This window comes from Calliopsis andreniformis, unplaced genomic scaffold (assembly GCF_051401765.1).
Source record: "Calliopsis andreniformis isolate RMS-2024a unplaced genomic scaffold, iyCalAndr_principal scaffold0026, whole genome shotgun sequence".
NCBI lineage: Eukaryota > Metazoa > Arthropoda > Insecta > Hymenoptera > Andrenidae > Calliopsis > Calliopsis andreniformis.
The window spans coordinates 2316512-2388600 of record NW_027480435.1 but is presented as its reverse complement, the minus strand read 5'-3'; positions in this window follow the sequence as shown (position 1 = coordinate 2388600).

The window sequence follows — 72089 nt, the reverse complement described above, 5'->3', positions numbered from 1 at the left end:
GCGTTGCTCCACCAGATCGAAGAGTTAGGGACTTAGAAGCCAACGCCCGAAGCATAAAGTGCAATAAAAATACATCAGTTTTTCCATCGTATTACAGGAATAATAGCAACCAGTGTGAAAGTTATGGTCATTTCTACGTTCCGGGCAACCTAGGCTTCACTCTAGGGCGATGCTCGACCACATCGAATAGTTTGGGCCTAAGAAGTCAACACAAGGAGCATAAAATACAATATAATTACAACAGCCTTTCCATCGTATAACAGAAATAACAGCAACCAGTGTGAAAGTACTGGTCATTTCTACGTTCCTGACAGCCTAGGCTTCACTCTAGGGCGTGGCTCCAGCAGATCGAATAGCTAGGGACTTAGAATTCAACGCCAGAAGCATAAAATACAATAAAAATACAACCGTTTTTCCATCGTATAACAGGAATAATTGCAACCAGTGTGAAAGTAATGGTCATTTCTACGTTACGGGCAACCTAGGCTTCACTCTAGGGCGTTCCTCCTCCACATCGAATAGCTACGGCCTTAGAAGTGAACGCCCGAAGCGTAAAATACAATATAAATACAACAGGTTTTCCATCGTGTAACAGGAGTAATTGCAAACAGTGTGAAAGTAATGGTCATTTCTACGTTACGGGCAACCTAGGCTTCACTCTAGGGCGTTGCTCCTCCACATCGAATAGCTACGGCCTTAGAAGTGAACGCCCGAAGCGTAAAATACAATATAAATACAACAGGTTTTCCATCCTATACCAGGAATAATTGCAACAAGTGTGAGGGTAATGGTCATTTCTACGTCCCGGGCAACATAGGCTTCACTCTAGGTCGCTGCTCCACCAGATCGAATAGTTATAGCCTAAGAAGTAAACACCAGAAGCTTAAAATACAATAAAAATCCAACAGTTTTTCCATCGTATGACTGGAATAATTGCAGCCAGTGTGAAAGTGATGGTCATTTCTACGATACGGTCAACCTAGCCTTGACTCTAGGCTGTTGCTCCACCAGATCGAAGAGTTAGGGCCTGAGAAGTCAACGCCAGAAGCATAAAATACAAAATAAATGGAACAGTTTTTCCATCGTATAAAATGAATAATTGCAACGAGTGTGAAAGTGATGGTCATTTCTACGTTCCGGGCATCCTATGCTTCACACTAGGGCGTTGCTCCTCCAGATCGAATAGCTAGCCCATTAGAAGTCAACGCCAGACGCATAAAATACAATGAAAATACAACAGTTTTTCCATCGTACAACAGGAATAATTGCAACCAGTGTGAAAGTGATAGTCACTCCTACGTTCCGGGCTACCTAGGCTTTACTCTGAGCCATTGCTCCACCAGATTGAATAGATAGGGCCTTAGAAGTCAACGCCAGAAGCATTAAGTGCAACAAAAATACCACAGTTTTTCCATCGCATAACAGGAATAATTGCATCTACTGTGAAGGTAATGGTCATTTCTACGCTCCGGGCAGCCTATGCTTCACTCGAGGGCGTTGCTCCACGCGATCGAATATTTAGTACCTAAGAAGTCAACGCCAGAAGAATAAAATGCAAAATAAATACAACAGCTTCTCCATCGTATACAACGGATAATTGCATCCAGTGTGAAAGTTATGGTCATTTCTACGTTCCGGGCAACCTAGGCTTCACTCTAGGGCGTTGCTGCACCAGATCGAATAGCTAGGGACTTAGAATTCAACGCCAGAAGCATAAAATACAATAAAAATACAACCGTTTTTCCATCGTATAACAGGAATAATTGCAACCAGTGTGAAAGTAATGGTCATTTCTACGTTACGGGCAACCTAGGCTTCACTCTAGGGCGTTCCTCCTCAACATCGAATAGCTACGGCCTTAGAAGTGAACGCCCGAAGCGTAAAATACAATATAAATACAACAGGTTTTCCATCGTGTAACAGGAATAATTGCAAACAGTGTGAAAGTAATGGTCATTTCTACGTTACGGGCAACCTAGGCTTCACTCCAGGGCGTTGCTCCTCCACATCGAATAGCTACGGCCTTAGAAGTGAACGCCCGAAGCGTAAAATACAATATAAATACAACAGGTTTTCCATCCTATACCAGGAATAATTGCAACAAGTGTGAGGGTAATGGTCATTTCTACGTCCCGCGCAACATAGGCTTCACTCTAGGTCGCTGCTCCACCAGATCGAATAGTTATAGCCTAAGAAGTAAACACCAGGAGCATAAAATACAATATAAATGCAACAGCTTTTCCATCGTATAACAGGAATAATTGCAACCAGTGTGAAGGTAATGGTCATTACTACGTTCCGGGCAACCTAGGCTTCACTATAGGGCGTTGCTCCATCAGGTCGAATAGATAGGGCCTAAGAAGTCTACGGCAGTAGCACAAAATGCAATATACATACAACGGTTTTCCATGGTATAACAGGAATAATTGCAACCAGTGTGAAAGTAACAGTCATTTCTGCTTTCTGGGCAACCTAGGCTTCACTGTAGGGCGTTGCTCCACCACATCGAATAACTACGGCCTTAGAAGTAAACGCCAAAGGCTTAAAAGACAATATAAATACAGCAGCATTTCCATCGTATAAAACGAGTAATTGCAACCAGTGTTAAATTTATGGTCATATCTACGTTCCGGGCAACCTAGGCTTGACTCTAGGGCGTTGCTCCACCACATCGAATAACTACGGCCTCAGAAGTAAACGCCAGAAGCTTAAAAGACAATATAAATACAACAGTTTTCCATCGTATAAAATGAATAATTGGAAACAGTGAGAAAGTAATGGTCATTTCTACGTTCCCGGCAACCCAGGTTTCACACTTGGGCGTGGGTTCACCGCATCGAATAGCCACGGCCTTAGAAGTCAACGCCTGAAGCATAAAATACAAATAAATGCAACAGCTTTTCCATCGTGTTACAGGAATAATTGCAACCCGTGTGAAAGTAATGGTCATTTCTACGTTCCGGGCAACCTAGGCTTCACTCTATGGCGTTGCTCCACCATATCGAATAACTACGGCCTTAGAAGTAAACGCCAGAAGCTTAAAATACAATATAAGTACAACAGTTTGTCCAATCGTAGAAAATGAATAATTGCGAACAGTGTGAAAGTAATGGTCGTTTCTACATTCCGGGCACCCTAGGCTTCACTCCAGGGTGTCGCTCCACCACATCGAATAGCTACGGCCTTAGAAGTAAACGCCAGAAGCATAAAATACAATATAAATACAACACATCTTCCATTGTATGAAATGATTGATTGCAAACAGTGTGAAAGTAATGGTCATTTCTACGTTACGGGCAACCTAGGCTTCACTCTAGGGCGTTGCTCCTCCACATCGAATAGCTACGGCCTTAGAAGTCAACGCCAGAAGCTCAAAATACAATATAAATACAACAGCTTTTCCATCATATAAAACAAATAATTGCAACAAGTGTGAAAGTAATGGTCATTTCTACGTGACGGGCAACCTAGGCTTCGCTCTAGGGCGTTGATCCACCAGTTCGAATAGTTAGGGCCTAAGAAGTCAACGCCAGAAGCACAAAATACAATATATACAACAGTCTTTCCATCGTATAAAAGGAATAATTGCAAACAGTGTGAAAGTTATGGTCATTTCTACGATCCCGGCGACCTAGGCTTCACTCTAGACCGCTGTTCCACCAGATGGAATAGTTAGGGCCTAAGAAGTCAACACCAGGAGCATAAAGAACAATATAAATACAACAGTTTTTCCATCGTCTAACAAGAATAATTGTAACAAGTGTGAAAGTAATGGTCGTTTCTACGATCCGGGCAACCTAGGCTTGACTCTAGGGCGTTGCTACACCAGATCGAATAGGTAGGGCCATAGAAGTCAATGAACGAACCATAAAATACAATAAAGGTACAACAGTTTTTCCATCGTATAACAGGAATAATTGCAACCAGTGCGAATGTCATGGTCATTTCTACGTTTCGGGCAACCGAGGCTACACTCTAGGGCGTTGCTCCACCGGATCGTATAGCTAGGGCGTTAGAGGTCAACGCCTGAAACATAAAATACAATAAAAATACAACAGTTTTTAAATCGTATAACGGGAATAATTGCAGCCAGTGTGAAAGTAATGGTCACTTCTACGATCCGGGCAACCGAGGCTACACTCTAGGGCGTTGCTCCACCAGATCCAATAGCTAGGGCCTTAGAAGTCAACGCCCGAAACATAAAATACAATAAAAATACAACAGTTTTTAAATCGTATAACGGGAATAATTGCAGCCAGTGTGAAAGTGATGGTCATTTCTACGTTCCGGGCAACCTAGGCTTCACTCTAGGGCGACGGTCCACCAGATCCAATAGTTAGGGCCTAACAAGTCAACGCCAGGAGCACCAAATACAAAATAAATACAACAGTTTTTCCATCGTATAAAACGAATAATTGCAGCCAGTGTGAAGGTAATGGCCATTTCTACGTTCCGGTCATCCAAGACTTAACTCTGAGGCATTGCTCCACCAGATCGAATACATAGGGCCTTAGAAGTCAACGCCAGAAGCATAAAGTACAATAAAAATCCAACAGTTTTTCCATCGTATAACGGGAATAATTGCAGCCAGTGTGAAAGTGATGGTCATTTCTACGATACGGTCAACCTAGCCTTGACTCTAGGCTGTTGCTCCACCAGATCGAAGAGTTAGGGCCTGAGAAGTCAACGCCAGAAGCATAAAATACAAAATAAATGGAACAGTTTTTCCATCGTATAAAATGAATAATTGCAACGAGTGTGAAAGTGATGGTCATTTCTACGTTCCGGGCATCCTATGCTTCACACTAGGGCGTTGCTCCTCCAGATCGAATAGCTAGCCCATTAGAAGTCAACGCCAGACGCATAAAATGCAATGAAAATACAACAGTTTTTCCATCGTACAACAGGAATAATTGCAACCAGTGTGAAAGTGATAGTCACTCCTACGTTCCGGGCTACCTAGGCTTTACTCTGAGCCATTGCTCCACCAGATTGAATAGATAGGGCCTTAGAAGTCAACGCCAGAAGCATTAAGTGCAACAAAAATACCACAGTTTTTCCATCGTATAACAGGAATAATTGCATCTACTGTGAAGGTAATGGTCATTTCTACGCTCCGGGCAGCCTATGCTTCACTCGAGGGCGTTGCTCCACGCGATCGAATATTTAGTACCTAAGAAGTCAACGCCAGAAGAATAAAATGCAAAATAAATACAACAGCTTCTCCATCGTATACAACGGATAATTGCATCCAGTGTGAAAGTTATGGTCATTTCTACGTTCCGGGCAACCTAGGCTTCACTCTAGGACGATGCTCCACCAGATCGAATAGCTACGGCCTTAGAAGTGAACGCCCGAAGCGTAAAATACAATATAAATACAACAGGTTTTCCATCGTGTAACAGGAATAATTGCAAACAGTGTGAATGTAATGGTCATTTCCACGTTACGGGCAACCTAGGCTTCACTCTAGGGCGTTGCTCCTCCACATCGAATAGCTACGGCCTTAGAAGTGAACGCCCGAAGCGTAAAATACAACATAAATCCAACAGGTTTTCCATCCTATACGAAGAATAATTGCAACAAGTGTGAGGGTAATGGTCATTTCTACGTCCCGGGCAACATAGGCTTAACTCTAGGTCGCTGCTCCACCAGATCGAATAGTTATAGCCTAAGAAGTAAACACCAGGAGCATAAAATACAATATAAATGCAACAGCTTTTCCATCGTATAACAGGAATAATTGCAACCAGTGTGAAGGTAATGGTCATTTCTACGTTCCGGGCAACATAGGCTTCACTATAGGGCGTTGCTCCATCAGATCGAATAGTTAGGGCCTAAGAAGTCGACGCCCGAAGAACAAAATGCAATATAAATACAACAGGTTTCCATGGTATAACAGGAATAATTGCAACCACTGTGAATGTAACGGTCATTTCTACTTTCGTGGCAATCTAGGCTTCACTCTAGGGCGTTGCTCCACCACATCGAATAGTTTGGGCCTAAGAAGTCAACACCAGGAGCATAAAATACAATATAATTACAACAGCCTTTCCATCGTATAACAGAAATAACAGCAACCAGTGTGAAAGTAATGGTCATTTCTACGTTACGGGCAACCTAGGCTTCACTCTAGGGCGTTGCTCCTCCACATCGAATAGCTACGGCCTTAGAAGTGAACGCCCGAAGCGTAAAATACAATATAAATACAACAGGTTTTCCATCGTGTAACAGGAATAATTGCAAACAGTGTGAAAGTAATGGTCATTTCTACGTTACGGGCAACCTAGGCTTCACTCTAGGGCGTTGCTCCTCCACATCGAATAGCTACGGCCTTAGAAGTGAACGCCCGAAGCGTAAAATACAATATAAATACAACAGGTTTTCCATCCTATACCAGGAATAATTGCAACAAGTGTGAGGGTAATGGTCATTTCTACGTCCCTGGCAACATAGGCTTCACTCTAGGTCGCTGCTGCACCAGATCGAATAGTTATAGCCTAAGAAGTAAACACCAGTAGCATAAAATACAATATAAATGCAACAGATTTTCCATCGTATAACAGGAATAATTGCAACCAGTGTGAAGGTAATGGTCATTACTACGTTCCAGGCAACCTAGGCTTCACTATAGGGCGTTGCTCCATCAGATCGAACAGTTAGGGCCTAAGAAGTCGACGCCCGAAGAACAAAATGCAATATAAATACAACAGGTTTCCATGGTGTAACAGGAATAATTGCAACCAGTGTGAATGTAACGGTCATTTCTACTTTCGTGGCAATCTAGGCTTCACTCTAGGGTGTTGCTCCACCACATCGAATAGCTGCGGCCTTAGAAGTCGACGCCAGAAGCTTAAAATACAATATAAATACAACAGCTTTTCCATCATATAAAACGAGTAATTGCAACCAGTGTGAAAGATATGGTCATCTCCACGTTCCGGGCAACATAGGCTTGACTCTATGGCGTTGCTCCACCAGATCGAATAGTTAGGGCCTAAGAAATCATCGCCAGAAGAATAAAATACAATATAAATACAATAGGTTTTCCATCGTATAACGGGAATAACTGCAACCAGTGTGAAGTTAATGGTCATTTCTACGTTCCGGGCAACCTAGGCTTCACCATAGGGCGTTGCTCCATCAGGTCGAATAGATAGGGCCTAAGAAGTCTACGCCAGTAGCACAAAATGCAATATGCATACAACGGTTTTCCATGGTATAACAGGAATAATTGCAACCAGTGTGAAAGTAACAGTCATTTCTGCTTTCTGGGCAACCTAGGCTTCACTCTAGGGCGTTGCTCCACCACATCGAATAACTACGGCCTTAGAAGTAAACGCCAAAAGCTTAAAAGACAATATAAATACAACAGCATTTCCATCGTATAAAACGAGTAATTGCAACCAGTGTTAAAGTTATGGTCATATCTATGTTCCGGGCAACCTAGGCTTGACTCTAGGGCGTTGCTCCACCACATCGAATAACTACGGCCTCAGAAGTAAACGCCAGAAGCTTAAAAGACAATATAAATACAACAGTTTTCCATCGTATAAAATGAATAATTGGAAACAGTGAGAAAGTAATGGTCATTTCTACGTTCGCGGCAACCCAGGTTTCACACTTGGGCGTTGGTTCACCGCATCGAATAGCCACGGCCTTAGAAGTCAGCGCCTGAAGCATAAGATACAATATAAATACAACAGCTTTTCCATCGTAAGAACTGAATAATTGAAAACAGTGTGAAAGTAATGGTCATTTCCACGCTTCCGGCAACCTAGGCTTCACTCCAGGGCGCTGTTCCACCAGATGGAATAGTTAGGGCCTAAGATGTCAACACCAGGAGCATAAAAAACAATATAAATACAACAGTTTTTCCATCGTAAAGCAGGAATAATTGTAACAAGTGTGAGGGTAATGATCATTTCCACGTTCCGGTCAACCTTGGCTTCACTCTAGGGCGCTGCTCCATCAGATCGAATAGTTAGGGCCTAAGAAGTAAACACCAGGAGCATAAAATACAATATAAATGCAACCGCTTTTCCATCGTATAACAGGAATAATTGCAACCAGTGTGAAGGTAATTGTCATTTCTACGTCCGGACAACATAGGCTTCACTCTAGGGCGTTGCTCCACCACACCGAATAGCTACAGCCTTAGAAGTCAACGCTTGAAGCATAAAATACAATATAAATACAACAGCTTTTCCATCGTATAAAACGAATAATTCCAACCAGTGTGAAAGTTATGGTCATTTCTACGTTCGGGACAACCTAGGCTTGACTCTAGGGCGTTGCTCCACCATTTCGAATAGTTAGGGCCTACGAGGTCAGCGCCAGAAGCATAAAATACAATAGAAATTCAGAAGTGTTTCCATTGTATGACAGGAATAATTGGAACCAGTGTGAAAGGTATGGTCATCTCTACGTTCCGGGCAACATAGGCTTGACTCTATGGCGTTGCTCCCTCAGGTCGAATAGATAGGGCCTAAGAAGTCTACGCCACAAGCACAAAATGCAATATATATACAACAGTTTTCCATGGTATAACAGGAATAATTGCAACCAGTGTGAATGTAACGTCATTTCTACTTTCCGGGCAATCTAGGCTTCACTCTAGGGCGTTGCTCCACCACATCGAATAGTTTGGGCCTAAGAAGTAAACGCCAGAAGCATAAAATACAATATAAATACAACAGTTTTTCCGCCGTATAAAATGAATAATTGCAAACAGTGTGAAAGTAATGATCATTTATACGTTCCGGGCAAGCTGGGCTTCACTCTAGGGCGTTGCTCCACCACATCGAATAGTTTGGGCCTAAGAAGTCAACACCAGGAGCATAAAATACAATATAATTACAACAGCCTTTCCATCGTATAACGGAAATAACAGCAACCAGTGTGAAAGTAATGGTCGTTTCTACATTCCGGGCACCCTAGGCTTCACTCCAGGGTGTTGCTCCACCACATCGAATAGCTACGGCCTTAGAAGTAAACGCCAGAAGCATAAAATACAATATAAATACAACACCATCTTCCATCGTATGAAATGATTAATTGCAAACAGTGTGAAAGTAATGGTCATTTCTACGTTACGGGCAACCTAGGCTTCACTCTAGGGCGTTGCTCCTCCACATCGAATAGCTACTCCCTTAGAAGTCAACGCCAGAAGCACAAAATACAATATAAATACAACATCTTTTCCATCATATAAAACAAATAATTTCAACAAGTGTGAAAGTAATGGTCGTTTCTACGTTCCGGGCAACCTGGGCTTCACTCTAGGGCGTTGCTCCACCTCATCGAATAGTTAGGGCCTAAGAAGTCAACACCAGGAGCATAAAATACAATATAAGTACAACAGCTTTTCCATCGTATAACAGGAATAACTGCAACCAGTGTGATCGTACTGGTCATTTCTACGATCCGGGCAACCTAGGCTTGACTCTAGGGCGTTGCTACACCAGATCGAATAGGTAGGGCCATAGAAGTCAATGACCGAACCATAAAATACAATAAAGGTACAACAGTTTTTCCATCGTATAACAGGAATAATTCCAACCAGTGTGAAAGTTATGGTCATTTCTACGTTCGGGACAACCTAGGCTTGACTCTAGGGCGTTGCTCCACCATTTCGAATAGTTAGGGCCTACGAGGTCAGCGCCAGAAGCATAAAATACAATAGAAATTCAGAAGTGTTTCCATTGTATGACAGGAATAATTGCAACCAGTGTGAAAGGTATGGTCATCTCTACGTTCCGGGCAACATAGGCTTGACTCTATGGCGTTGCTCCCTCAGGTCGAATAGATAGGGCCTAAGAAGTCTACGCCAGAAGCACAAAATGCAATATATATACAACAGTTTTCCATGGTATAACAGGAATAATTGCAACCAGTGTGAATGTAACGGTCATTTCTACTTTCCGGGCAATCTAGGCTTCACTCTAGGGCGTTGCTCCACCACATCGAATAGTTTGGGCCTAAGAAGTAAACGCCAGAAGCATAAAATACAATATAAATACAACAGTTTTTCCGCCGTATAAAATGAATAATTGCAAACAGTGTGAAAGTAATGATCATTTATACGTTCCGGGCAAGCTGGGCTTCACTCTAGGGCGTTGCTCCACCACATCGAATAGTTTGGGCCTAAGAAGTCAACACCAGGAGCATAAAATACAATATAATTACAACAGCCTTTCCATCGTATAACGGAAATAACAGCAACCAGTGTGAAAGCAATGGTCGTTTCTACATTCCGGGCACCCTAGGCTTCACTCCAGGGTGTTGCTCCACCACATCGAATAGCTACGGCCTTAGAAGTAAACGCCAGAAGCATAAAATACAATATAAATACAACACATCTTCCATCGTATGAAATGATTAATTGCAAACAGTGTGAAAGTAATGGTCATTTCTACGTTACGGGCAACCTAGGCTTCACTCTAGGGCGTTGCTCCTCCACATCGAATAGCTACTCCCTTAGAAGTCAACGCCAGAAGCACAAAATACAATATAAATACAACAGCTTTTCCATCATATAAAACAAATAATTTCAACAAGTGTGAAAGTAATGGTCGTTTCTACGTTCCGGGCAACCTGGGCTTCACTCTAGGGCGTTGCTCCACCTCATCGAATAGTTAGGGCCTAAGAAGTCAACACCAGGAGCATAAAATACAATATAAGTACAACAGCTTTTCCATCGTATAACAGGAATAACTGCAACCAGTGTGATCGTACTGGTCATTTCTACGATCCGGGCAACCTAGGCTTGACTCTAGGGCGTTGCTACACCAGATCGAATAGGTAGGGCCATAGAAGTCAATGACCGAACCATAAAATACAATAAAGGTACAACAGTTTTTCCATCGTATTACAGGAATAATTGCAACCAGTGCGAATGTCATGGTCATTTCTACGTTTCGGGCAACCGAGGCTACACTCTAGGGCGTTGCTCCACCGGATCGTATAGCTAGGGCGTTAGAAGTCAACGCCCGAAACATAAAATACAATAAAAATACAACAGTTTTTAAATCGTATAACGGGAATAATTGCAGCCAGTGTGAAAGTAATGGTCACTTCTACGATCCGGGCAACCGAGGCTACACTCTAGGGCGTTGCTCCACCAGATCCAATAGCTAGGACCTTAGAAGTCAACGCCCGAAACATAAAATACAATAAAAATACAACAGTTTTTAAATCGTATAACGGGAATAATTGCAGCCAGTGTGAAAGTGATGGTCATTTCTACGTTCCGGGCAACCTAGGCTTCACTCTAGGGCGTCGGTCCACCAGATCCAATAGTTAGGGCCTAACAAGTCAACGCCAGGAGCACCAAATACAAAATAAATACAACAGTTTTTCCATCGTATAAAACGAATAATTGCAGCCAGTGTAAAGGTAATGGCCATTTCTACGTTCCGGTCATCCAAGACTTAACTCTGAGGCATTGCTCCACCAGATCGAATACATAGGGCCTTAGAAGTCAACGCCAGAAGCATAAAGTACAATAAAAATCCAACAGTTTTTCCATCGTATAACGGGAATAATTGCAGCCAGTGTGAAAGTGATGGTCATTTCTACGATATGGTCAACCTAGGCTTGACTCTAGGCTGTTGCTCCACCAGATCGAAGAGTTAGGGCCTGAGAAGTCAACGCCAGAAGTATAAAATACAAAATAAATGTAACAGTTTGTCCATCGTATAACAGGAATAATTACAACCAGTGTGAAAATTATGGTCATTTCTACGTTCCGGGCAATCTATGCTTCACCCTAGGGCGTTGCTCCACCAGATCGAAGAGTTAGGGACTTAGAAGCCAACGCCCGAAGCATAAAGTGCAATAAAAATACATCAGTTTTTCCATCGTATTACAGGAATAATAGCAACCAGTGTGAAAGTTATGGTCATTTCTACGTTCCGGGCAACCTAGGCTTCACTCTAGGGCGTTGCTCTACTAGATCGAATAGGTAGGCCCTTAGAAGTCAAAGCCCGAAGCATAAAATACAAAATACATAGAACAGTCTTTCAATTCTATAAAACGAATATTTGCAACCAGTGTGAATGTGATTGTCAATTCTACGTTCCTGTCAACCTAGGCTTAACTCTAGGGCGTTGTTCCAACAGATCAAATAGTTAGGGCCTAAGAAGTCAACGCCAGAAGCATAAAATACAATATAACTACAACAGTTTTTCCATCGTATAAAACGAATAATAGCAACCAGTGTGAAAGATATGGTCATTTCTACGTTCCGGGCAACCTAGGCTTCACTCTAGGGCGTTGCTCCACCAGATCGAATAGTTATGGCCTTATAAGTGAACGCCCGAAGCATAAAATACAAGATAAATAGAACAGTTTTTCCATTGTGTAAAACGAACAATTGCAACCGGTGTGAAAGTTATGATCATTTCTACGTTCCGTGCAACCTAGGCTTCACTCTGGGGCGTTGTTCCACCAGACCGAATAGTTAGGGCCTAAGAAGTCAACGCCAGAAGCATAAAATACAATATAAATACAACAGCTTCTCCATCGTATAAAACGAATATTTGCAACCAGTGTGAAAGTAATGGTCATTTCTACGTTCCGGGCAACCTAGGCTTTACTCTAGGGCGTTGCTCCACCACATCGAAACCTACGACCTACGAAGTCAACGCCAGAAGCATAAAATACATTATAAATACAACTGTTTTTCAATTGTATAAAACGAATAATTGGAACCAGTGTGAAAGTTACGGTCATTTCTACGTTCCAGCAACATTGATTTCAATCTTGGACGTTGCCACACCAGATCGAATGGGTAGGACCGTAAAAGACGAAGCCAGAAGCAGAAAATACAATAAAAATGCAACAGTTTTTCCATCGTATAAAACGAATATTTGCAACCAGTTTGAAAGTTATGGTCATTTCTACGTTCCGGGCCACCTAGGCTTCACCCTAGGGCGTTGCTCCACCAGAGCGAATAGTTTGGGCCTTAGAAGTCAACGCACGAAGCATAAAATACAATAAAAATACAACATTTTTTACACCGTATAAAAGGAATAATTGCAACCAGTGTGAAATAGATGGTCATTTCTTCGTTCCGGGCAACCTAGGCTTCACTCCAGGGCGTTGCTCCACCAAATCGAATAGGTAGGGCGAAGAAGTCAATGCCCGAAGCATAGAATACAATAAAGATACAACTGTTTTGCCCTCGTATAACAGGAATAATTGCAACCTGTGTGAATGTGAAGCGTTATTTTTATAATTATTTATTATAATTATTCGTTTTATACAATGGAAAGACTGTTCTGTTTATTTTGTATTTTATGCTTCGGTCTTTGACTTCTAAGGCCCTACCTGTTCGATCTGGTGGAGGAACGCCCTAGAGTGAAGCCTAGGTTGCCCGGAACGTAGAAATGACCATATCTTTCACACTGGTTGCAATTATTCGTTTTATACGTTGGAAAAACTGTTGCATCTTTATCGTATTTTATGCTTCAGGCGTTGACTACTAAGTCCCTAACCGTTCGATCTGGTGGAGCAACGCCCTAGAGTGAAGCCTAGGTTGCTCGGAATGTAGAAATGTCCATAATTTTCACACTGGTTGCAATTATTCGTTTTATACGATGGAAAAACTGTTGTTTTTATACTGTATTTTATGCTCCTGGTGTTGACTTCTAAGGCCCTAACTATTCGATCTGGTGGAGCAACGCCCTAGAGTGAAGCCTAGGTAGCCCGGAACGTAGAAATGACCATTACTTTCACACTGCTTGCAATTATTCGTTTTATACGATGAAAAAACTGTTGTATTTATTATGTATTTGGTGCATCTGGCTTTGACTTCTTAGGCCACAACTATTCCATCTGGTGGAGGAACGCCATAGCGTGAAACGTAGGTTGCCCGGAACGTAGAAATGACCATAACATTCACACTGGTTGCAATTATCCGTTTTAAACGATGGAACAGCTGTTGTACTTATATTGTATTTTATTCTCCTGGCGTTGACTTCCTAGGTCCTAACTATTCGATCTGGTTAAACAACACCCTAGGGTGAAGCCTAGCTTGCCCGGAACGTAGAAATGACCATTACTTTCACACTGGTTGCAAATATACATTATATACGATGGAAAATTTGTTGTATTTATATTGTAGTTTATGCTTCTGGCGTTGACTTCTTAGGCCCTAACTATTTGATCTGGTGGAGCACTGCCCTAGAGTGAAGCCTAGGTTGCCCGGAACTTGGAACATTCCATTACATTCTCACTGTTTGCAATTATTCATTTCATACGATGGAAAAGCTGTTGTATTTATATTGTATTTTATTCTTCTGGCGTTGACTTCTTAGGCCCTAACTATTCGATCTGGTGGAACAACACACTAAGGTGAAGCCTAGGTTGCCCGGAACGTAGAAATGACCATAACATTCACACTAGTTGCAATTATTCGATTTATACGATGGAAAAGCTGTTGTATTTATATTGTATTTTATGCTTCCGGCGTTGACTTCTTAGGCCCTAACTATTCGATCTGGTGGAACAACGCCCAAGAGTGGAAGCCTAGGTTGCCCTGAACGTAGAAATGACCATTACTTTCACACTGTTGCAATTATTCCTGTTATACGATGGAAAAACTGTTGTATTTTTATTGTGTTTCATACTTCTGGCGTTAAATTCAAAGGCCCTAGCTATTCGATCTGGCGAAGCGAAGCCCTAGAGTGAAGACTAGGTCGCCCGGAACGTAGAAATGACCATATCTTTCACACTGTTTGCAATTATTCATTTTATACGATGGAAAAGCTGTTGTATTTATGTCGTATTTCACGTTTCTGGCGCTGACTTCTAAGGACCTAACTACTCCATCTGGTGGAGCAACGCCCTAGTGTGAAGCCAGGGTTGCCCGGAACGTAGAAATGACCATTACTTTCACACTGGTTGCAAATATACATTATATACGATGGAAAATTTGTTGTATTTATATTGTATTTTATGCTTCTGGCGTTGACTTCTTAGGCCCTAACTATTTGATCTGGTGGAGCACTGCCCTAGAGTGAAGCCTAGGTTGCCCGGAACGTGGAACATTCCATTACATTCACACTGGTTGCAATTATTCCTTTTATACGATGGAAAAACTGTTGTATTTATATTGTATTTTATGCTTCTGGCGTTGACTTCTTAGGCCCTAACTATTCCCACTGGTGGATCAACGCCCTAGAGTGAAACCTAGGTAGCCGGAACGTAGAAATGACCATTACTTTCACACTGGTTGCAATTATTCCTGTTATACGATGGAAAAACTGTTGTATTTTTATTGTATTTTATGCTTCTGGCTTTGACTTCTAAGGCCCTAACTATTCGATCTGGTGGAGCAACGCCCTAGAGTGAAGCCTAGGTTGCTCGGAATGTAGAAATGTCCATAACTATCACACTGGTTGCTATTATTTGTTTTATACGATGGAAAAGCTGTTGTATTTGTATTGTATTTTATGCTTCTGGCGTTGACTTGTTAGGCCCTAACTATTCGATCTGGTGGAGCAACGCCCTAGAGTGAAACCCAGTTTGTCCGGAACGTAGAAGTGACCATTACTTTCACACTGGTTGCAATTATTTCTGTCAAACGATGGAAAATCTGTTGTATTTTTATTGTATTTTATGCTTTTAGCATTGAATTCTAAGTCCCTAGCTATTCGATCTGGTGGAGCAACGCCCTAGAGTGAAGCCTGGGTAGCCCGGAACGCAGAAATGACCATTACTTTCACACTGTTTGCAATTATTCATTTCATACGATGGAAAAGCTGTTGTATTTATATTGTATTTTATTCTTCTGGCGTTGACTTCGTAGGCCCTAACTGTTCGATCTGGTGGAACAACGCCCCAAGGTGAAGCCTAGGTTGCCCGGAACGTAGAAATGACCATAACATTCACACTGGTTGCAATTATTCGATTTATACGATGGAAAAGCTGTTGTATTTATATTGTATTTTATGCTTCCGGCGTTGACTTCTTAGGCCCTAACTATTCGATCTGGTGGAGCAATGCCCTAGAGTGAAGCCTAGGTCGCCCGGAACGTAGAAATGACCATATCCTTAACACTGGTTGCAATTATTCATTTTATACGATGGAAAAGCTGTTGTATCTATATTCTATTTTATGCTCCAGGCGATGACTTCTAAGGCCCTAAATATTCAATCTAGTGGAGCTACGCCCTCGTGTGAAGCCAAGGTTGCCCGGAACGTAGAAATGACCATTACTTTCACACTGTTTGCAAATATACATTATATACGATGGAAAAGCTGTTGTATTCATATTGTATTTTATGCTTCTGGCGTTGACTTCTTAGGCCCTAACTATTTGATCTGGTGGAGCACTGCCCTACAGTAAAGCCTAGGTTGCCCGGAACGTGGAACATTCCATTACTTTGACACTGGTTGCAATTATTCATTTCATACGATGGAAAAGCTGTTGTATTTATATTGTATTTTATTCTTCTGGCGTTGACTTCTTAGGCCCTTACTGTTCGATCTGGTGGAACAACGCCCCAAGGTGAAGCCTAGGTTGCCCGGAACGTAGAAATGACCATAACATTCACACTGGTTGCAATTATTCGATTTATACGATGGAAAATCTGTTGTATTTATATTGTATTTTATGCTTCCGGCGTTGACTTCTTAGGCCCTAACTATTCGATCTGGTGGAGCAATGCCCTAGAGTGAAGCCTAGGTCGCCCGGAACGTAGAAATGACCATATCCTTCACACTGGTTGCAATTATTCATTTTATACGATGGAAAAGCTGTTGTATTTATGTCGTATTTTATGCTTCTGGCGTTGACTTCTAAGGACCTAACTATTCGATCTGGTGGAGCAACGCCCTAGAGTGAGGCCTAGGTTGCTCGGAACGAAGAAATGACCATTACTTTCACACTGTTTGCAATTATTCAATTTATACGGTGGCAAAGCTGTTGTATTTATATTCTATTTTATGCTCCTGGCGATGACTTCTAAGGCCCTAAATATTCAATCTAGTGGAGCTACGCCCTAGTGTGATGCCAAGGTTGCCCGGAACGTAGAAATGACCATTACTTTCACACTGTTTGCAAATATACATTACATACGATGGAAAAGCTGTTGTATTCATATTGTATTTTATGCTTCTGGCGTTGACTTCTTAGGACCTAACTATTCCATCTGGTGGAGCAACGCCCTAGTGTGAAGCCAGGGTTGCCCGGAACGTAGAAATGACCATTACTTTCACACTGGTTGCAAATATACATTATATACGATGGAAAATTTGTTGTATTTATATTGTATTTTATGCTTCTGGCGTTGACTTCTTAGGCCCTAACTATTTGATCTGGTGGAGCACTGCCCTAGAGTGAAGCCTAGGTTGCCCGGAACTTGGAACATTCCATTACATTCTCACTGTTTGCAATTATTCATTTCATACGATGGAAAAGCTGTTGTATTTATATTGTATTTTATTCTTCTGGCGTTGACTTCTTAGGCCCTAACTATTCGATCTGGTGGAACAACACACTAAGGTGAAGCCTAGGTTGCCCGGAACGTAGAAATGACCATAACATTCACACTAGTTGCAATTATTCGATTTATACGATGGAAAAGCTGTTGTATTTATATTGTATTTTATGCTTCCGGCGTTGACTTCTTAGGCCCTAACTATTCGATCTGGTGGAACAACGCCCAAGAGTGGAAGCCTAGGTTGCCCTGAACGTAGAAATGACCATTACTTTCACACTGTTGCAATTATTCCTGTTATACGATGGAAAAACTGTTGTATTTTTATTGTGTTTCATACTTCTGGCGTTAAATTCAAAGGCCCTAGCTATTCGATCTGGCGAAGCGAAGCCCTAGAGTGAAGACTAGGTCGCCCGGAACGTAGAAATGACCATATCTTTCACACTGTTTGCAATTATTCATTTTATACGATGGAAAAGCTGTTGTATTTATGTCGTATTTTACGTTTCTGGCGCTGACTTCTAAGGACCTAACTACTCCATCTGGTGGAGCAACGCCCTAGTGTGAAGCCAGGGTTGCCCGGAACGTAGAAATGACCATTACTTTCACACTGGTTGCAAATATACATTATATACGATGGAAAATTTGTTGTATTTATATTGTATTTTATGCTTCTGGCGTTGACTTCTTAGGCCCTAACTATTCGATCTGGTGGTACAACGACCTAGAGTGAAGCCTAGGTTGCCCGGAATGTACATATGTCCATAACTTTCACACCGGTTGCAATTATTCGTTTGATACGATGGAAAATCTGTTGTATTTATATTGTATTTTATGCTTCTGGCGTTGACTTCTTAGGCCCTAACTATTCCCACTGGTGGATCAACGCCCTAGAGTGAAACCTAGGTAGCCCGGAACGTAGAAATGACCATTACTTTCACACTGGTTGCAATTATTCCTGTTATACGATGGAAAAACTGTTGTATTTTTATTGTATTTTATGCTTCTGGCTTTGACTTCTAAGGCCCTAACTATTCGATATGGTGGAGCAACGCCATAGAGTGAAGACTAGCTTGCTCGGAATGTAGAAATGTCCATAACTATCACACTGGTTGCTATTATTTGTTTTATACGATGGAAAAGCTGTTGTATTTATATTGTATTTTATGCTTCTGGCGTTGACTTGTTAGGGCCTAACTATTCGATCTGGTGGAGCAACGTCCTAGTGTGAAACCTAGTCTGTCCGGAACGTAGAAATGACCATTACTTTCACACTGTTGCAATTATTCCTGTTATACGATGGAAAAACTGTTGTATTTTTATTGTGTTTCATACTTCTGGCGTTAAATTCAAAGGCCCTAGCTATTCGATCTGGCGAAGCGAAGCCCTAGAGTGAGGACTAGGTCGCCCGGAACGTAGAAATGACCATATCTTTCACACTGTTTGCAATTATTCATTTTATACGATGGAAAAGCTGTTGTATTTATGTCGTATTTTACGCTTCTGGCGTTGACTTCTAAGGACCTAACTACTCCATCTGGTGGAGCAACGCCCTAGTGTGAAGCCAGGGTTGCCCGGAACGTAGAAATGACCATTACTTTCACACTGGTTGCAAATATACATTATATACGATGGAAAATTTGTTGTATTTATATTGTATTTTATGCTTCTGGCGTTGACTTCTTAGGCCCTAACTATTTGATCTGGTGGAGCACTGCCCTAGAGTGAAGCCTAGGTTGCCCGGAATGTAGAAATGTCCATAACTATCACACTGGTTGCTATTATTTGTTTTATACGATGGAAAAGCTGTTGTATTTGTATTGTATTTTATTCTTCTGGCGTTGACTTGTTAGGCCCTAACTATTCGATCTGGTGGAGCAACGCCCTAGAGTGAAACCCAGTTTGTCCGGAACGTAGAAGTGACCATTACTTTCACACTGGTTGCAATTATTTCTGTCAAACGATGGAAAATCTGTTGTATTTTTATTGTATTTTATGCTTTTAGCATTGAATTCTAAGTCCCTAGCTATTCGATCTGGTGGAGCAACGCCCTAGAGTGAAGCCTGGGTAGCCCGGAACGCAGAAATGACCATTACTTTCACACTGTTTGCAATTATTCATTTCATACGATGGAAAAGCTGTTGTATTTATATTGTATTTTATTCTTCTGGCGTTGACTTCTTAGGCCCTAACTGTTCGATCTGGTGGAACAACGCCCCAAGGTGAAGCCTAGGTTGCCCGGAACGTAGAAATGACCATAACATTCACACTGGTTGCAATTATTCGATTTATACGATGGAAAAGCTGTTGTATTTATATTGTATTTTATGCTTCCCGCGTTGACTTCTTAGGCCCTAACTATTCGATCTGGTGGAGCAATGCCCTAGAGTGAAGCCTAGGTCGCCCGGAACGTAGAAATGACCATATCCTTCACACTGGTTGCAATTATTCATTTTATACGATGGAAAGGCTGTTGTATTTATGTCGTATTTTATGCTTCTGGCGTTGACTTCTAAGGACCTAACTATTCGATCTGGTGGAGCAACGCCCTAGAGTGAGGCCTAGGTTGCTCGGAACGTAGAAATGACCATTACTTTCACACTGTTTGCAATTATTCAATTTATACGGTGGCAAAGCTGTTGTATTTATATTCTATTTTATGCTCCTGGCGATGACTTCTAAGGCCCTAAATATTCAATCTAGTGGAGCTACGCCCTAGTGTGAAGCCAAGGTTGCCCGGAACGTAGAAATGACCATTACTTTCACACTGTTTGCAAATATACGTTACATACGATGGAAAAGCTGTTGTATTCATATTGTATTTTATGCTTCTGGCGTTGACTTCTTAGGACCTAACTATTCCATCTGGTGGAGCAACGCCCTAGTGTGAAGCCAGGGTTGCCCGGAATGTAGAAATGACCATTACTTTCACACTGGTTGCAAATATACATTATATACGATGGAAAATTTGTTGTATTTATATTGTATTTTATGCTTCTGGCGTTGACTTCTTAGGCCCTAACTATTTGATCTGGTGGAGCACTGTCCTAGAGTGAAGCCTAGGTTGCCCGGAACGTGGGACATTCCATTACATTCTCACTGGTTGCAATTATTCCTGTTATACGATGGAAAAACTGTTGTATTTATATTGTATTTTATGCTTCTGGCGTTGACTTCTTAGGCCCTAACTATTCGATCCGGTGGTACAACGCCCTAGAGTGAAGCCTAGGTTGCCCGGAATTTACAAATGTCCATAACTTTCACACTGGTTGCAATTATTCGTTTGATACGATGGAAAATCTGTTGTATTTATATTGTATTTTATGCTTCTGGCGTTGACTACTTAGGCCCTAACTATTCCCACTGGTGGATCAACGCCCTAGAGTGAAACCTAGGTAGCCCGGAACGTAGAAATGACCATTACTTTCACACTGGTTGCAATTATTCCTGTTATACGATGGAAAAACTGTTGTACTTTTATTGTATTTTATGCTTCTGGCTTTGACTTCTAAGGCCCTAACTATTCGATCTGGTGGAGCACTGCCCTACAGTAAAGCCTAGGTTGCCCGGAACGTGGAACATTCCATTACTTTGACACTGGTTGCAATTATTCCTGTTATACGATGGAAAAACTGTTGTATTTATATTGTATTTTATGCTTCTGGCGTTGACTTCTTAGGCCCTAACTATTCCCACTGGTGGATGAACGACCTAGAGTGAAACCTAGGTAGCCCGGAACGTAGAAATGACCATTACTTTCACACTGGTTGCAATTATTCGTTTGATACGATGGAAAAGCTGTTGTATTTATTTTGTATTTTATGCTTCCAGCGTTGACTTCTTAGGCCCTAACTATTCGATCTGGTGGAGCAATGCCCTAGAGTGAAGCCTAGGGTGCCCGGAACGTAGAAATGACCATCACTTTCAAACTCGTCGCTTTATTCCTGTTATATGATGGAAAAACTGATGTACTTATACTGTATTTTATTCTTCTGGCGTTGACTTCTTAGGCCCTAACTATTCGATCTGGTGGAACAACGCCCAAGAGTGAAGCCTAGGTTGCCCTGAACGTAGAACATTCCATTACTTTGACACTGGTTGCAATTATTCCTGTTATACGATGGAAAAACTGTTGTATTTATATTGTATTTTATGCTTCTGGCGTTGACTTCTTAGGCCCTAACTATTCCCACTGGTGGATGAACGACCTAGAGTGAAACCTAGGTAGCCCGGAACGTAGAAATGACCATTACTTTCACACTGGTTGCAATTATTCGTTTGATACGATGGAAAAGCTGTTGTATTTATATTGTATTTTATGCTTCTGGCGTTGACTTGTTAGGGCCTAACTATTCGATCTGGTGGAGCAACGCCATAGAGTGAAGACTAGCTTGCTCGGAATGTAGAAATGTCCATAACTATCACACTGGTTGCTATTATTTGTTTTATACGATGGAAAAGCTGTTGTATTTATATTGTATTTTATGCTTCTGGCGTTGACTTGTTAGGGCCTAACTATTCGATCTGGTGGAGCAACGTCCTAGTGTGAAACCTAGTCTGTCCGGAACGTAGAAATGACCATTACTTTCACACTGTTGCAATTATTCCTGTTATACGATGGAAAAACTGTTGTATTTTTATTGTGTTTCATACTTCTGGCGTTAAATTCAAAGGCCCTAGCTATTCGATCTGGCGAAGCGAAGCCCTAGAGTGAAGACTAGGTCGCCCGGAACGTAGAAATGACCATATCTTTCACACTGTTTGCAATTATTCATTTTATACGATGGAAAAGCTGTTGTATTTATGTCGTATTTTACGCTTCTGGCGTTGACTTCTAAGGACCTAACTACTCCATCTGGTGGATCAACGCCCTAGTGTGAAGCCAGGGTTGCCCGGAACGTAGAAATGACCATTACTTTCACACTGGTTGCAAATATACATTATATACGATGGAAAATTTGTTGTATTTATATTGTATTTTATGCTTCTGGCGTTGACTTCTTAGGCCCTAACTATTCGATCCGGTGGTACAACGCCCTAGAGTGAAGCCTAGGTTGCCCGGAATTTACAAATGTCCATAACTTTCACACTGGTTGCAATTATTCGTTTGATACGATGGAAAATCTGTTGTATTTATATTGTATTTTATGCTTCTGGCGTTGACTTCTTAGGCCCTAACTATTCCCACTGGTGGATCAACGCCCTAGAGTGAAACCTAGGTAGCCGGAACGTAGAAATGACCATTACTTTCACACTGGTTGCAATTATTCCTGTTATACGAAGGAAAAGCTGTTGTATTTTTATTGTATTTTATGCTTCTGGCTTTGACTTCTAAGGCCCTAACTATTCGATCTGGTGGAGCAACGCCCTAGAGTGAAGCCTAGGTTGCTCGGAATGTAGAAATGTCCATAACTATCACACTGGTTGCTATTATTTGTTTTATACGATGGAAAAGCTGTTGTATTTGTATTGTATTTTATTCTTCTGGCGTTGACTTGTTAGGCCCTAACTATTCGATCTGGTGGAGCAACGCCCTAGAGTGAAACCCAGTTTGTCCGGAACGTAGAAGTGACCATTACTTTCACACTGGTTGCAATTATTTCTGTCAAACGATGGAAAATCTGTTGTATTTTTATTGTATTTTATGCTTTTAGCATTGAATTCTAAGTCCCTAGCTATTCGATCTGGTGGAGCAACGCCCTAGAGTGAAGCCTGGGTAGCCCGGAACGCAGAAATGACCATTACTTTCACACTGTTTGCAATTATTCATTTCATACGATGGAAAAGCTGTTGTATTTATATTGTATTTTATTCTTCTGGCGTTGACTTCTTAGGCCCTAACTGTTCGATCTGGTGGAACAACGCCCCAAGGTGAAGCCTAGGTTGCCCGGAACGTAGAAATGACCATAACATTCACACTGGTTGCAATTATTCGATTTATACGATGGAAAAGCTGTTGTATTTATATTGTATTTTATGCTTCCCGCGTTGACTTCTTAGGCCCTAACTATTCGATCTGGTGGAGCAATGCCCTAGAGTGAAGCCTAGGTCGCCCGGAACGTAGAAATGACCATATCCTTCACACTGGTTGCAATTATTCATTTTATACGATGGAAAGGCTGTTGTATTTATGTCGTATTTTATGCTTCTGGCGTTGACTTCTAAGGACCTAACTATTCGATCTGGTGGAGCAACGCCCTAGAGTGAGGCCTAGGTTGCTCGGAACGTAGAAATGACCATTACTTTCACACTGTTTGCAATTATTCAATTTATACGGTGGCAAAGCTGTTGTATTTATATTCTATTTTATGCTCCTGGCGATGACTTCTAAGGCCCTAAATATTCAATCTAGTGGAGCTACGCCCTAGTGTGAAGCCAAGGTTGCCCGGAACGTAGAAATGACCATTACTTTCACACTGTTTGCAAATATACGTTACATACGATGGAAAAGCTGTTGTATTCATATTGTATTTTATGCTTCTGGCGTTGACTTCTTAGGACCTAACTATTCCATCTGGTGGAGCAACGCCCTAGTGTGAAGCCAGGGTTGCCCGGAATGTAGAAATGACCATTACTTTCACACTGGTTGCAAATATACATTATATACGATGGAAAATTTGTTGTATTTATATTGTATTTTATGCTTCTGGCGTTGACTTCTTAGGCCCTAACTATTTGATCTGGTGGAGCACTGTCCTAGAGTGAAGCCTAGGTTGCCCGGAACGTGGGACATTCCATTACATTCTCACTGGTTGCAATTATTCCTGTTATACGATGGAAAAACTGTTGTATTTATATTGTATTTTATGCTTCTGGCGTTGACTTCTTAGGCCCTAACTATTCGATCCGGTGGTACAACGCCCTAGAGTGAAGCCTAGGTTGCCCGGAATTTACAAATGTCCATAACTTTCACACTGGTTGCAATTATTCGTTTGATACGATGGAAAATCTGTTGTATTTATATTGTATTTTATGCTTCTGGCGTTGACTACTTAGGCCCTAACTATTCCCACTGGTGGATCAACGCCCTAGAGTGAAACCTAGGTAGCCCGGAACGTAGAAATGACCATTACTTTCACACTGGTTGCAATTATTCCTGTTATACGATGGAAAAACTGTTGTACTTTTATTGTATTTTATGCTTCTGGCTTTGACTTCTAAGGCCCTAACTATTCGATCTGGTGGAGCACTGCCCTACAGTAAAGCCTAGGTTGCCCGGAACGTGGAACATTCCATTACTTTGACACTGGTTGCAATTATTCCTGTTATACGATGGAAAAACTGTTGTATTTATATTGTATTTTATGCTTCTGGCGTTGACTTCTTAGGCCCTAACTATTCCCACTGGTGGATGAACGACCTAGAGTGAAACCTAGGTAGCCCGGAACGTAGAAATGACCATTACTTTCACACTGGTTGCAATTATTCGTTTGATACGATGGAAAAGCTGTTGTATTTATTTTGTATTTTATGCTTCCAGCGTTGACTTCTTAGGCCCTAACTATTCGATCTGGTGGAGCAATGCCCTAGAGTGAAGCCTAGGGTGCCCGGAACGTAGAAATGACCATCACTTTCAAACTCGTCGCTTTATTCCTGTTATATGATGGAAAAACTGATGTACTTATACTGTATTTTATTCTTCTGGCGTTGACTTCTTAGGCCCTAACTATTCGATCTGGTGGAACAACGCCCAAGAGTGAAGCCTAGGTTGCCCTGAACGTAGAACATTCCATTACTTTGACACTGGTTGCAATTATTCCTGTTATACGATGGAAAAACTGTTGTATTTATATTGTATTTTATGCTTCTGGCGTTGACTTCTTAGGCCCTAACTATTCCCACTGGTGGATGAACGACCTAGAGTGAAACCTAGGTAGCCCGGAACGTAGAAATGACCATTACTTTCACACTGGTTGCAATTATTCGTTTGATACGATGGAAAAGCTGTTGTATTTATTTTGTATTTTATGCTTCCAGCGTTGACTTCTTAGGCCCTAACTATTCGATCTGGTGGAGCAATGCCCTAGAGTGAAGCCTAGGGTGCCCGGAACGTAGAAATGACCATCACTTTCAAACTCGTCGCTTTATTCCTGTTATATGATGGAAAAACTGATGTACTTATACTGTATTTTATTCTTCTGGCGTTGACTTCTTAGGCCCTAACTATTCGATCTGGTGGAACAACGCCCAAGAGTGAAGCCTAGGTTGCCCTGAACGTAGAAATGACCATTACTTTCACACTGTTGCAATTATTCCTGTTATACGATGGAAAAACTGTTGTATTTTTATTGTGTTTCATACTTCTGGCGTTGAATTCAAAGGCCCTAGCTATTCGATCTGGCGAACCGAAGCCCTAGAGTGAAGCCTAGGTCTCCCGGAACGTAGAAATGACCATATCTTTCACACTGGTTGCAATTATTCATTTTATACGATGGAAAAGCTGTTGTATTTATGTCTTATTTTATGCTTCTGGCGTTGACTTCTAAGGACCTAACTATTCGATATAGCGGAGCAACGCCCCAGAGTTAAGCCTAGGTTGCTCGGAACGTAGAAATGACCATTACTTTCACACTGTTTGCAATTACTCATTTTATACGGTGGCAAAGCTGTTGTATTTATATTCTATTTTATGCTCCTGGCGATGACTTCTAAGGCCCTAACCATTCAATCTGGTGGTGCTACGCCCTAGAGTGAAGCCTAGGTTGCCCGGAACGTGGAACATTCCATTACATTCACACTGGTTGCAATTATTCCTGTTATACGATGGAAAAACTGTTGTATTTATATTGTATTTTATGCTTCTGGCGTTGACTTCTTAGGCCCTAACTATTCGATCTGGTGGTACAACGACCTAGAGTGAAGCCTAGGTTGCCCGGAATGTACAAATGTCCATAACTTTCACACCGGTTGCAATTATTCGTTTGATACGATGGAAAATCTGTTGTATTTATATTGTATTTTATCCTTCTGGCGTTGACTTCTTAGGCCCTAACTATTCCCACTGGTGGATCAACGCCCTAGAGTGAAACCTAGGTAGCCCGGAACGTAGAAATGACCATTACTTTCACACTGGTTGCAATTATTCCTGTTATACGATGGAAAAACTGTTGTATTTTTATTGTATTTTATGCTTCTGGCTTTGACTTCTAAGGCCCTAACTATTCGATATGGTGGAGCAACGCCATAGAGTGAAGACTAGCTTGCTCGGAATGTAGAAATGTCCATAACTATCACACTGGTTGCTATTATTTGTTTTATACGATGGAAAAGCTGTTGTATTTATATTGTATTTTATGCTTCTGGCGTTGACTTGTTAGGGCCTAACTATTCGATCTGGTGGAGCAACGTCCTAGTGTGAAACCTAGTCTGTCCGGAACGTAGAAATGACCATTACTTTCACACTGTTGCAATTATTCCTGTTATACGATGGAAAAACTGTTGTATTTTTATTGTGTTTCATACTTCTGGCGTTAAATTCAAAGGCCCTAGCTATTCGATCTGGCGAAGCGAAGCCCTAGAGTGAAGACTAGGTCGCCCGGAACGTAGAAATGACCATATCTTTCACACTGTTTGCAATTATTCATTTTATACGATGGAAAAGCTGTTGTATTTATGTCGTATTTTACGCTTCTGGCGTTGACTTCTAAGGACTTAACTACTCCATCTGGTGGAGCAACGCCCTAGTGTGAAGCCAGGGTTGCCCGGAACGTAGAAATGACCATTACTTTCACACTGGTTGCAAATATACATTATATACGATGGAAAATTTGTTGTATTTATATTGTATTTTATGCTTCTGGCGTTGACTTCTTAGGCCCTAACTATTCGATCCGGTGGTACAACGCCCTAGAGTGAAGCCTAGGTTGCCCGGAATTTACAAATGTCCATAACTTTCACACTGGTTGCAATTATTCGTTTGATACGATGGAAAATCTGTTGTATTTATATTGTATTTTATGCTTCTGGCGTTGACTTCTTAGGCCCTAACTATTCCCACTGGTGGATCAACGCCCTAGAGTGAAACCTAGGTAGCCGGAACGTAGAAATGACCATTACTTTCACACTGGTTGCAATTATTCCTGTTATACGAAGGAAAAGCTGTTGTATTTTTATTGTATTTTATGCTTCTGGCTTTGACTTCTAAGGCCCTAACTATTCGATCTGGTGGAGCAACGCCCTAGAGTGAAGCCTAGGTTGCTCGGAATGTAGAAATGTCCATAACTATCACACTGGTTGCTATTATTTGTTTTATACGATGGAAAAGCTGTTGTATTTGTATTGTATTTTATTCTTCTGGCGTTGACTTGTTAGGCCCTAACTATTCGATCTGGTGGAGCAACGCCCTAGAGTGAAACCCAGTTTGTCCGGAACGTAGAAGTGACCATTACTTTCACACTGGTTGCAATTATTTCTGTCAAACGATGGAAAATCTGTTGTATTTTTATTGTATTTTATGCTTTTAGCATTGAATTCTAAGTCCCTAGCTATTCGATCTGGTGGAGCAACGCCCTAGAGTGAAGCCTGGGTAGCCCGGAACGCAGAAATGACCATTACTTTCACACTGTTTGCAATTATTCATTTCATACGATGGAAAAGCTGTTGTATTTATATTGTATTTTATTCTTCTGGCGTTGACTTCTTAGGCCCTAACTGTTCGATCTGGTGGAACAACGCTCCAAGGTGAAGCCTAGGTTGCCCGGAACGTAGAAATGACCATAACATTCACACTGGTTGCAATTATTCGATTTATACGATGGAAAAGCTGTTGCATTTATATTGTATTTTATGCTTCCGGCGTTGACTTCTTAGGCCCTAACTATTCGATCTGGTGGAGCAATGCCCTAGAGTGAAGCCTAGGTCGCCCGGAACGTAGAAATGACCATATCCTTCACACTGGTTGCAATTATTCATTTTATACGATGGAAAAGCTGTTGTATTTATGTCGTATTTTATGCTTCTGGCGTTGACTTCTAAGGACCTAACTATTCGATCTGGTGGAGCAACGCCCTAGAGTGAGGCCTAGGTTGCTCGGAACGTAGAAATGACCATTACTTTCACACTGTTTGCAATTATTCAATTTATACGGTGGCAAAGCTGTTGTATTTATATTCTATTTTATGCTCCTGGCGATGACTTCTAAGGCCCTAAATATTCAATCTAGTGGAGCTACGCCCTAGTGTGAAGCCAAGGTTGCCCGGAACGTAGAAATGACCATTACTTTCACACTGTTTGCAAATATACGTTACATACGATGGAAAAGCTGTTGTATTCATATTGTATTTTATGCTTCTGGCGTTGACTTCTTAGGACCTAACTATTCCATCTGGTGGAGCAACGCCCTAGTGTGAAGCCAGGGCTGCCCGGAATGTAGAAATGACCATTACTTTCACACTGGTTGCAAATATACATTATATACGATGGAAAATTTGTTGTATTTATATTGTATTTTATGCTTCTGGCGTTGACTTCTTAGGCCCTAACTATTTGATCTGGTGGAGCACTGTCCTAGAGTGAAGCCTAGGTTGCCCGGAACGTGGAACATTCCATTACATTCTCACTGGTTGCAATTATTCCTGTTATACGATGGAAAAACTGTTGTATTTTTATTGTATCTTATGCTTCTGGCTTTGACTTCTAAGGCCCTAACTATTCGATATGGTGGAGCAACGCCATAGAGTGAAGACTAGCTTGCTCGGAATGTAGAAATGTCCATAACTATCACACTGGTTGCTATTATTTGTTTTATACGATGGAAAAGCTGTTGTATTTATATTGTATTTTATGCTTCTGGCGTTGACTTGTTAGGGCCTAACTATGCGATCTGGTGGAGCAACGTCCTAGTGTGAAACCTAGTCTGTCCGGAACGTAGAAATGACCATTACTTTCACACTGTTGCAATTATTCCTGTTATACGATGGAAAAACTGTTGTATTTTTATTGTGTTTCATACTTCTGGCGTTAAATTCAAAGGCCCTAGCTATTCGATCTGGCGAAGCGAAGCCCTAGAGTGAAGACTAGGTCGCCCGGAACGTAGAAATGACCATATCTTTCACACTGTTTGCAATTATTCATTTTATACGATGGAAAAGCTGTTGTATTTATGTCGTATTTTACGCTTCTGGCGTTGACTTCTAAGGACCTAACCACTCCATCTGGTGGAGCAACGCCCTAGTGTGAAGCCAGGGTTGCCCGGAACGTAGAAATGACCATTACTTTCACACTGGTTGCAAATATACATTATATACGATGGAAAATTTGTTGTATTTATATTGTATTTTATGCTTCTGGCGTTGACTTCTTAGGCCCTAACTATTCGATCCGGTGGTACAACGCCCTAGAGTGAAGCCTAGGTTGCCCGGAATTTACAAATGTCCATAACTTTCACACTGGTTGCAATTATTCGTTTGATACGATGGAAAATCTGTTGTATTTATATTGTATTTTATGCTTCTGGCGTTGACTACTTAGGCCCTAACTATTCCCACTGGTGGATTAACGCCCTAGAGTGAAACCTAGGTAGCCCGGAACGTAGAAATGACCATTACTTTCACACTGGTTGCAATTATTCCTGTTATACGATGGAAAAACTGTTGTACTTTTATTGTATTTTATGCTTCTGGCTTTGACTTCTAAGGCCCTAACTATTCGATCTGGTGGAGCAACGCCCTAGAGTGAAGCCTAGGTTGCTCGGAATGTAGAAATGTCCATAACTATCACACTGGTTGCTATTATTTGTTTTATACGATGGAATAGCTGTTGTATTTGTATTGTATTTTATGCTTCTGGCGTTGACTTGTTAGGCCCTAACTATTCGATCTGGTGGAGCAACGCCCTAGAGTGAAACCTAGTTTGTCCGGAACGTAGAAGTGACCATTACTTTCACACTGGTTGCAATTATTTCTGTCAAACGATGGAAAATCTGTTGTATTTTTATTGTATTTTATGCTTTTAGCATTGAATTCTAAGTCCCTAGCTATTCGATCTGGTGGAGCAACGCCCTAGAGTGAAGCCTGGGTAGCCCGGAACGCAGAAATGACCATTACTTTCACACTGTTTGCAATTATTCATTTCATACGATGGAAAAGCTGTTGTATTTATGTCGTATTTTATGCTTCTGGCGTTGACTTCTAAGGACCTAACTATTCGATCTGGTGGAGCAACGCCCTAGAGTGAGGCCTAGGTTGCTCGGAACGTAGAAATGACCATTACTTTCACACTGTTTGCAATTATTCAATTTATACGGTGGCAAAGCTGTTGTATTTATATTCTATTTTATGCTTCTGGCGATGACTTCTAAGGCCCTAAATATTCAATCTAGTGGAGCTACGCCCTAGTGTGAAGCCAAGGTTGCCCAGAACGTAGAAATGACCATTACTTTCACACTGTTTGCAAATATACATTATATACGATGGAAAAGCTGTTGTATTCATATTGTATTTTATGCTTCTGGCGTTGACTTCTTAGGCCCTAACTATTTGATCTGGTGGAGGACTGCCCTACAGTAAAGCCTAGGTTGCCCGGAACGTGGAACATTCCATTACTTTGACACTGGTTGCAATTATTCCTGTTATACGATGGAAAAACTGTTGTATTTATATTGTATTTTATGCTTCTGGCGTTGACTTCTTAGGCCCTAACTATTCGATCCGGTGGTACAACGCCCTAGAGTGAAGCCTAGGTTGCCCGGAATTTACAAATGTCCATAACCTTCACACTGGTTGCAATTATTCGTTTGATACGATGGAAAATCTGTTGTATTTATATTGTATTTTATGCTTCTGGCGTTGACTTGTTAGGCCCTAACTATTCCCACTGGTGGATCAACGACCTAGAGTGAAACCTAGGTAGCCCGGAACGTAGAAATGACCATTACTGTCACACTGGTTGCAATTACTCGTTTGATACGATGGAAAAGCTGTTGTATTTATTTTGTATTTTATGCTTCCAGCGTTGACTTCTTAGGCCCTAACTATTCGATCTGGTGGAGCAATGCCCTAGAGTGAAGCCTAGGGTGCCCGGAACGTAGAAATGACCATCACTTTCAAACTCGTCGCTTTATTCCTGTTATATGATGGAAAAACTGATGTACTTATACTGTATTTTATTCTTCTGGCGTTGACTTCTTAGGCCCTAACTATTCGATCTGGTGGAACAACGCCCAAGAGTGAAGCCTAGGTTGCCCTGAACGTAGAAATGACCATTACTTTCACACTGTTGCAATTATTCCTGTTATACGATGGAAAAACTGTTGTATTTTTATTGTGTTTCATACTTCTGGCGTTGAATTCAAAGGCCCTAGCTATTCGATCTGGCGAACCGAAGCCCTAGAGTGAAGCCTAGGTCGCCCGGAACGTAGAAATGACCATATCTTTCACACTGGTTGCAATTATTCATTTTATACGATGGAAAAGCTGTTGTATTTATGTCTTATTTTATGCTTCTGGCGTTGACTTCTAAGGACCTAACTATTCGATCTAGCGGAGCAACGCCCCAGAGTTAAGCCTAGGTTGCTCGGAACGTAGAAATGACCATTACTTTCACACTGTTTGCAATTACTCATTTTATACGGTGGCTTAGCTGTTGTATTTATATTCTATTTTATGCTCCTGGCGATGACTTCTAAGGCCCTAACCATTCAATCTGGTGGTGCTACGCCCTAGAGTGAAGCCTAGGTTGCCCGGAACGTGGAACATTCCATTACATTCACACTGGTTGCAATTATTCCTGTTATACGATGGAAAAACTGTTGTATTTATATTGTATTTTATGCTTCTGGCGTTGACTTCTTAGGCCCTAACTATTCGAGCTGGTGGTACAACGACCTAGAGTGAAGCCTAGGTTGCCCGGAATGTACAAATGTCCATAACTTTCACACCGGTTGCAATTATTCGTTTGATACGATGGAAAATCTGTTGTATTTATATTGTATTTTATGCTTCTGGCGTTGACTTCTTAGGCCCTAACTATTCCCACTGGTGGATCAACGCCCTAGAGTGAAACCTAGGTAGCCCGGAACGTAGAAATGACCATTACTTTCACACTGGTTGCAATTATTCCTGTTATACGATGGAAAAACTGTTGTATTTTTATTGTATTTTATGCTTCTGGCTTTGACTTCTTAGGCCCTAACTATTCGATATGGTGGAGCAACGCCCTATAGCGAAACATAGGTTGCCCGGAAGATAGAAATGACCATAACTTTCACACTCGTTGCAATCATTCGTTTTATACGATGGAAAAACTGTTGTACTTATATTGTATTTAATTCTCTGGCGTTGACTTCTGAGGCCGTAGCTATTCGTGTGGTGGAGCAACGCCCTAGAGTGAAGCCTATGTTGCCCGGAACGTAGAAATGACCATTACTTTCAAACTCGTTGCAATTATTCCTGTTGTACGATGGTAAAACTGTTGTATTTATATTGTATTTTATGCTTCTGGCGTTCACCTCTTAGGCCCTAACTATTCGATCTGGTAGAACAACGACCTAGGGTGAAGCCTAGGTTGCCCGGAACGTAGAAATGACCATAACTAACACACTGGTAGCAATTATTTGTTTTATACGATGGAAAAGCTGTTGTATTTATATTGTATTTTATGGTTCTGGCGTTGACTTCTTAGGCCCTAACTATTCGATCTGGTGGAGCAACGCCCTAGAGTGAAACCTAGGTTGCCAGAAACGTAGAAATGACCATTACTATCACACTGGTTGCAATTATTCATTTTATACGATGGAAAAACTGCTGTACATATATTTTATTTAATTCTTCTGGCGTTGACTTCCAAGGCCGTATCCATTCGATGTGGTGGAGCAACGCCCTAGAGTGAAGCCTAGGTTACCCGGAACGTAGAAATGACCATTACTTTCACACTGGTTGCAATTACTCGTTTTATACGACGGAAAAACTGCTGTATTTATATTGTGTTTTATGCTTCTGGCGTTGACTTCTAAGGCCCTATGTATTCGATCTGGTGGAGCAGCGTCCAAGGGTGAAGCCTATGTTCCCCGGAACGTAGAAATGACCATTACTTTCACACTGGTTGCAATTATTAGTTTTATACGATGGAAAAGCTGTTGTATTTATATCGTAGTTTATGCATCGGGCGTTGACTTCTTAGGCTCTAACAATTCGATCTGGTGGAGAAACGCCACAGGGTGAAACGTAGATTGCCCGGAACGTAGAAGTGACCATTACTTTCACACTGGTTGCAATTATTCCTGTTATACGATGGAAAAACTGTAGTATTTTTATTGTATTTTATGCTTCTAGCGTTGAATTCTAATGCCGTAGCTATTAGATGTGGTGGAACAACGCCCTAGAGTGACGCCTAGGTTGCCCGGAACGCAGAAATGGCCATTACATTCACAATGTCTGCAATTGTTCATTTTATACGATGGAAAAACTGTTGTACTTGAATTGTATTTTATGCTTCTAGCATTGACTTCATAGGCCCTAACTATTCGATCTGGTGAAACAACGCCCTAGAGTGAAGCCTGGGTAGCCCGGAACGCAGAAATGACCACTACTTTCATACTGTTTGCAATTATTCATTTCATACGATGGAAAAGCTGTTGTATTTATATTGTATTTTATTCTTCTGGCGTTGACTTCTTAGGCCCTAACTATCCGATCTGGTGGAACAACGCCCCAAGGTGAAGCCTAGGTTGCCCGGAACGTAGAAATGACCATAACATTCACACTGGTTGCAATTATTCGATTTATACGATGGAAAAGCTGTTGTATTTATATTGTATTTTATGCTTCCGGCGCTGACTTCTTAGGCCCTAACTATTCGATCTGGTGGAGCAATGCCCTAGAGTGAAGCCTAGGTCGCCCGGAACGTAGAAATGACCATATCCTTATCACTGGTTGCAATTATTCATTTTATACGATGGAAAAGCTGTTGTATTTATGTCGTATTTTATGCTTCTGGCGTTGACTTCTTAGGCCCTAACTATTCGATCCGGTGGTACAACGCCCTAGAGTGAAGCCTAGGTTGCCCGGAATTTACAAATGTCCATAACCTTCACACTGGTTGCAATTATTCGTTTGATACGATGGAAAATCTGTTGTATTTATATTGTACTTTATGCTTCTGGCGTTGACTTGTTAGGCCCTAACTATTCCCACTGGTGGATCCACGACCTAGAGTGAAACCTAGGTAGCCCGGAACGTAGAAATGACCATTACTTTCACACTGGTTGCAATTATTCGCTTGATACGATGGAAAAGCTGTTGTATTTATTTTGTATTTTATGCTTCCAGCGTTGACTTCTTAGGCCCTAACTATTCGAGCTGGTGGTACAACGACCTAGAGTGAAGCCTAGGTTGCCCGGAATGTACAAATGTCCATAACTTTCACACCGGTTGCAATTATTCGTTTGATACGATGGAAAATCTGTTGTATTTATATTGTATTTTATGCTTCTGGCGTTGACTTCTTAGGCCCTAACTATTCCCACTGGTGGATCAACGCCCTAGAGTGAAACCTAGGTAGCCCGGAACGTAGAAATGACCATTACTTTCACACTGGTTGCAATTATTCCTGTTATACGATGGAAAAACTGTTGTATTTTTATTGTATTTTATGCTTCTGGCTTTGACTTCTTAGGCCCTAACTATTCGATATGGTGGAGCAACGCCCTATAGCGAAACATAGGTTGCCCGGAAGATAGAAATGACCATAACTTTCACACTCGTTGCAATCATTCGTTTTATACGATGGAAAAACTGTTGTACTTATATTGTATTTAATTCTCTGGCGTTGACTTCTGAGGCCGTAGCTATTCGTGTGGTGGAGCAACGCCCTAGAGTGAAGCCTATGTTGCCCGGAACGTAGAAATGACCATTACTTTCAAACTCGTTGCAATTATTCCTGTTGTACGATGGTAAAACTGTTGTATTTATATTGTATTTTATGCTTCTGGCGTTCACCTCTTAGGCCCTAACTATTCGATCTGGTAGAACAACGACCTAGGGTGAAGCCTAGGTTGCCCGGAACGTAGAAATGACCATAACTAACACACTGGTAGCAATTATTTGTTTTATACGATGGAAAAGCTGTTGTATTTATATTGTATTTTATGGTTCTGGCGTTGACTTCTTAGGCCCTAACTATTCGATCTGGTGGAGCAACGCCCTAGAGTGAAACCTAGGTTGCCAGAAACGTAGAAATGACCATTACTATCACACTGGTTGCAATTATTCATTTTATACGATGGAAAAACTGCTGTACATATATTTTATTTAATTCTTCTGGCGTTGACTTCCAAGGCCGTATCCATTCGATGTGGTGGAGCAACGCCCTAGAGTGAAGCCTAGGTTACCCGGAACGTAGAAATGACCATTACTTTCACACTGGTTGCAATTACTCGTTTTATACGACGGAAAAACTGCTGTATTTATATTGTGTTTTATGCTTCTGGCGTTGACTTCTAAGGCCCTATGTATTCGATCTGGTGGAGCAGCGTCCAAGGGTGAAGCCTATGTTCCCCGGAACGTAGAAATGACCATTACTTTCACACTGGTTGCAATTATTAGTTTTATACGATGGAAAAGCTGTTGTATTTATATCGTAGTTTATGCATCGGGCGTTGACTTCTTAGGCTCTAACAATTCGATCTGGTGGAGAAACGCCACAGGGTGAAACGTAGATTGCCCGGAACGTAGAAGTGACCATTACTTTCACACTGGTTGCAATTATTCCTGTTATACGATGGAAAAACTGTAGTATTTTTATTGTATTTTATGCTTCTAGCGTTGAATTCTAATGCCGTAGCTATTAGATGTGGTGGAACAACGCCCTAGAGTGACGCCTAGGTTGCCCGGAACGCAGAAATGGCCATTACATTCACAATGTCTGCAATTGTTCATTTTATACGATGGAAAAACTGTTGTACTTGAATTGTATTTTATGCTTCTAGCATTGACTTCATAGGCCCTAACTATTCGATCTGGTGAAACAACGCCCTAGAGTGAAGCCTGGGTAGCCCGGAACGCAGAAATGACCACTACTTTCATACTGTTTGCAATTATTCATTTCATACGATGGAAAAGCTGTTGTATTTATATTGTATTTTATTCTTCTGGCGTTGACTTCTTAGGCCCTAACTATCCGATCTGGTGGAACAACGCCCCAAGGTGAAGCCTAGGTTGCCCGGAACGTAGAAATGACCATAACATTCACACTGGTTGCAATTATTCGATTTATACGATGGAAAAGCTGTTGTATTTATATTGTATTTTATGCTTCCGGCGCTGACTTCTTAGGCCCTAACTATTCCCACTGGTGGATCCACGACCTAGAGTGAAACCTAGGTAGCCCGGAACGTAGAAATGACCATTACTTTCACACTGGTTGCAATTATTCGCTTGATACGATGGAAAAGCTGTTGTATTTATTTTGTATTTTATGCTTCCAGCGTTGACTTCTTAGGCCCTAACTATTCGAGCTGGTGGTACAACGACCTAGAGTGAAGCCTAGGTTGCCCGGAATGTACAAATGTCCATAACTTTCACACCGGTTGCAATTATTCGTTTGATACGATGGAAAATCTGTTGTATTTATATTGTATTTTATGCTTCTGGCGTTGACTTCTTAGGCCCTAACTATTCCCACTGGTGGATCAACGCCCTAGAGTGAAACCTAGGTAGCCCGGAACGTAGAAATGACCATTACTTTCACACTGGTTGCAATTATTCCTGTTATACGATGGAAAAACTGTTGTATTTTTATTGTATTTTATGCTTCTGGCTTTGACTTCTTAGGCCCTAACTATTCGATATGGTGGAGCAACGCCCTATAGCGAAACATAGGTTGCCCGGAAGATAGAAATGACCATAACTTTCACACTCGTTGCAATCATTCGTTTTATACGATGGAAAAACTGTTGTACTTATATTGTATTTAATTCTCTGGCGTTGACTTCTGAGGCCGTAGCTATTCGTGTGGTGGAGCAACGCCCTAGAGTGAAGCCTATGTTGCCCGGAACGTAGAAATGACCATTACTTTCAAACTCGTTGCAATTATTCCTGTTGTACGATGGTAAAACTGTTGTATTTATATTGTATTTTATGCTTCTGGCGTTCACCTCTTAGGCCCTAACTATTCGATCTGGTAGAACAACGACCTAGGGTGAAGCCTAGGTTGCCCGGAACGTAGAAATGACCATAACTAACACACTGGTAGCAATTATTTGTTTTATACGATGGAAAAGCTGTTGTATTTATATTGTATTTTATGGTTCTGGCGTTGACTTCTTAGGCCCTAACTATTCGATCTGGTGGAGCAACGCCCTAGAGTGAAACCTAGGTTGCCAGAAACGTAGAAATGACCATTACTATCACACTGGTTGCAATTATTCATTTTATACGATGGAAAAACTGCTGTACATATATTTTATTTAATTCTTCTGGCGTTGACTTCCAAGGCCGTATCCATTCGATGTGGTGGAGCAACGCCCTAGAGTGAAGCCTAGGTTACCCGGAACGTAGAAATGACCATTACTTTCACACTGGTTGCAATTACTCGTTTTATACGACGGAAAAACTGCTGTATTTATATTGTGTTTTATGCTTCTGGCGTTGACTTCTAAGGCCCTATGTATTCGATCTGGTGGAGTAGCGTCCAAGGGTGAAGCCTATGTTCCCCGGAACGTAGAAATGACCATTACTTTCACACTGGTTGCAATTATTAGTTTTATACGATGGAAAAGCTGTTGTATTTATATCGTAGTTTATGCATCGGGCGTTGACTTCTTAGGCTCTAACAATTCGATCTGGTGGAGAAACGCCACAGGGTGAAACGTAGATTGCCCGGAACGTAGAAGTGACCATTACTTTCACACTGGTTGCAATTATTCCTGTTATACGATGGAAAAACTGTAGTATTTTTATTGTATTTTATGCTTCTAGCGTTGAATTCTAATGCCGTAGCTATTAGATGTGGTGGAACAACGCCCTAGAGTGACGCCTAGGTTGCCCGGAACGCAGAAATGGCCATTACATTCACAATGTCTGCAATTGTTCATTTTATACGATGGAAAAACTGTTGTACTTGAATTGTATTTTATGCTTCTAGCATTGACTTCATAGGCCCTAACTATTCGATCTGGTGAAACAACGCCCTAGAGTGAAGCCTGGGTAGCCCGGAACGCAGAAATGACCACTACTTTCATACTGTTTGCAATTATTCATTTCATACGATGGAAAAGCTGTTGTATTTATATTGTATTTTATTCTTCTGGCGTTGACTTCTTAGGCCCTAACTATCCGATCTGGTGGAACAACGCCCCAAGGTGAAGCCTAGGTTGCCCGGAACGTAGAAATGACCATAACATTCACACTGGTTGCAATTATTCGATTTATACGATGGAAAAGCTGTTGTATTTATATTGTATTTTATGCTTCCGGCGCTGACTTCTTAGGCCCTAACTATTCGATCTGGTGGAGCAATGCCCTAGAGTGAAGCCTAGGTCGCCCGGAACGTAGAAATGACCATATCCTTAACACTGGTTGCAATTATTCATTTTATACGATGGAAAAGCTGTTGTATTTATGTCGTATTTTATGCTTCTGGCGTTGACTTCTTAGGCCCTAACTATTCGATCCGGTGGTACAACGCCCTAGAGTGAAGCCTAGGTTGCCCGGAATTTACAAATGTCCATAACCTTCACACTGGTTGCAATTATTCGTTTGATACGATGGAAAATCTGTTGTATTTATATTGTACTTTATGCTTCTGGCGTTGACTTCTTAGGCCCTAACTATTCCCACTGGTGGATCAACGCCCTAGAGTGAAACCTAGGTAGCCCGGAACGTAGAAATGACCATTACTTTCACACTGGTTGCAATTATTCCTGTTATACGATGGAAAAACTGTTGTATTTTTATTGTATTTTATGCTTCTGGCTTTGACTTCTAAGGCCCTAACTATTCGATATGGTGGAGCAACGCCATAGAGTGAAGACTAGCTTGCTCGGAGTGTAGAAATGTCCATAACTATCACACTGGTTGCTATTATTTGTTTTATACGATGGAAAAGCTCTTGTATTTATATTGTATTTTATGCTTCTGGCGTTGACTTGTTAGGCCCTAACTATTCGATCTGGTGGAGCAACGTCCTAGTGTGAAACCTAGTCTGTCCGGAACGTAGAAGTGACCATAACTTTCACACTGTTTGCAATTATTCATTTCATACGATGGAAAAACTGTTGTATTTTTATTGTATTTTATGCTTCTGGCGTTCACTTCTTAGGCACTAACTATTCGATCTGGTGGAACAACGCCATTGAGTGAAGCCTATTTTGCCCGAAACGTAGAAATGACCAGTACTTTCACACTGGTTGCAAATATTCATGCTATACGGTGGAAAGATTGTTGTATTTTTATTATACTTTATGCTTCTGGCGTTGACTAGTTAGGCCCTAACTATTCGATCTGGTGGAACAACGCCCTATAGCGAAACATAGGTTGCCCGGAAGATAGAAATGACCATAACTTTCACACTCGTTGCAATCATTCGTTTTATACGATGGAAAAACTGTTGTACTTATATTGTATTTAATTCTTCTGGCGTTGACTTCTGAGGCCGTAGCTATTCGTGTGGTGGAGCAACGCCCTAGAGTGAAGCCTATGTTGCCCGGAACGTAGAAATGACCATTACTTTCAAACTCGTTGCAATTATTCCTGTTGTACGATGGTAAAACTGTTGTATTTATATTGTATTTTATGCTTCTGGCGTTGACTTCTTGGGCCCTAACTACTCGATCTGGTGGAACAACGCCCTAGAGTGACGCCCAGGTTGCCCGGAACGTACAAATGACCATTACTTACACAATGTTTGCAATTATTCATTTTATATGATGGAAAAACTGTTGTACTTGTATTGTATTTTATTCTTCTGGCGTTGACTTCTTAGGCCCTATCTATTGGATCTGGTGCAAGAACGCCCTAGAGTGAAGCGTAGGTTGCCCGCAGCGTAGAAATGACCATTACTTTCCACTGTTTGCAAGTATACATTATATACGATGGAAAAGCAGTTGTATTTATATTGTATTTTATGCTTCTGGCGTTGACTTCTTAGCCCCTAACTATTTGATCTGGTAGAGCACCACCCTAGAGTGAAGCCTAGGTTGCCCGGAACGTAGGACATACCATTACCTTCACACTGGTTGCAATTATTCCTGTTATACGAAGCAAAAACTGTTGCATCTTTATTGTATTTTATGCTTCTGGCGTTGTCTTCTAAGGCTCTAACTATTCGACCTGGTGGGGCAACGCCCTAGAGTGAAGCCTAGGTTGCTCGGAATGTAGAAATGTCCATAACTATCACACTGGTTGCTATTATTTGTTTTATACGATGGAATAGCTGTTGTATTTGTATTGTATTTTATGCTTCTGGCGTTGACTTGTTAGGCCCTAACTATTCGATCTGGTGGAGCAATGCCCTAGAGTGAAGCCTAGGTCGCCCGGAACGTAGAAATGACCATATCCTTAACAATGGTTGCAATTATTCATTTTATACGATGGAAAAGCTGTTGTATTTATATTGTATTTTATTCTTCTGGCGTTGACTTCTTAGGCCCTAACTATTCGATCTGGTGGAACAACGCCCCAAGGTTAAGCCTAGGTTGCCCGGAACGTAGAAATGACCATAACATTCACACTGGTTGCAATTATTCGATTTATACGATGGAAAAGCTGTTGTATTTATATTGTATTTTATGCTTCCGGCGTTGACTTCTTAGGCCCTAACTATTCGATCTGGTGGAGCAATGCCCTAGAGTGAAGCCTAGGTCGCCCGGAACGTAGAAATGACCATATCCTTAACAATGGTTGCAATTATTCATTTTATACGATGGAAAAGCTGTTGTATTTATGTCGTTTTTGATGCTTCTGGCGTTGACTTCTAAGGACCTAACTATTCGATCTGGTGGAGCAACGCCCTAGAGTGAGGCCTAGGTTGCTCGGAACGTAGAAATGACCATTACTTTCACACTGTTTGCAATTATTCAATTTATACGGTGGCAAAGCTGTTGTATTTATATTCTATTTTATGCTCCTGGCGATGACTTCTAAGGCCCTAAATATTCAATCTAGTGGAGCTACGCCCTAGTGTGAAGCCAGGGTTGCCCGGAACGTAGAAATGACCATTACTTTCACACTGTTTGCAAATATACATTATATACGATGGAAAAGCTGTTGTATTCATATTGTATTTTATGCTTCTGGCGTTGACTTCTTAGGCCCTAACTATTTGATCTGGTGGAGCACTGCCCTACAGTAAAGCCTAGGTTGCCCGGAACGTGGAACATTCCATTACTTTGACACTGGTTGCAATTATTCCTGTTATACGATGGAAAAACTGTTGTATTTATATTGTATTTTATGCTTCTGGCGTTGACTTCTTAGGCCCTAACTATTCGATCCGGTGGTACAACGCCCTAGAGTGAAGCCTAGGTTGCCCGGAATTTACAAATGTCCATAAGCTTCACACTGGTTGCAATTATTCGTTTGATACGATGGAAAATCTGTTGTATTTATATTGTATTTTATGCTTCTGGCGTTGACTTCTTAGGCCCTAACTATTCCCACTGGTGGATCAACGACCTAGAGTGAAACCTAGGTAGCCCGGAACGTAGAAATGACCATTACTTTCACACTGGTTGCAATTATTCATTTCATACGATGGAAAAGCTGTTGTATTTATATTGTATTTTATTCTTCTGGCGTTGACTTCTTAGGCCCTAACTATCCGATCTGGTGGAACAACGCCCCAAGGTGAAGCCTAGGGTGCCCGGAACGTAGAAATGACCATAACATTCACACTGGTTGCAATTATTCGATTTATACGATGGAAAAGCTGTTGTATTTATATTGTATTTTATGCTTCCGGCGCTGACTTCTTAGGCCCTAACTATTCGATCTGGTGGAGCAATGCCCTAGAGTGAAGCCTAGGTCGCCCGGAACGTAGAAATGACCATATCCTTAACACTGGTTGCAATTATTCATTTTATACGATGGAAAAGCTGTTGTATTTATGTCGTATTTTATGCTTCTGGCGTTGACTTCTTAGGCCCTAACTATTCGATCCGGTGGTACAACGCCCTAGAGTGAAGCCTAGGTTGCCCGGAATTTACAAATGTCCATAACCTTCACACTGGTTGCAATTATTCGTTTGATACGATGGAAAATCTGTTGTATTTATATTGTACTTTATGCTTCTGGCGTTGACTTGTTAGGCCCTAACTATTCCCACTGGTGGATCCACGACCTAGAGTGAAACCTAGGTAGCCCGGAACGTAGAAATGACCATTACTTTCACACTGGTTGCAATTATTCGTTTGATACGATGGAAAAGCTGTTGTATTTATTTTGTATTTTATGCTTCCAGCGTTGACTTCTTAGGCCCTAACTATTCGATCTGGTGGAGCAATGCCCTAGAGTGAAGCCTAGGGTGCCCGGAACGTAGAAATGACCATCACTTTCAAACTCGTCGCTTTATTCCTGTTATATGATGGAAAAACTGATGTACTTATACTGTATTTTATTCTTCTGGCGTTGACTTCTTAGGCCCTAACTATTCGATCTGGTGGAACAACGCCCAAGAGTGAAGCCTAGGTTGCCCTGAACGTAGAAATGACCATTACTTTCACACTGTTGCAATTATTCCTGTTATACGATGGAAAAACTGTTGTATTTTTATTGTGTTTCATACTTCTGGCGTTGAATTCAAAGGCCCTAGCAATTCGATCTGGCGAACCGAAGCCCTAGAGTGAAGCCTAGGTCGCCCGGAACGTAGAAATGACCATATCTTTCACACTGGTTGCAATTATTCATTTTATACGATGGAAAAGCTGTTGTATTTATGTCTTATTTTATGCTTCTGGCGTTGACTTCTAAGGACCTAACTATTCGATCTAGCGGAGCAACGCCCCAGAGTTAAGCCTAGGTTGCTCGGAACGTAGAAATGACCATTACTTTCACACTGTTTGCAATTACTCATTTTATGCGGTGGCTTAGCTGTTGTATTTATATTCTATTTTATGCTCCTGGCGATGACTTCTAAGGCCCTAACCATTCAATCTGGTGGTGCTACGCCCTAGAGTGAAGCCTAGGTTACCCGGAACGTGGAACATTCCATTACATTCACACTGGTTGCAATTATTCCTGTTATACGATGGAAAAACTGTTGTATTTATATTGTATTTTATGCTTCTGGCGTTGACTTCTTAGGCCCTAACTATTCGATCTGGTGGTGCAACGTCCTAGTGTGAAACCTAGTCTGTCCGGAACGTAGAAGTGACCATAACTTTCACACTGTTTGCAATTATTCATTTCATACGATGGAAAAACTGTTGTATTTTTATTGTATTTTATGCTTCTGGCGTTCACTTCTTAGGCACTAACTATTCGATCTGGTGGAACAACGCCATTGCGTGAAGCCTATTTTGCCCGAAACGTAGAAATGACCAGTACTTTCACACTGGTTGCAAATATTCATGCTATACGGTGGAAAGATTGTTGTATTTTTATTATACTTTATGCTTCTGGCGTTGACTAGTTAGGCCCTAACTATTCGATCTGGTGGAACAACGCCCTATAGCGAAACATAGGTTGCCCGGAAGATAGAAATGACCATAACTTTCACACTCGTTGCAATCATTCGTTTTATACGATGGAAAAACTGTTGTACTTATATTGTATTTAATTCTTCTGGCGTTGACTTCTGAGGCCGTAGCTATTCGTGTGGTGGAGCAACGCCCTAGAGTGAAGCCTATGTTGCCCGGAACGTAGAAATGACCATTACTTTCAAACTCGTTGCAATTATTCCTGTTGTACGATGGTAAAACTGTTGTATTTATATTGTATTTTATGCTTCTGGCGTTGACTTCTTGGGCCCTAACTACTCGATCTGGTGGAACAACGCCCTAGAGTGACGCCCAGGTTGCCCGGAACGTACAAATGACCATTACTTACACAATGTTTGCAATTATTCATTTTATATGATGGAAAAACTGTTGTACTTGTATTGTATTTTATTCTTCTGGCGTTGACTTCTTAGGCCCTATCTATTGGATCTGGTGCAAGAACGCCCTAGAGTGAAGCGTAGGTTGCCCGCAGCGTAGAAATGACCATTACTTTCCACTGTTTGCAAGTATACATTATATACGATGGAATAGCAGTTGTATTTATATTGTATTTTATGCTTCTGGCGTTGACTTCTTAGCCCCTAACTATTTGATCTGGTAGAGCACCACCCTAGAGTGAAGCCTAGGTTGCCCGGAACGTAGGACATACCATTACCTTCACACTGGTTGCAATTATTCCTGTTATACGAAGCAAAAACTGTTGCATCTTTATTGTATTTTATGCTTCTGGCGTTGTCTTCTAAGGCTCTAACTATTCGACCTGGTGGGGCAACGCCCTAGAGTGAAGCCTAGGTTGCTCGGAATGTAGAAATGTCCATAACTATCACACTGGTTGCTATTATTTGTTCTATACGATGGAATAGCTGTTGTATTTGTATTGTATTTTATGCTTCTGGCGTTGACTTGTTAGGCCCTAACTATTCGATCTGGTGGAGCAACGCCCTAGAGTGAAACCTAGTTTGTCCGGAACGTAGAAGTGACCATTACTTTCACACTGGTTGCAATTATTTCTGTCAAACGATGGAAAATCTGTTGTATTTTTATTGTATTTTATGCTTTTAGCATTGAATTCTAAGTCCCTAGCTATTCGATCTGGTGGAGCAACGCCCTAGAGTGAAGCCTGGGTAGCCCGGAATGCAGAAATGACCATTACTTTCACACTGTTTGCAATTATTCATTTCATACGATGGAAAAGCAGTTGTATTTATATTGTATTTTATTCTTCTGGCGTTGACTTCTTAGGCCCTAACTATTCGATCTGGTGGAACAACGCCCCAAGGTGAAGCCTAGGTTGCCCGGAACGTAGAAATGACCATAACATTCACACTGGTTGCAATTATTCGATTTATACGATGGAAAAGCTGTTGTATTTATATTGTATTTTATGCTTCCGGCGTTGACTTCTTAGGCCCTAACTATTCGATCTGGTGGAGCAATGCCCTAGAGTGAAGCCTAGGTCGCCCGGAACGTAGAAATGACCATATCCTTAACACTGGTTGCAATTATTCATTTTATACGATGGAAAAGCTGTTGTATTTATGTCGTTTTTGATGCTTCTGGCGTTGACTTCTAAGGACCTAACTATTCGATCTGGTGGAGCAACGCCCTAGAGTGAGGCCTAGGTTGCTCGGAACGTAGAAATGACCATTACTTTCACACTGTTTGCAATTATTCAATTTATACGGTGGCAAAGCTGTTGTATTTATATTCTATTTTATGCTCCTGGCGATGACTTCTAAGGCCCTAAATATTCAATCTAGTGGAGCTACGCCCTAGTGTGAAGCCAGGGTTGCCCGGAACGTAGAAATGACCATTACTTTCACACTGTTTGCAAATATACATTATATACGATGGAAAAGCTGTTGTATTCATATTGTATTTTATGCTTCTGGCGTTGACTTCTTAGGCCCTAACTATTTGATCTGGTGGAGCACTGCCCTACAGTAAAGCCTAGGTTGCCCGGAACGTGGAACATTCCATTACTTTGACACTGGTTGCAATTATTCCTGTTATACGATGGAAAAACTGTTGTATTTATATTGTATTTTATGCTTCTGGCGTTGACTTCTTAGGCCCTAACTATTCGATCCGGTGGTACAACGCCCTAGAGTGAAGCCTAGGTTGCCCGGAATTTACAAATGTCCATAACTTTCACACTGGTTGCAATTATTCGTTTGATACGATGGAAAATCTGTTGTATTTATATTGTATTTTATGCTTCTGGCGTTGACTTCTTAGGCCCTAACTATTCCCACTGGTGGATCAACGCCCTAGAGTGAAACCTAGGTAGCCCGGAACGTAGAAGTGACCATTCCTTTCACACTGGTTGCAATTATTCCTGTTATACGATGGAAAAACTGTTGTACTTTTATTGTATTTTATGCTTCTGGCTTTGACTTCTAAGGCCCTAACTATTCGATCTGGTGGAGCAACGCCCTAGAGTGAAGCCTAGGTTGCTCGGAATGTAGAAATGTCCATAACTATCACACTGGTTGCTATTATTTGTTTTATACGATGGAATAGCTGTTGTATTTGTATTGTATTTTATGCTTCTGGCGTTGACTTGTTAGGCCCTAACTATTCGATCTGGTGGAGCAACGCCCTAGAGTGAAACCTAGTTTGTCCGGAACGTAGGAGTGACCATTACTTTCACACTGGTTGCAATTATTTCTGTCAAACGATGGAAAATCTGTTGTATTTTTATTGTATTTTATGCTTTTAGCATTGAATTCTAAGTCCCTAGCTATTCGATCTGGTGGAGCAACGCCCTAGAGTGAAGCCTGGGTAGCCCGGAACGCAGAAATGACCATTACTTTCACACTGTTTGCAATTATTCATTGCATACGATGGAAAAGCTGTTGTATTTATATTGTATTTTATTCTTCTGGCGTTGACTTCTTAGGCCCTAACTATCCGATCTGGTGGAACAACGCCCCAAGGTGAAGCCTAGGTTGCCCGGAACGTAGAAATGACCATAACATTCACACTGGTTGCAATTATTCGATTTATACGATGGAAAAGCTGTTGTATTTATATTGTATTTTATGCTTCCGGCGTTGACTTCTTAGGCCCTAACTATTCGATCTGGTGGAGCAATGCCCTAGAGTGAAGCCTAGGTCGCCCGGAACGTAGAAATGACCATATCCTTAACACTGGTTGCAATTATTCATTTTATACGATGGAAAAGCTGTTGTATTTATGTCGTATTTTATGCTTCTGGCGTTGACTTCTAAGGACCTAACTATTCGATCTGGTGGAGCAACGCCCTAGAGTGAGGCCTAGGTTGCTCGGAACGTAGAAATGACCATTACTTTCACACTGTTTGCAATTATTCAATTTATACGGTGGCAAAGCTGTTGTATTTATATTCTATTTTATGCTTCTGGCGATGACTTCTAAGGCCCTAAATATTCAATCTAGTGGAGCTACGCCCTAGTGTGAAGCCAAGGTTGCCCGGAACGTGGAACATTCCATTACATTCACACTGGTTGCAATTATTCCTGTTATACGATGGAAAAACTGTTGTATTTTTATTGTATTTTATGCTTCTGGCTTTGACTTCTAAGGCCCTAACTATTCGATATGGTGGAGCAACGCCATAGAGTGAAGACTAGCTTGCTCGGAATGTAGAAATGTCCATAACTATCACACTGGTTGCTATTATTTGTTTTATACGATGGAAAAGCTGTTGTATTTATATTGTATTTTATGCTTCTGGCGTTGACTTGTTAGGGCCTAACTATTCGATCTGGTGGAGCAACGTCCTAGTGTGAAACCTAGTCTGTCCGGAACGTAGAAATGACCATTACTTTCACACTGTTGCAATTATTCCTGTTATGCGATGGAAAAACTGTTGTATTTTTATTGTGTTTCATACTTCTGGCGTTAAATTCAAAGGCCCTAAATATTCAATCTAGTGGAGCTACGCCCTAGTGTGAAGCCAAGGTTGCCCGGAACGTAGAAATGACCATTACTTTCACACTGTTTGCAAATATACATTATATACGATGGAAAAGCTGTTGTATTCATATTGTATTTTATGCTTCTGGCGTTGACTTCTTAGGCCCTAACTATTTGATCTGGTGGAGCACTGCCCTACAGTAAAGCCTAGGTTGCCCGGAACGTGGAACATTCCATTACTTTGACACTGGTTGCAATTATTCCTGTTATACGATGGAAAAACTGTTGTATTTATATTGTATTTTATGCTTCTGGCGTTGACTTCTTAGGCCCTAACTATTCGATCCGGTGGTACAACGCCCTAGAGTGAAGCCTAGGTTGCCCGGAATTTACAAATGTCCATAACCTTCACACTGGTTGCAATTATTCGTTTGATACGATGGAAAATCTGTTGTATTTATATTGTATTTTATGCTTCTGGCGTTGACTTGTTAGGCCCTAACTATTCCCACTGGTGGATCAACGACCTAGAGTGAAACCTAGGTAGCCCGGAACGTAGAAATGACCATTACTTTCACACTGGTTGCAATTATTCGTTTGATACGATGGAAAAGCTGTTGTATTTATTTTGTATTTTATGCTTCCAGCGTTGACTTCTTAGGCCCTAACTATTCGATCTGGTGGAGCAATGCCCTAGAGTGAAGCCTAGGGTGCCCGGAACGTAGAAATGACCATCACTTTCAAACTCGTCGCTTTATTCCTGTTATATGATGGAAAAACTGATGTACTTATACTGTATTTTATTCTTCTGGCGTTGACTTCTTAGGCCCTAACTATTCGATCTGGTGGATCAACGCCCAAGAGTGAAGCCTAGGTTGCCCTGAACGTAGAAATGACCATTACTTTCACACTGTTGCAATTATTCCTGTTATACGATGGAAAAACTGTTGTATTTTTATTGTGTTTCATACTTCTGGCGTTGAATTCAAAGGCCCTAGCTATTCGATCTGGCGAACCGAAGCCCTAGAGTGAAGCCCAGGTCGCCCGGAACGTAGAAATGACCATATCTTTCACACTGGTTGCAATTATTCATTTTATACGATGGAAAAGCTGTTGTATTTATGTCTTATTTTATGCTTCTGGCGTTGACTTATAAGGACCTAACTATTCGATCTAGCGGAGCAACGCCCCAGAGTTAAGCCTAGGTTGCTCGGAACGTAGAAATGACCATTACTTTCACACTGTTTGCAATTACTCATTTTATACGGTGGCAAAGCTGTTGTATTTATATTCTATTTTATGCTCCTGGCGATGACTTCTAAGGCCCTAACCATTAATCTGGTGGTGCTACGCCCTAGAGTGAAGCCTAGGTTGCCCGGAACGTGGAACATTCCATTACATTCACACTGGTTGCAATTATTCCTGTTATACGATGGAAAAACTGTTGTATTTATATTGTATTTTATGCTTCTGGCGTTGACTTCTTAGGCCCTAACTATTCGATCTGGTGGTACAACGACCTAGAGTGAAGCCTAGGTTGCCCGGAATGTACAAATGTCCATAACTTTCACACCGGTTGCAATTATTCGTTTGATACGATGGAAAATCTGTTGTATTTATATTGTATTTTATGCTTCTGGCGTTGACTTCTTGGGCCCTAACTATTCCCACTGGTGGATCAACGCCCTAGAGTGAAACCTAGGTAGCCCGGAACGTAGAAATGACCATTACTATCACACTGGTTGCAATTATTCGTTTTATACGATGGAAAAGCTGTTGTATTTATATCGAGTTTTATTTTTCTGGCGTTGACTTCTTAGCCCCTAACTATTTTATCTGGTGGAGCAACGCCATAGGGTGAAACCTAGTCTGTCCGGAACGTAGAAATGACCATTACTTTCACACTTGTTGCAATTACTCCTGTTATACGATGGAAAAACTGTTGTATTCTTATTGTATTTTATGCTTCTGGCGTTGACTTCTTAGGCCCTAACTATTCGATCTGGTGGAGCAACGTCCAAGGGTGAAGCCTGTGTTGCCCGGAACGTAGTAATGACCATTACTTTCACACTGGTTGCAATTATTCGTTTTATACGATGGAAAAGCTGTTGTATTTATATTGTATTTTATGGTTCTGGCGTTGACTTCTTAGGCCCTAACTATTCGATCTGGTGGAGCGACGCCCTAGACTGAAACCTAGGTTGCCCGGAACGTAGAAATGACCATTACTATCACACTGGTTGCAATTATTCATTTTATACGATGGAAAAGCTGTTGGACATATATTGTGTTTAATTCTTCTGGCGTTGACTTCCAAGGCCGTATCTAATCGATGTAGTGGAGCAACGACCTAGAGTGAAGCCTAGGTTGCCCGGAACGCAGAAATGACCATTACTTTCACACTGGTTGCAATTATTCGTTTTACACGATGAAAGAACTGCTGTATTTATATTGTGTTTTATGCTTCTGGCGTTGACTTCTAAGGCCCTATGTAGTCGATCTGGTGGAGCATTGTCCAAGGGTGAAGCCTATGTTCCCCGGAACGTAGAAATGGCCATTACTTTCACTCTGGTTGCAATTATTCACGCTATCCGATGGAAAAACTGTTGTATTTTTATTGTATTTTATGCTTCTGGCATTGACTTCTAAGGTCCTAGCTAGTCGATCTCTTGGGGCAACGTCCAAGAGTGAAGCCTATGTTGCCCGGAACGTAGAAATGACCATTACTTTCACACTGGTTGCAATTATTCCTGTTATACGGTGGAAAAACTGTTGTGTTTTTATTGTATTTCATGCTTCTGGCGTTGACTTCTTAGGGCCTAACTATTCGATCTGGTGGAGAAACGCCATAGGGTGAAACGTAGATTGCCAGGAACGTAGAGATGACCATTACTTTCACACTGGTAGCAATCATTCGTTTTATACGATGGAAAGCTGTTGTATTTATATCGTATTTTATGCTTCTGGCGTTGACTTCTTAGGCTCTAACTATTCGATCTGGTGGAGCGACGCCATAGTGTGAAACGTAGATTGCCCGGAACGTAGAAATGACCATTACTTTCACACTTGTTGCAATTACTCCTGTTATACGATGGAAAAACTGTTGTATTCTTATTGTATTTTATGCTTCAGGCGTTGACTTCTAAGGCCGTAGCTATTCGATCTGGTGGAGCAACGCCCTAAGGTGGAGCCTATGTTGCCCGGAACGTAGAAATGACCATTACTTTCACACTGGTTGCAACCATTCCTGTTATACGATGGAAAAGCTGGTGTATTTATATTGTATTTTATGCTTCTGGCGTTGACTTCTTAGGCCCTAGCTATTGAATCTGGTGGAGCAATGCTTCAGAGTTAAGTCTAGGTTTCCCGGAACGTCGAAATAACCATCGCTTTCACACTGGTTGCAATTATTCCTGTTACACGATGGAAAAACTGTTGTATTTTTATTTCATTTTATGCTTCTGACGTTGACTTCTAAGGCACCAGCAATTCGATCTGGTGGAGCAACGCCCTAGAGTGAAGCCTATGTTGCCCGGAACGTAGAAATGACCATTACTTTCACACTGGTTGCAATTATTCATGCTATACGATGGAAAAACTGTTGTATTTATATTGTGTTTTATGCTTCTGGCGTTGACTTCTTACGCCTTAACTATTCGATCTGATGGAGCAATGCCTCAGGGTTAAGTCTAGGATGCTCGGAACGTAGAAATGGCCATTACTTTCACACTGGTTGCAATCATTCCTGCTATACGGTGGAAAGACTGTTGCATTTTTATTGTGTTTTCTGCTTCTGGCTTTGACTTCTATAGTCCTGGCACTTCGATCTGGTGGGGCAACGTCCAAGGGTGAAGCCTATGTTGCCGGGAACGTAGAAATCACCATAACATTCACACTGGTTGCAATTATTCGTTTTATATAATGGAAAAACTTTTGTATTTTTATTGCATTTTATGCTTCGGGCTTTGACTTCTAAGGCCCTAACTATTCGATCTGGTGGAGCAACGCCCTAGAGTGAAGCCTATGTAGCACGGAACGTAGAAATGGCCATTACTTCCACACTGGTTGCAGTTATTTCTGTTATACGAAGGAAAAACTGTTGTATTTTTATTGTATCTTCTGCTTCTGGCTTTGACTTCTATAGTTCTGGCACTTCGATCTGGTGGGGCAACGTCCAAGGGTGAAGCCTATGTTGCGCGGAACGTAGAAATGACCATAACTTTCACACTGGTTGCAATTATTCGTTTTATACGATGGAAAAACTGTTGTATTTTTATTGTGTTTCATACTTCTGGCGTTGAATTCAAAGGCCCAAGGTATTCGATCTGGCGAACCGAAGCCCTAGAGTGAAGCCCAGGTCGCCCGGAACGTAGAAATGACCATATCTTTCACACTGGTTGCAATTATTCATTTTATACGATGGAAAAGCTGTTGTATTTATGTCTTATTTTATGCTTCTGGCGTTGACTTATAAGGACCTAACTATTCGATCTAGCGGAGCAACGCCCCAGAGTTAAGCCTAGGTTGCTCGGAACGTAGAAATGACCATTACTTTCACACTGTTTGCAATTACTCAATTTATACGGTGGCAAAGCTGTTATATTTATATTCTATTTTATGCTCCTGGCGATGACTTCTAAGGCCCTAACCATTCAATCTGGTGGTGCTACGCCCTAGAGTGAAGCCTAGGTTGCCCGGAACGTGGAACATTCCATTACATTCACACTGGTTGCAATTATTCCTGTTATACGATGGAAAAACTGTTGTATTTATATTGTATTTTATGCTTCTGGCGTTGACTTCTTAGGCCCTAACTATTCGATCTGGTGGTACAACGACCTAGAGTGAAGCCTAGGTTGCCCGGAATGTACAAATGTCCATAACTTTCACACCGGTTGCAATTATTCGTTTGATAGGATGGAAAATCTGTTGTATTTATATTGTATTTTATGCTTCTGGCGTTGACTTCTTAGGCCCTAACTATTCCCACTGGTGGATCAACGCCCTAGAGTGAAACCTAGGTAGCCCGGAACGTAGAAATGACCATTACTATCACACTGGTTGCAATTATTCGTTTTATACGATGGAAAAGCTGTTGTATTTATATCGAGTTTTATGCTTCTGGCGTTGACTTCTTAGCCCCTAACTATTTTATCTGGTGGAGCAACGCCATAGGGTGAAACGTAGATTGCCCGGAACGTAGAAATGACCATTACTTTCACACTTGTTGCAATTGCTCCTGTTATACGATGGAAAAACTGTTGTATTCTTATTGTATTTTATGCTTCTGGCGTTGACTTCTTAGGCCCTAACTATTCGATCTGGTGGAGCAACGTCCAAGGGTGAAGCCTGTGTTGCCCGGAACGCACTAATGACCATTACTTTCACACTGGTTGCAATTATTCGTTTTATACGATGGGAAAGCTATTGTATTTATATCGTACTTTATGCTTCTGGCGTTGACTTCTTGGGCCCTAACTACTCGATCTGGTGGAGTAACGCCCTAGAGTGACGCCCAGGTTGCCCGGAACGTACAAATGACCATTACTTACACAATGTTTGCAATTATTCATTTTATATGATGGAAAAACTGTTGTACTTGTATAGTATTTTATTCTTCTGGCGTTGACTTCTTAGGCCCTATCTATTGGATCTGGTGCAAGAACGCCCTATAGTGAAGCGTAGGTTGCCCGCAGCGTAGAAATGACCATTACTTTCCACTGTTTGCAAGTATACATTATATACGATGGAAAAGCAGTTGTATTTATATTGTATTTTATGCTTCTGGCGTTGACTTCTTAGCCCCTAACTATTTGATCTGGTAGAGCACCACCCTAGAGTGAAGCCTAGGTTGCCCGGAACGTAGGACATACCATTACCTTCACACTGGTTGCAATTATTCCTGTTATACGAAGGAAAAACTGTTGCATCTTTATTGTATTTTATGCTTCTGGCGTTGTCTTCTAAGGCTCTAACTATTCGACCTGGTGGGGCAGCGCCTCAGAGTTAAGTCTAGGATGCCCGAAACGTCGAAATGATCATTACTTTCGCACTGGTTGCGATTAGTCATGCTATAGGATGGAAAAACTGTACCATTTTTATTGTGTTTTCTGCATCTGGCTTTGACTTCTAAGGTCGCAGCTATTCGATCTGGTGGAGCAAAGCCCTAGATTGACGCCCAGGTTGCCCGAAACGTTGAAATGGCTATAACATTCACACTGGTTGCAATTATTCGTTTTATACGATAGAAAAGCCGTTGTAGTTATATTGTATATTATGCTCCTGGCGTTGACTTCTTAGGCCCTAACTATTCGATCTGGTGGAGCAATGCCTCAGAGTTAAGACTAGGATGCCCGAAACGCCGAAATGATCATTACTTTCACACTGGTGGCATTTATTTATGGTATACGATGGAAAAACTGTACAATTTTTGGTGTATTTTCTGCATCTGGCTTTGACTTCTAAGGTCGTAGCTATTCGATCTGGTGATGCAACGTCCTTGAGTGAAGCCTAGGTTGCCCGGAACGTAGAAATGACCATTACTTTCACACTGGTTGCAATTATTCGTTTTATACGATGAAATAAAAGTTGTATTTTTATTGTATTTTATGCTTCAGGCGTTGACTTCTAAGCCTGTAGCTATTCGATGTGGTGGAGCAATGCCATTGAGTGTAGCCTAGGTTGCCCGGAACGTAGAAATGACCATATCTTTCACACTGGTTGCAATTGCTCCTGTTATACGATGGAAAAACTGCTGTATTTATATTGTGTTTTATGCTTCAGGCGTTGACTTCTAAGGCCCTATGTATTCGACCTGGTGGAGCAACGTCCAAGGGTGAAGCCTACGTTGCCCGCAACGTAGAAATGACCATTACTTTCACACTGGTTGCAATTATTCGTTTTATACGATGGAAAAGCTGTTGTATTTATATTGTATTTTATGGTTCTGGCGTTGACTTCTTAGGCCCTAACTATTCGATCTGGTGGAGCGACGCCCTAGACTGAAACCTAGGTTGCCCGGAACGTAGAAATGACCATTACTATCACACTGGTTGCAATTATTCATTTTATACGATGGAAAAGCTGTTGGACATATATTGTGTTTAATTCTTCTGGCGTTGACTTCCAAGGCCGTATCTAATCGATGTAGTGGAGCAACGACCTAGAGTGAAGCCTAGGTTGCCCGGAACGCAGAAATGACCATTACTTTCACACTGGTTGCAATTATTCGTTTTACACGATGAAAGAACTGCTGTATTTATATTGTGTTTTATGCTTCTGGCGTTGACTTCTAAGGCCCTATGTAGTCGATCTGGTGGAGCATTGTCCAAGGGTGAAGCCTATGTTCCCCGGAACGTAGAAATGGCCATTACTTTCACTCTGGTTGCAATTATTCACGCTATCCGATGGAAAAACTGTTGTATTTTTATTGTATTTTATGCTTCTGGCATTGACTTCTAAGGTCCTAGCTAGTCGATCTCTTGGGGCAACGTCCAAGAGTGAAGCCTATGTTGCCCGGAACGTAGAAATGACCATTACTTTCACACTGGTTGCAATTATTCCTGTTATACGGTGGAAAAACTGTTGTGTTTTTATTGTATTTCATGCTTCTGGCGTTGACTTCTTAGGGCCTAACTATTCGATCTGGTGGAGAAACGCCATAGGGTGAAACGTAGATTGCCAGGAACGTAGAGATGACCATTACTTTCACACTGGTAGCAATCATTCGTTTTATACGATGGAAAGCTGTTGTATTTATATCGTATTTTATGCTTCTGGCGTTGACTTCTTAGGCTCTAACTATTCGATCTGGTGGAGCGACGCCATAGTGTGAAACGTAGGTTGCCCGGAACGTAGAAATGACCATTACTTTCACACTTGTTGCAATTACTCCTGTTATACGATGGAAAAACTGTTGTATTCTTATTGTATTTTATGCTTCAGGCGTTGACTTCTAAGTCCGTAGCTATTCGATCTGGTGGAGCAACGCCCTAAGGTGGAGCCTATGTTGCCCGGAACGTAGAAATGACCATTACTTTCACACTGGTTGCAACCATTCCTGTTATACGATGGAAAAGCTGGTGTATTTATATTGTATTTTATGCTTCTGGCGTTGACTTCTTAGGCCCTAGCTATTGAATCTGGTGGAGCAATGCTTCAGAGTTAAGTCTAGGTTTCCCGGAACGTCGAAATAACCATCGCTTTCACACTGGTTGCAATTATTCCTGTTACACGATGGAAAAACTGTTGTATTTTTATTTCATTTTATGCTTCTGACGTTGACTTCTAAGGCACCAGCAATTCGATCTGGTGGAGCAACGCCCTAGAGTGAAGCCTATGTTGCGCGGAACGTAGAAATGACCATTACTTTCACACTGGTTGCAATTATTCATTTTATATGATGGAAAAACTGTTGTACTTGTATAGTATTTTATTCTTCTGGCGTTGACTTCTTAGGCCCTATCTATTGGATCTGGTGCAAGAACGCCCTATAGTGAAGCGTAGGTTGCCCGCAGCGTAGAAATGACCATTACTTTCCACTGTTTGCAAGTATACATTATATACGATGGAAAAGCAGTTGTATTTATATTGTATTTTATGCTTCTGGCGTTGACTTCTTAGCCCCTAACTATTTGATCTGGTAGAGCACCACCCTAGAGTGAAGCCTAGGTTGCCCGGAACGTAGGACATACCATTACCTTCACACTGGTTGCAATTATTCCTGTTATACGAAGGAAAAACTGTTGCATCTTTATTGTATTTTATGCTTCTGGCGTTGTCTTCTAAGGCTCTAACTATTCGACCTGGTGGGGCAGCGCCTCAGAGTTAAGTCTAGGATGCCCGAAACGTCGAAATGATCATTACTTTCGCACTGGTTGCGATTAGTCATGCTATAGGATGGAAAAACTGTACCATTTTTATTGTGTTTTCTGCATCTGGCTTTGACTTCTAAGGTCGCAGCTATTCGATCTGGTGGAGCAACGCCCTAGATTGACGCCCAGGTTGCCCGAAACGTTGAAATGGCTATAACATTCACACTGGTTGCAATTATTCGTTTTATACGATAGAAAAGCCGTTGTAGTTATATTGTATATTATGCTCCTGGCGTTGACTTCTTAGGCCCTAACTATTCGATCTGGTGGAGCAATGCCTCAGAGTTAAGACTAGGATGCCCGAAACGCCGAAATGATCATTACTTTCACACTGGTGGCATTTATTTATGGTATACGATGGAAAAACTGTACAATTTTTGTTGTATTTTCTGCATCTGGCTTTGACTTCTAAGGTCGTAGCTATTCGATCTGGTGATGCAACGCCCTTGAGTGAAGCCTAGGTTGCCCGGAACGTAGAAATGACCATTACTTTCACACTGGTTGCAATTATTCGTTTTATACGATGAAATAAAAGTTGTATTTTTATTGTATTTTATGCTTCAGGCGTTGACTTCTAAGCCTGTAGCTATTCGATGTGGTGGAGCAATGCCATTGAGTGTAGCCTAGGTTGCCCGGAACGTAGAAATGACCATATCTTTCACACTGGTTGCAATTGCTCCTGTTATACGATGGAAAAACTGCTGTATTTATATTGTGTTTTATGCTTCAGGCGTTGACTTCTAAGGCCCTATGTATTCGACCTGGTGGAGCAACGTCCAAGGGTGAAGCCTACGTTGCCCGCAACGTAGAAATGACCATTACTTTCACACTGGTTGCAATTATTCGTTTTATACGATGGAAAAGCTGTTGTATTTATATTGTATTTTATGGTTCTGGCGTTGACTTCTTAGGCCCTAACTATTCGATCTGGTGGAGCGACGCCCTAGACTGAAACCTAGGTTGCCCGGAACGTAGAAATGACCATTACTATCACACTGGTTGCAATTATTCATTTTATACGATGGAAAAGCTGTTGGACATATATTGTGTTTAATTCTTCTGGCGTTGACTTCCCAGGCCGTATCTAATCGATGTAGTGGAGCAACGACCTAGAGTGAAGCCTAGGTTGCCCGGAACGCAGAAATGACCATTACTTTCACACTGGTTGCAATTATTCGTTTTACACGATGAAAGAACTGCTGTATTTATATTGTGTTTTATGCTTCTGGCGTTGACTTCTAAGGCCCTATGTAGTCGATCTGGTGGAGCATTGTCCAAGGGTGAAGCCTATGTTCCCCGGAACGTAGAAATGGCCATTACCTTCACACTGATTGCAACCATTCCTGTTACACGATGGAAAAACTGTTGCATTTTTAAAGTATTTTATGCTTCTGGCGTTGACTCCTAAGGCCCTAGCTATTCGATCTGGTGGGGCAACGCCCTAGAGTGAAGCCTAGGTTCCCGAAACGTAGAAATAGCCATTACTTTCACTGTGGTTGCAATTATTCAAGCTATACGATGGAAAAGCTGTTGTATTTTTATTGTATTTTATGCTTCTGGCGTTGACTTCTAAGGTCCTAGCTGGTCGATCTAGTGGGGAAACGTCCAAGAGTGAAGCCTATGTTGCACGGAACGTTGAAATGGCCATTACTTTCAGACAGGTTGCAATTACTCCTGTTGTACGATGGAAAAACTGTTGTATTTTATTGTATTTTGTGTTTCTGGCGTTGCCCTCTAAGGTCCTAGCTATTCGATCTCTTGGGGCACTGTCCAAGAGTGAAGCCTATGTGGCCCGGAACGTAGAAATGACCTTTACTTTCACACTGGTTGGAATTTTTCTTTTTATACGATGGAATAACTGTTGTATTTTTATTGTGTTTTATGCGTCTGGCGTTGACTTCTAAGGTCCTAACTCTTCGATCTGGTTGGGCAACGCCCCAGAGGGAAGCCTACGTTGCCCGGAACGCAGAAATGACCATTACTTTCACACTGGTTGCAATAATTCATGCTATACCATGGAAAAACTGTTGTATTTTATTGTATTTTATGCTTCTGGTGTTGACTTCTAAGGTCCTAGCTGGTCGATCTAGTGAGGAAACGTCCAAGTGTGAAGCCTATTTTGCCCGAAACGTTGAAATGGCCATTACTTTCATACTGGTTGCAATTATTCCTGTTATACGGTGGAAAAACTGAAGTAGTTTTATTGTATTTTATGCGTTCGGTGTTGCTTTCTAAGACCCTAACTATTCGACCTGTTGGAGCAACGCCCTCGAGTGAAGCGTAGGTTACCCGGAACGTAGAAATGGCCATTACTTTCACAATGGCTGCAATAATTCCTGTTATGCAGTGGAAAAACTTCTGCATTTATATTGTGTTTTATGCTTCCGGCGTTGACTTCTAAGGCCCTAACTCTTCGATCAGGTGGAGCAACACCCTAGAGTGAAGCCTAGGTTGCCCGGAACGCAGAAATGACCATTACCTTCACACTGGCTGCAATTATTCCTGTTACACGATGGAAAAACTGTTGCATTTGTATTGTATTTTCTTCTTCTGGCTTTGACTTCTAAGGTCGTAGCTATTCGATCTTGTGGAGCAACGCCCTAGAGAGAAACCTAGGTTTCCCGGAACGTAGAAATGAACATTACTTTCACACTGGTTGCAATTATTCCTGTTATACGATGGACAAACTTTTGGATTTTTATTGTACTTTATGATTCTGGCGTCGACTTCTAAGGCCCTACGTATTCGATCTGGTGGAGCCATGCCTCAGTGTTGAGTCTAGGATGCCCGGAACGTAGAAATGGCCATTATTTTCATAGTGGTTGCAATTATTCGTTTTATACAATGGAAAAATTGTTCTATTTATTTTGTATTTTATGCTTCGGGCGTTGACATCTAAGGCCCTAACTCTTCGATCTGGTGGAGCAGCGCCCTAGAGTGAAGCCTATGTTGCCTGGAACGTAGAAATGACCATCACTTTCACACTGGTTGCAACTACTCCTGTTATACGATGGACAAAATGTTGGATTTTTATTTTGTTTAATGTATTTGGCGTTGTGTTCTAAGTCCCTACCTATTCGACCTGTTGGAGGAACGCCTTAGGGTGATGCCTAGGTTGCCCGGAACGTAGAAATGACCATTACTTTCACACTGGATGCGATTATTCCTGTTATACAATGGAAAAACTTCTGTATTTATATTGTATTTTATGCTTCCGGCGTTGACTTCTAAGGCCCTAACTCTTCGATCTGGTGGAGCAATGCTTCCGAGTTAATTCTAGGATGCCCGGAACGTAGAAATGGCGGTTACTTTCACACTGGTTGCAACCATTCCTGTTATACGATGGAAAAGCTGTTGCATTTATATTGTATTTTATGCTTCTGGCGTTGACTTCTTAGGCCCTAGCTATTGAATCTGGTGGAGCAATGCTTTAGAGTTAAGTCTAGGTTTCCCGGAACGTCGAAATAACCATCACTTTCACACTGGTTGCAATTATTCCTGTTACACGATGGAAAAACTGTTGTATTTTTATTTCATTTTATGCTTCTGACGTTGACTTCTAAGGCACTAGCAATTCGATCTGGTGGAGCAACACCCTAGAGTGAAGCCTAGGTTGCCCGGAACGTAAAAATAACCATTACGTTCACACTGGTTGCAATTATTCGTTCTATACGATGGTAAAGCTGTTGTATTGATATTGTGTTTTATGCTTCTGGCGTTGACTTCTAAGGCCCTAGCTATTCGATATGGTGGAGCAACGCCCTAGAGTGAAGCTTAGGTTGCCCGGAACGTAGAAATGGCCATTACTTTCACACTGGATACGATTATTCCTGTTATACAATGGAAAAACTGCTGTATTTATATTGTGTTTTATGCTTCAGGCGTTGACTTCTAAGGCCCTATGTATTCGACCTGGTGGAGCAACGTCCAAGGGTGAAGCCTACGTTGCCCGCAACGTAGAAATGACCATTACTTTCACACTGGTTGCAATTATTCGTTTTATACGATGGAAAAGCTGTTGTATTTATATTGTATTTTATGGTTCTGGCGTTGACTTCTTAGGCCCTAACTATTCGATCTGGTGGACCGACGCCCTAGACTGAAACCTAGGTTTCCCGGAACGTAGAAATGACCATTACTATCACACTGGTTGCAATTATTCATTTTATACGATGGAAAAGCTGTTGGACATATATTGTGTTTAATTCTTCTGGCGTTGACTTCCAAGGCCGTATCTAATCGATGTAGTGGAGCAACGACCTAGAGTGAAGCCTAGGTTGCCCGGAACGCAGAAATGACCATTACTTTCACACTGGTTGCAATTATTCGTTTTACACGATGAAAGAACTGCTGTATTTATATTGTGTTTTATGCTTCTGGCGTTGACTCCTAAGGCCCTATGTAGTCGATCTGGTGGAGCATTGTCCAAGGGTGAAGCCTATGTTCCCCGGAACGTAGAAATGGCCATTACTTTCACTCTGGTTGCAATTATTCACGCTATCCGATGGAAAAGCTGTTGTATTTTTATTGTATTTTATGCTTCTGGCATTGACTTCTCAGGCCCTAGCTACTCGATCTCTTGGGGCAACGTCCAAGAGTGAAGCCTATGTTGCCCGGAACGTAGAAATGACCATTACTTTCACACTGGTTGCAATTATTCATGCTATACCATGGAAACTCTGTTGTAGTTTATTGTATTTTATGCTTCTGGTGTTTACTTCTAAGGCCCTAGCTATTCAATCTGATGGAGCAACACCCTAGAGTGAAGCCTAGGTTGCCCGGAACGTAGAACTGGCCATTACTTTCACAATGGTTGCAATAATTCCTGTTATGCAGTGGAAAAACTTCTGCATTTATATTGTATTTTATGCTTCCGGCGTTGGCTTCTAAGGTCCTAGCAATTCGATCTCGTGGGGCAAGGCCCAAGAGTGAAGCCTATGTTGACCGGTACGTAGAAATGACCATCACTTTCACACTGGTTGCAATTATTCCTGTTATACGGTGGAAAAACTGTTGTGTTTTTATTGTATTTCATGCTTCTGGCGTTGACTTCTTAGGCCCTAACTATTCGATCTGGTGGAGAAACGCCATAGGGTGAAACGTAGATTGCCCGGAACGTAGAGATGACCATTACTTTCACACTGGTAGCAATCATTCGTTTTATACGATGGAAAGCTGTTGTATTTATATCGTATTTTATGCTTCTGGCGTTGACTTCTTAGGCCCTAACTATTCGATCTGGTGGACCGACGCCCTAGACTGAAACCTAGGTTTCCCGGAACGTAGAAATGACCATTACTATCACACTGGTTGCAATTATTCATTTTATACGATGGAAAAGCTGTTGGACATATATTGTGTTTAATTCTTCTGGCGTTGACTTCCAAGGCCGTATCTAATCGATGTAGTGGAGCAACGACCTAGAGTGAAGCCTAGGTTGCCCGGAACGCAGAAATGACCATTACTTTCACACTGGTTGCAATTATTCGTTTTACACGATGAAAGAACTGCTGTATTTATATTGTGTTTTATGCTTCTGGCGTTGACTCCTAAGGCCCTATGTAGTCGATCTGGTGGAGCATTGTCCAAGGGTGAAGCCTATGTTCCCCGGAACGTAGAAATGGCCATTACTTTCACTCTGGTTGCAATTATTCACGCTATCCGATGGAAAAACTGTTGTATTTTTATTGTATTTTATGCTTCTGGCATTGACTTCTCAGGCCCTAGCTACTCGATCTCTTGGGGCAACGTCCAAGAGTGAAGCCTATGTTGCCCGGAACGTAGAAATGACCATTACTTTCACACTGGTTGCAATTATTCATGCTATACCATGGAAACTCTGTTGTAGTTTATTGTATTTTATGCTTCTGGTGTTTACTTCTAAGGCCCTAGCTATTCAATCTGATGGAGCAACACCCTAGAGTGAAGCCTAGGTTGCCCGGAACGTAGAACTGGCCATTACTTTCACAATGGTTGCAATAATTCCTGTTATGCAGTGGAAAAACTTCTGCATTTATATTGTATTTTATGCTTCCGGCGTTGGCTTCTAAGGTCCTAGCAATTCGATCTCGTGGGGCAAGGCCCAAGAGTGAAGCCTATGTTGACCGGTACGTAGAAATGACCATCACTTTCACACTGGTTGCAATTATTCCTGTTATACGGTGGAAAAACTGTTGTGTTTTTATTGTATTTCATGCTTCTGGCGTTGACTTCTTAGGCCCTAACTATTCGATCTGGTGGAGAAACGCCATAGGGTGAAACGTAGATTGCCCGGAACGTAGAGATGACCATTACTTTCACACTGGTAGCAATCATTCGTTTTATACGATGGAAAGCTGTTGTATTTATATCGTATTTTATGCTTCTGGCGTTGACTTCTTAGGCCCTAACTATTCGATCTGGAGGAGCGACGCCCTAGACTGAAACCTAGGTTGCCCGGAACGTAGAAATGACCATTACTTTCACACTTGTTGCAATTACTCCTGTTATACGATGGAAAAACTGTTGTATTCTTATTGTATTTTATGCTTCTGGCGTTGAATTCTAGGGCCGTAGCTGTTAGATGTGGTGGAGAAACGCCCTCTTGTGACGTCCAGGTTGCCCGGAACGTAGAAATGACCATTACTAACACATTGTTTGTAATTATTCATTTTATATGACGGAAAGATTGTTGTACTTGTATTGCATTTTATTCTCCTGGCGTTGACCTCTTAGGCCCTAACTATTCGATCTGGTGGAACAACGCCCTAGTGTGACGCCCAGGTTGCCCGGAACGTAGAAATGACCATTACTTTCCACTGTTTGCAAATATACATTATATAAAATGGAAAAACTGTTGTACTTGAATTGTATTTTATTCTTCTAGCATTGACTACATAGGCCCTAACTATTCGATCTGGTGAAACAACGCCCTAGAGTGAGGCCTGGATTGCCCGGAACGTAGAAATGACAATTACTTTCACACTGGTTGCAATTATTCCTTTTATACGATGGAAAAGCTGTTGTACTTATATCGTATTTTATGCTTCTGGCGTTGACTTCTTAGGCCCTAACTATTCGATCTGGTGGAGCAACGCCATAGAGTGAAACCTAGGTTACCAGGAACGTAGAAATGACCATTACTATCACACTGGTTGCAATTATTCGTTTTATACGATGAAAAAACAGTTGTATTTTTATTGTATTTTATGCTTCAGGCGTTGACTTCTAAGGCTGTAGCTATTCGATGTGTTGGAGCAATGCCATTGCGTGTAGCCTAGGTTGCCCGGAACGAAGAAATGACCATTACTTTCACACTGGTTGCAATTATTCGTTTTATACGATGGAAAAGCTGTTGTACTTATATCGAGTTTTATGCTTCTGGCGTTGACTTCTTAGCCCCTAACTATTTTATCTGGTGGAGCAACGCCGTAGGGTGAAACGTAGATTGCCCGGAACGTAGAAATGACCATTACTTTCACACTTGTTGCAATTACTCCTGTTATACGATGGAAAAACTGTTGTATTCTTATTGTATTTTATGCTTCTGGCGTTGACTTCTTAGGCCCCAACTATTCGATCTGGTGGAGCAACGTCCAAGGGTGAAGCCTGTGTTGCCCGGAACGTAGTAAGGACCATTACTTTCACACTGGTTGCAATTATTCGTTTTATACGATGGAAAAGCTATTGTATTTATATCGTATTTTATGCTTCTGGCGTTGACTTCTTGGGCCCTAACTACTCGATCTGGTGGAACAACGCCCTAGAGTGACGGCCAGGTTGCCCCGAACGTACAAATGACCATTACTTTCACACTTGTTGCAATTACTCCTGTTATACGATGGAAAAACTGTTGTATTCTTATTGTATTTTATGCTTCTGGCGTTGAATTCTAGGGCCGTAGCTGTTAGATGTGGTGGAGAAACGCCCTCTTGTGACGTCCAGGTTGCCCGGAACGTAGAAATGACCATTACTAACACATTGTTTGTAATTATTCATTTTATATGACGGAAAGATTGTTGTACTTGTATTGCATTTTATTCTCCTGGCGTTGACCTCTTAGGCCCTAACTATTCGATCTGGTGGAACAACGCCCTAGTGTGACGCCCAGGTTGCCCGGAACGTAGAAATGACCATTACTTTCCACTGTTTGCAAATATACATTATATAAAATGGAAAAACTGTTGTACTTGAATTGTATTTTATTCTTCTAGCATTGACTACATAGGCCCTAACTATTCGATCTGGTGAAACAACGCCCTAGAGTGAGGCCTGGATTGCCCGGAACGTAGAAATGACAATTACTTTCACACTGGTTGCAATTATTCCTTTTATACGATGGAAAAGCTGTTGTACTTATATCGTATTTTATGCTTCTGGCGTTGACTTCTTAGGCCCTAACTATTCGATCTGGTGGAGCAACGCCATAGAGTGAAACCTAGGTTACCAGGAACGTAGAAATGACCATTACTATCACACTGGTTGCAATTATTCGTTTTATACGATGAAAAAACAGTTGTATTTTTATTGTATTTTATGCTTCAGGCGTTGACTTCTAAGGCTGTAGCTATTCGATGTGTTGGAGCAATGCCATTGCGTGTAGCCTAGGTTGCCCGGAACGAAGAAATGACCATTACTTTCACACTGGTTGCAATTATTCGTTTTATACGATGGAAAAGCTGTTGTACTTATATCGAGTTTTATGCTTCTGGCGTTGACTTCTTAGCCCCTAACTATTTTATCTGGTGGAGCAACGCCGTAGGGTGAAACGTAGATTGCCCGGAACGTAGAAATGACCATTACTTTCACACTTGTTGCAATTACTCCTGTTATACGATGGAAAAACTGTTGTATTCTTATTGTATTTTATGCTTCTGGCGTTGACTTCTTAGGCCCCAACTATTCGATCTGGTGGAGCAACGTCCAAGGGTGAAGCCTGTGTTGCCCGGAACGTAGTAATGACCATTACTTTCACACTGGTTGCAATTATTCGTTTTATACGATGGAAAAGCTATTGTATTTATATCGTATTTTATGCTTCTGGCGTTGACTTCTTGGGCCCTAACTACTCGATCTGGTGGAACATCGCCCTAGAGTGACGGCCAGGTTGCCCGGAACGTACAAATGACCATTACTTACACAATGTTTGCAATTATTCATTTTATATGATGGAAAAACTGTTGTACTTGTATTGTATTTTATTCTTCTGGCGTTGACTTCTTAGGCCCTATCTATTGGATCTGGTGGAAGAACGCCCTAGAGTGAAGCGTAGGTTGCCCGCAGCGTAGAAATGACCATTACTTTCCACTGTTTGCAAGTATACATTATATACGATGGAAAAGCAGTTGTATTTATATTGTATTTTATGCTTCTGGCGTTGACTTCTTAGCCCCTAACTATTTGGTCTGGTAGAGCACCACCCTAGAGTGAAGCCTAGGTTGCCCGGAACGTAGGACATACCATTACCTTCACACTGGTTGCAATTATTCCTGTTATACGAAGGAAAAACTGTTGCATCTTTATTGTATTTTATGCTTCTGGCGTTGACTTCTAAGGCTCTAACTATTCGATCTGGTGGGGCAGCGCCTCAGAGTTAAGTCTAGGATGCCCGAAACGCCGAAATGATCATTACTTTCACACTGATGGCATTTATTTATGGTATACGATGGAAAAACTGTACAATTTTTGTTGTATTTTCTGCATCTGGCTTTGACTTCTAAGGTCGTAGCTATTCGATCTGGTGATGCAACGCCCTAGAGTGACGCCTAGGTTGCCCGGAACGTAGTAATGACTATAACATTCACACTGCTGCAATTATTCGTTTTATACGATAGAAAAGCTGTTGTATTTATATTGTATTTTATGCTTCTGGCGTAGGCTTCTTAGGCCCTAACTATTCGATCTGGTGGAGCAATGCCTCCGAGTTAAGACTAGGATGCCCGAAGAGCCGAAAGGATCACTACTTTCACACTGGTGGCAATTATTTATGCTATACAATGGAAAAACTGTTGTATTTATATTGTATTTTATGCTTCTAGCGTTGTCCTCTAAGGCCGTAGCTATCCGATGTGGTGGAGCAACGCCCTAGAGTGAAGCCTAGGTTGCCCGGAACGTAGAAATGACCATATCTTTCACACTGGTTGCAATTGCTCCTGTTATACGATGGAAAAACTGCTGTATTTATATTGTGTTTTATGCTTCAGGCGTTGACTTCTAAGGCTGTAGCTATTCGACGTGGTGGAGCAATGCCATTGCGTGTAGCCTAGCTTGCCCGGAACGAAGAAATGACCATCACCTTCACACTGGTTGCAATTATTCGTTTTATACGATGGAAAAGCTGTTGTATTTATATCGAGTTTTATGCTTCTGGCGTTGACCTCTTAGCCCCTAACTATTTGATCTGGTGGAGCAACGCCATAGGGTGAAACGTAGATTGCCCGGAACGTAGAAATGACCATTACTTTCAAACTGGTTGCAATTATTCGTTTTATAAGATGGAAAAGCTGTTGTATTAATATCGTATTTTATGCTTCTGGCGTTGACTTCTTAGGCCCTAACTATTCGATATGGTGGAGCAACGTCCAAGCGTGAAGCCTGTGTTGCCCGGAACGTAGTAATGACCATTACTTTCACACTGGTTGCAATTATTCGTTTTATACGATGGAAAAACTGTTGTGTTTTTATTGTACTTTATGCTTCTGGCGTTGACTTCTTAGGCCCTAACTACACGATCTGGTGGAACAACGCCCTAGAGTGAAGCCTAGGTTGCCCAGAACGTAGAAATGACCATAACTTTCATACTGGTTGCAATTATTCGTTTCATACAATGGAAAAACTGTTCTTTTTATTTTCTATTTTATGCTTCGGGCGCTTGACTTCTAAGGCCATACCTATTCGATCTGGTGGAGCAACGCCCTTAAGTGAAGCCTAGGTTGCCCGGAACGTAGGAATGACCATATCCTTCACATTGGTTGCAATTATTCCTGTTACACGATGGAAAAACTGTTTTATTTTTATTGTATTTTATGCCTCTGGCGTTGACTTCTTAGGCCCTAACTATTCGATCTGGAGGAGCAACGCCCTTGAGTGAAGCCTAGGTTGCCCGGAAATTAGAAATGACTACCACTTTCACACTGGTTGCAATTATTCGTTTTATACGATGGAAAAACTGTTGCATTTTTATTTTATTATATGCTTCGTGCGTAGCATTCTAAGGCCATAACTATTCGATCTGGTGGAGCAACGCCCTAGAGTGAAGCCCAGGTTGCCCAAAATGTAGAAATGATCATTACCATCACACTGGTTGCAATTATTCATTTTACACGATGGAAAAACTGTTGTATTTTTACTGTACTTTATGCTCCGGCCGTAGACTACTAAGGACGTAACTATTCGATCTGGTGGAGCAACTCCCTAGAGTGTAGGCTAGGTTGCCCGGAAGGTAGAAATGACCATGACTTTTACACTGGCTGCAATTATTCCTGTTACACGATGGAAAAACTGTTGTATCTTTACTGTATTTTAGGCTTCGGGCGTTGACTTCTATGGCCCTACCTATTCCATCTGGTGGAGCAACGCCCTAGAGTCAAGTCTAGGTAGCCCGCAACATAGAAATGACCACTACTTTCACACTGTTTGCAATTATTCATTCTATACGAGGGAAGAACTGTTGTATTTTATTGTATTTTATGCTTCTGGCGTTGACTTCTAAGGCCGTAGCTATTCGATGTGGTGGAGCAACGCCCTAGAGTGTAGGCTAGGTTGCCCGGAAGGTAGAAATGACCATAACTTTCACACCGGTTTCAATTATTCAGGTTATACAATGGAAGAGCTGTTGCATTTATATAGTGTTTTATGCTTCTGGCGTTGACTTCTTAGGCCCTAACTATTCGATCTGGTGGAGCAACGCCCTAGAGTGAAGCCTAGGTTTCCCGGAACGTAGAAATGACCATTACCATCACACTGGTTGCAATTATTCATTTTATACGATGGAAAAGCTGTTGTATTTTTATTGCATTTTATGCCCCGGGTGTAGACCTCTAAGGCCCTAGCTATTCGATCTGGTGGAGGAGCGCCCTTGACTGATGCCTAGATTGCCCGGAACGTAGAAATGACTACCACTTTGACACTGGTTGCAATTATTCGTGTTATACGATGGAAAAACTGGTGCATTTTTATTTTATTATATGCTTCGTGCGTAGCATTCTAAGGCCATAACTATTCGATCTGGTGGAGCAACGCCCTAGAGTGAAGCCCAGGTTGCCCAAAATGTAGAAATGATCATTACCATCACACTGGTTGCAATTATTCATTTTATACGATGGAAAAACAGTTGTATTTTTACTGTACTTTATGCTCCGGCCGTAGACTACTAAGGCCCTAACTATTCGATCTGGTTGACGAACGCCCTAGAGTGAAGCCTAGCTAGCCCGGAATGTAGAAATCACCATAACTTTCACACTGGTTGCAATTATTCGTTTTATACGATGGAAAAGCTGTTGTATTTATATTGTGTTTTATGCTTCTGGCGCTGACTTCTTACGCCCTAACTATTCGATCTGGTGGAGCAACGCCCTAGAGTGAAGCCTAGGTAGCCCGGAACGCAGAAATGACCCTAACATTCAAACCAGTTTCAATTATCCGTTTTATAAGATGGAAAAACTGTCGTATTTATTTTGTATTTTATGCTTCTGGCGTTGACTTCTAAGGCCCTAACTATTCGATCTGGCTGACCAACGCCCTAGAGTGAAGCCGATGTTGCCGGGAATGTAGAAATGACCATAACTTTCACACTGTTTGCAGTTATTCATTCTATACGAGGGTAGAACTGTTGTATTTTTATTGTACTTTATGCTCCGGGCGTAGACTTCTAAGGCCCTAACTATTCGATCTGGTGGAGCAACGCCCTAGAGTGTAGGCTCGGTTGCCCGGAAGGTAGAAATGACCATATCTTTCACACCGGTTACTATTATTCGTTTTTTACGATGGAAAAACTGTTGTATTTATATTGTGTTTTATGCCTCTGGAGTTGACTTCTTAGGCCCTAACTTTTCGATCTGGTGTAACAACGCCCTAGAGTGAAGCCTAGGTTGCCCGGAACGTAGAAATGACCATGACTTTCACACTGGCTGCAATTATTCCTGTTACACGATGGACAAACTGTTGTATCTTTACTGTATTTTAGGCTTCTGGCGTTGACTTCTAAGGCCGTAGCTATTCGATGTGGTGGAGCAACGCCCTAGGGTGGAGCCTAGGTTGCCCGGAACGTAGAAATGACCATTACCATCACACTGGTTGCAATTATTCATTTTATACGATGGAAAAAGTGTTGTATTTTTATTGTACTTTATGCTCCAGGCGTAGACTTCTAAGGCCCTAGCTATTCGATCTGGTGGAGCAACGCCCTAGAGTGAAGACTAGGATGCCCGGAACGTAGAAATGACTATCACTTTCACACTGGTTGCAATTATTCGTGATATACGATGGAAAAACTGTTACATTTTTATTTTATTTTATGCTTCGGGCGTTGACTTCCAAGTCCCTAACTATTCGATCTGGTGGAGCAACGCCCTAGAGTGAAGACTAGGGTGCCCGGAACGTAGAAATGTCTATCACTTTCACACTGGTTGCAATTATTCATTTTATACGATGGAAAGACGGTTGTATTTTTATTGTATTTTATGCTCCGGGCGTAGACTTCTAAGGCCCTAGCCATTCGATCTGGTAGAGCAACTCCCGAGAGTGTAGCCGCGGTTGCCCGGAACGTAGAAATGACTATCACATTCACACTGCTTGCAATTATTCATTTTATACGATGGAAAAACTGTTGTATTTTTATTGTATTTTATGCCCCGGGCGTAGACTTCTAAGGCAATAGCTATTCGATCTGGTGGAGCTGCGCCCTTGACTGAAGCCTAGGTTGCCCGGAACGTAGAAGGGACTACCTCTTTCACACTGGTTGCAATTATTCGTGTCATACGGTGGAAAAACTGTTGCATTTTTATCTTATTATATGCTTCGTGCGTAGCCTTCTAAGACCCTAACTATTCGATCTGGTGGAGCAGCGCCCTAGAGTGAAGCCTAGGTAGCCCGGAACGTAGAAATGACCCTATCTTTCAAACCAGTTTCAATTATCCGTTTTATACGATGGAAAAACTGTTGTATTTATTTTGTATTTTATGCTTCTGGCGTTGACTTCTAAGGCCCTAACTATTCGATCTGGTGGAGTAACACCCTAGAGTGAAGCCTAGGTTGTGCGGAACGTAGAAATGACCATAGCTTTCATACTGGTTTCAATTATTCGTTTTATACGATGGAAAATCTGTTGTATTTATATTGTATTTTATGCTTCTGGCGTCGACTTCTTAGGCCCTAACTATTCGATCTGGTGGAACAACGCCCTAGAGTGAAGCCTAGGTTGCCCGGCGTGTAAAAATGACCATAACTTTCACACTGGTTGCAATTATTCGTTCTATACGATGGAAAAGCTGTTGTATTTATATTATGTTTTATGCTTCTGGGGTTGACTTCTTAGGCCCTAACTATTCCATCTGGTTGAGCAACGCCCTAGAGTGAAGCCCAGGTTGCCCAAAATGTAGAAATGACCATTACCATCACACTGGTTGCAACTATTCATTTTATGCGTTGGAAAAACTGTTGTATTTTTATTGTACTTTATGCTCCGGGCGTAGACTTCTAAGGCCCTAACTATTCGATCTGGTGGAGCAACGCCCTAGAGTGAGGCAGACGTTGCCCGGATCGTAGAAATGACCATCACTTTCACACTGGTTGCAATTATTCCTGCTTTACGATGGAAAAAATGTTGTATTTATATTGTGTTTTATGCCTCTGGAGTTGACTTCTTAGGCCCTAACGTTTCGATCTGGTGTAACAGCGCCCTAGAGTGGAGCCTAGGTTGCCCGGAACGTAGAAATGACCATGACTTTCACACTGGCTGCAATTATTCCTGTTACACGATGGAAAAACTGTTGTATCTTTACTGTATTTTAGGCTTCGGGCGTTGACTTCTATGGCCCTACCTATACCATCTGGTGGAGCACCGCCCTAGAGTCAAGTCTAGGTTGCCCGCAACATGGAACTGACCATTACTTTCACACTGTTTGCAATTATTCATTCTATACGAGGGAAGAACTGTTGTATTTTATTGTATTCTATGCTTCTGGCGTTGACTTCTAAGGCCGTAGCTATTCGATGTGGTGGAGCAACGCCCTAGAGTGAGGCA